Below are 59,471 nucleotides of genomic sequence, written 5' to 3'. Positions count from 1 at the left end.
AGGGAGGGCAAGAAAGAGCCCTCTGGTGTCTCTTCTTACAAGGTTACTAATCGCATGGATCAGGACCCCAACTTTGTGACCTCATTCCATTTAGCCTTATCTTCTTAGAGGCCTTACCTCCAATACCTAGGAACTGGAGGCTAGCGCTCACAGGTGAAGCGGGGAGTCGCGGCCTCCGCGACCACCCCGCCAGCATGTCCTCGGGGTGCATCCTGCGCAGCGGACGTCAGGACCACACTCCTTTGCATGGAAGGCAACGCTGGGTGGACAGAGCGACTTCTGTCCTTCCTGCTGCTCACGGGCATTGGGGCTGTTTCCGCTGTGCGCGGGCTGGGCGGCCAGAGGACCAGGCCACTCGCTGGGCAGCCCAGCCCGCGCCCGCACCGGGCAGGGAGCAGGCTCCGGGCGGCCGCAGACCCCTGTCCTGCGTCCCCCGGGCTGAGAGCGCGGGCGCGAGGACCGCCTGGCCGAGACCACCAGCAGGGTCAAGCTGTCCACACGAAGCAGCGGAGCAGACGCTCCCAGCATCACCCAGTCGCCACCCGACCTCCGCTCGCGGCACGGGCCTTAGGTCACCGCGGGCCCTGCGCAGGCGCCGCGGGGCCGCCGGCAGGCGCAGAGACACGCCTCGGGGGCGGGGCGATGCGCGCGCCTGCGCCGTGGCGCGCCCGCGCGGAGGCCGGAAGGAAGCGCGGGGGGCGGGGCGAGCGAGGGAAGCCCGCGGCCCGCAGGACGGCCGTCGCGGCCGGATGACGTCGCACAATGGCCGGCCCCCGCGGGTAGTGGAGCCCGTTTGTTCCGCCCGCGTCGCGCCTGAAGCCGGAGCCCGTGAGGAGCGGAAGGGCCGAGGGACGTCCTGCCCGCGCCGCCCCGACCCCAGCGGAGCCGTGGCCCCCTCCCCGCCCTCGCGCTGAGGTAAGCGGCCGCGGCCGGCGGGCGGCGGGGGGAGGCCGCCTCGGCGGCGGGAGCGAGGCCCCGAGCCCGGCGCCGCCTCCGCAGCTCTCGGGCGCGCCCCCGCCGTGCGCAGCCGCGGGCCGCAGCTAGCCGAGCCGGGGCGGGACGCCGAGACGGGCGCGAGCCCGGCCCGCGGCCTGGGCGCCCGGGCCCCGCGCCCTCGCGCGCTGCCTCCCGCCCGCGGCGGAGTGGATTTTCCTGAAGCTGTCATTTCCCTTCCGGGCCACTCGCGTGGCACATGCTTGCCGCCCACAAAGCGGGGAGAGAGCACGCTAGTTCGCCCGGGAGAAGGCCCGCCCGGACTGTCGATGGGCTCTTCGGGGAACTTGGAGCTCTTTGGAGCCTGCTGGAACTCGCTCCCGCAGCTCCCGAGTGTGCGCGGGTTGGACGTACCGACTGCGCCCCAAGACGCGCACTGGGCTCCTAGGAATGTGTAACTTTCTTGCCCCTTTGATCGGGAGCTCAGAAATGCCGGGTCCTTGATATAAAGTAACTGCAGCTATGATGCTGGAAGCAAATAAGACTTCGGGACTTACAGTCTCACTCCTGCTGGAACTTGAGTTTTCCCGAATACTCTGACAGTTGAGTTTACTGGGCCCAGTGGTTGATCATTTTAAATGAGCTTCGTTTAGCAAACTCATTTGCAAGAGTGGGTCATTCTTCAGACCCATTTGGGGGAAATGGAAGAGAGCGTTTGGCACCTGAAGTACTGTTTGGGGTGTCACAAGGCTCTCGTCGTTTTTCCTGTGAACCTCATCAATGTGGCATTGCCTATGGTTCCGTGATTGGGATTCTCAGGGTGGGCCTGGACCTAGGCTGATTTCCACTTTTCCAGCCCTGGGAGGAGAACCTTTGCCTGATAAATTTAAAATCTGAGCACACATGTGGAGCCCAGTTGGCTCTGGAACCAGTCAAATGTGTCCCAAAGCCTGGAACTCTTCTGTTGTAGATGGGAAATGCTCAAACATTGTGAGAGAGCTTTGTGGAAGCACTCCAGAAAGACAGGTAAACTGTGACCTTACTCATGTTTAAAGATATTTTTCACCTTATCACACTCCAGATCATCTCAAGGTGAGTACTTTCTTACCAGGGAGTTTTTGATGGTTGAGCTTTGTCAGTTTGGGAATGGTATCTGCCCTAACCTTGTCATCTTTCCTTTAGACATTGCTAAGTCCATAAATTAAGCATCAGAATTTTAATCAGATGTATCAGAACTTAGGCATTCAGAGTGGGACTGCTCTGTTAAGAGTAATCGTCCCAAAAGATTATACTTGTATTTCATTGATGCTCATTTGCCAACACCACTTCAGAATTCCTTACCTAGTAGTAAATATGTAAGCCTTATCAGAAAATTGGTCTCATTCAATAGTCACCCCCCAAGTTTGACCAAGAGATATCGTACCTGGCTTGGTATCAGACCAGCCTTTGAGTGACTTGAGTAGTTTTTCAAAGTGGCCCACCTGCAAGGAGGAGGATTTGCCACCCCTGAGCACACCCAGAGAGTGTTCTGCAGACTACAAAGCTCATTCAAAAAGAGAAGTTCCAAAAAATGTTAAGCAGGTCAACAGTGCCATTGGAATCGGAGTGTAGCCTCCAAAGTGACTTTTCAGAGGAGAGATGGCACCCACTCTGTGTCTAAGTTGTATACTGGTCGTATGCGGCAGTTCCTTAGGTAATGAGATTGTTGTCATTTATTCAGCGACCATGTATCAAGTATCATCTGCCAAGTGCAGTTGGCACAGAGACAGGACAGTGGACACTTGCCATTCCATTCCCTGGATAGATTCAACATTGTGGATTGGAGGACTAAAGATTGAGCTCTCAACCTCACCAAGAGTTCTGGATTACAGGGTGGTGGTTGTGTAAGAGACCAAACTGAGCAAAAATTGTAAACCTGGGATTTGGTGAGCTTAACCAGAGGACCCTCTGTTTCATTTTTTGCACTTAATAGGCTACATGTTTCCTTTCCTTGCACCTGGTATAGAGTACCACTCAGATATCTGCATATTGACACTCAGAGAGACAGTTAACCTGCCAAGAGCAGGGCTTGGAGCTCAAGCCATCTACTGATTCCTACTGAGGTGCCATCTCTTCCGTGCACAGGTGTGACTCGGCTTCTAATAAACAGGTAGATTCATTAGCATGTTTTTCTCTGAAAAGTGTTCACCTGAGTGGACTACAGCAGTAAAATTCCAGGAGGTCCTTTGGGAAAGAAGATAATGTGATTCCTTCCTTCCCTCAAGAAGCCTGTTAGGGCCTCCTAGGGGTGACTGTGTCCCAATACACCAGGGCAGTCCTGTACCTGCCACCTAGGTTTGTTAATGGTTCCCCCTTTTGTCTCAGAAGTGTGTTCCAGTTTAGATAGTATGTTTTGTAGTAGCTAGGCTAGTGATTGCCAGCTCTTGGCTGAGTTCAGGGACCAGGAAATGAGTCTGAACCCCCACACTCTATAGTGGGTGTATTAACTTTCCATCACTATAACAAATTTCCCAGATAATCAGCTTACAAAGAGAAAAGTTTTGTTTTGGCTCACAGTTTTGGAGTTTCCCATCCATGATTGGCAAGGTAACATGTCACAGTCAGAGCATGTGGTATAATAAGAACACTTACCTCATCACAAACCAGGGAACAGAAAGAGAGACCAGAGTCTCACAGTCCACTTTGGGGCCCACCCCAGCAACCCAAAGACTTCCCACTAGGCCCCACTTAGAAGTTTTGGCACTTCTCAGTAGCGCCTCTCTGGTGACCAGGCTTTAAAACATGGGCCTTTAGTTGGATGAGGGAGCACTTAGGATCCAAACTGTAGTAGCAGGTAAGGGGTCTCCCAGCAGCTTTTAAACAAATCATGTGACACAGCCTGTAACAGAATGATGCACGCTGTACAGAGGCAAGAGTTCTTAACCTGGGGTGGTCCCTAGGGTTTGGAACTCCCTGAGGTAAGACAGAACTTTCACATGTCAAGGGTGAGGGTCCTACCTGTCATTAGATGATTACATGTCTAGGGTGAGGGTCCTACCTGTCATTGGATGATTAAAGCAGTCTGTGGCACACATGCTCCGAGGCTCCTCTGACATGCTGGGACAGTGTCAGGTGCCCTTGGTGCCACTTGTTCTGCCACTTTGTGGTGATTGCCAAAACCCCTCAGTGGTCAGGAGAAGTTGATTTACTGTGCATTCTACCTTGGAGGGCTTGCAGGCTCCTAAGTGCTTCTTGAAAGATCTCACCTGCCACAGTGCTCCCTTGGCATCTAACTCTGGCTATACTTTCTGTGAACTCAGCATGAAGGTGAGGTGTCTTGGATTCATCTTTAGTCTCCAGTTCCTGGTATTTAAGCTTTAGACGGGTTTAAATCATGAATGGCCGATGTCACCATTCGACTCTTTGTGTGGTCATCAGTGTTTTTTGAGTAGTAGTCCATATGGATCATTTAGTAACCTTGCCTTCTATATGAAATTGTGGTTTTCTGGAATGACAGAGGTGGGGTTGTAGATGGCTCAGCAGCACCAAACAGGCAGAATCTAGTTTAAGTTTACTAAAGACTCCAATTTATGAACAGGCTGTTTTCCAGAAAAGAATTTATAAAATAAGTTTAGAATTTGGGTCCCACTACTCTGTAGAAATAGTGGCTAAAAGTGTGTCTGGTTACCAAGCAGGGAGCAGAAGCTTATGCTGCCCATGGTCCAGGAGCACCTGCTCCAGAGGAGGCTTGTACTACAGCCCCAGGACAGCCACACAGGAGTTATGTGGCCTTGGTGTCCTTACCTGGGAAAGGGGAACAGCACTCACTGGGATGGTTGGTGTGAGGATTGAGAATGATGCTGGGAAGTGGGTTAGTCAGGGCTGTCAGAAACCTCTCAGTATGATAGTGGCTATTGGTTTATTGTGGTGTTTATCAAGTGAAGCAGGGGGAAAAAATCTATTCCTGAAGGCTCCAGGAGACTTGAGCTGAAGCTTGGCAGGAGTGGTTAGAGTATGATTTTTCTAAATTGAGGATTACATTTACTTACATTCACTCTATGTCAGTTTAAATTAAAATGTATCAAACCAGGCGTGGTAGCTCATGCCTGTAATCCTAGCTACTTGGGAGGCAGAGGCAGGGGGACCACACGTTCAAGGCCAACCTTGTCAATTTAACTAGACCCCATCTCAAAATTTTTAAAAAAGGACTGATGGTGTAGGTCAGTGGTAGTGTACCTGGATTCAATCCCCAGTGCTACTAAATAAGTAAAAAGTAAATAAAAAAGTAAAAAATAGATAAAAATAAGGGCTGGGGTTGTGGCTCAGTGGCAGAGTGCTTGCCTAGCACATGCAAGTCACTGGGTTCAATTCTCAGCACCACATATAAATAAATAAAATAAAGGTCCATTGCCAACTGAAAAATAGTTCTAAAAAAAGATAAAAATAAGTAGAAGGTATGGAACACGTCCTGGCACATTATCAATTATGTCATCAAGGAAAGTTGTAACAACCTCACAAAGTGGCTTCTGTTATCCCTGGTTTTTGAATGAGGAAACTGATGTCTGGCAAGTTCACATAACTTCCCAGGATCTTAAACCTAGGAAGCAGCAGAGTGAGGCCTACAGTTCTTGGAAGCCCCATTGGCAAACTAAAAGGCAGTCTCCCAACTCTTGACTGGCCCACCGGCAGTAGTTCAGATTTTCAAAGTTAAGTATTGTTTTTTAATTTCTGACCACAGAGTTTTAATATTGCCAAAATATAAGAAACAGTTTGGTTGTACCTAATGATGACAGTGAAACCAAACTGCCAGCTAGTTTGGGCTCCAGAAAAGAACTGTTAGCAGGTTATAAGAGGCTGTGGCCCTGCTATGCCCAGGATAGTATGTTGCAAGGCCTGCAGCAGCTTGGCCAGTGTTTTCTGCAGAGTATCAATTTTGTGATTTTTAATCTAGTTTGAGGGGACATTTAGTTTTGCCTAACAGTTAGTTGATTTAAGAGATAACTTTGTTTCCAAGGTCGCCATTAGCTATAAAATGTGAGCAGGGGAATTTGTCAGGTTTTAAGTGGGGTATCTAAGACTCAATAACCCGTCAGCAGGACTGATTTCCTATAGGTACCAGGTACCACCCTAGGTAGCTTGGTAGATGAAAAATCTCTACCCTTCTCTAGGGAAAGTTTTAAAATATAAATGTAATAAAAAACATACAAAGCTAGGTGTAAGATGTTCTGCACAAAGGAAATCTTATGGGTAGTTACTTTGTTCATGTCTCTAATAATCAGAGGCAGGAGGTACTGCCAGCTTGGTGCTAGCCCCTGACTGCTGTAACCCTGCCACCACATGCACACATGAGCATTTGGTCTTAAGCAGTGGGAGAAGAGAGCATGAAGGCCCTGGTCAAGTCTGTGCTCCACTCCTTTTGGCTGCTAATGGTGAACTGTGCCCTCGCTGCAGGAGTTGACGGCTCGACTACAGCCTTGTATGGAGGCCTGGAGCTGGATGGTGGGCTCCTTGCCTTTCTCCTTCCAGCATAGTTTGCCACTACAGGGCTGACTTTTTAGTAATTCCTTCCAGTAGTCCTACCTCTGAATACTGTAGTTAGGAAACCAGAAGTGATCTTTTTCAAAACTGTCTTCCAGTTTTGGAGTAACATAGGCTAGATTGGTTGGTTTATGAATTTATATGATGGTTAATTATTGTGTTTTTATAATGTGGTAAATCTTAAGTGCTTCAACGTTGTAATCTGTTAACTGCATGTATATACACACATGTATATACACATACTTTAAAAAAAAAAACTGTAGTTTTAGATACCAGCTCAGCACTTTGCAGTAACTTTAAACAGGCTTTCCTTTTAAAAGTATAAATTTGATGATAATGAAAAAAGTACTGAAAATATAAATTTAAATTTAAAAGCTACATTTTTACCTTTAACATGTAAATATAAAATTGTATAAATAACTTAAAAGATATAAAATATGTAAATTGAGCTTGACTTGCTATCTCTAAACTCATAATGATCTTGGAATGAATAAACTCTTTCTAGATCTCGCAGATCAAGAACAGCCTGACTATGACACCCCTTATTTTAAACAGAAACTTTTTAGTCTAGGCACAATGGTGCACACCTATAATCCCAGCTACTTGAGAGACTGAGGCAGGAGGATTGCAAGTTTGAGACCAGCCTGGGAAACACAGTAAGACCCTTGCCTCAAAAAAACCTTTTTGAACAGCTTTACATAATGAAGAATCAGATGAATATCAAATTCTTGCCTGTTGGTCGGGGGGTTGGAAATACTGGTTTACAGACCAATGGTATTTGGTGCCCTGTACTTACACTCTGACCCCACCTTAGGCAAACTGCCTTTGAAACAAATGGAGCAGTGTGCTTTCCATGAATCTTCAATGGGAAAATAAGAAAACATTGGCTCTGTAATTGAATTTGGATTAGTAGCAATGGAAGTGCAATCTTCTAAAATGATGCTGCTGGCCTTTTGTAAACACATGACTTGGTGTGTGAAGTTTTCTGCCGGAATTCTCTACCACAGCATGCACCCATATGGAATGGTGGTGCTACTCTGGCATGTCCCTGGACTCCGAGCACTGCCCTGGGCACCTGCCGGAGGCCGAGTGCACAAGTCTATGGGTGACAACATGCAGACTGACTCTCTCTCTTTTTTTAAGGACCCCCCCACTTTTTTTTTTTTTACTTTGTTTTATTTTATTTATATGTGGTGCTGAGTATTGAACCCAGTGGTCACATGTGCTAGGCAAGCACTCTACCACTGAGCCACAACCCCAGCCCCTGGAGGCTCTTTTTAAAGAGTGCCCACCTGAGTAACTGAGGCAAAGGAAGGCTGTGCTTGGAGAATTGCATTCAGCAATAGGAAAGGCTCCAGGTCTGCAAACTACACCTGGCACAGGCTATGCTCCAGTCCTTTGGGGATGACCCCAGACGTGTGCCTTCTAGTTGTACTCCCTTGATCCATGAAAATCTTACTGACTTTGAGAAGTACTTTAAGAATCCAAATAGCTCTCCTTTGCAGTCTGTGGCTTACTGTCTATTAACCTCAGGGGCTGCACCTGAGAGTGGAAGGACTGTGCTGGGCCACGTCTCATGTTCCCAGATTGCCAGGAAAAGGGAGCAGTGCCACTTAAGTGGAGTGTGGTCCAGCCTGTGGGGTCTTTCTGCAGGGTGGCTTGTGGGTTTGGGGGAAGCCTGTGGACCATGCACAGTGCAGGTCCACTTTCTCCTTCAGGTGCATGAGCTAGGAGAACAGGATAGGGTTTACTCTCTATCCCACTCCATGCTGTAAGCCTGTTTTTGTTTCTTTCCCAGAACCGTGGGTACCCATGGATGTGGCCGAGAGCCCTGAACAGAATCCTCGCTCCCCAGAGGATGAAGAGGAACAGCCGGCACTTTCTGACGATGACATTCTAAGGGAAAGTGGGTCTGATCAGGATTTGGATGGAGCTGCGGGAAGGGCTTCCGATTTAGAGGATGAGGAGAACACAGCCAGAGTGCCACGTCAGGAGGAGGAGAACCGCTCTGATGAGGAGGACCAAGCCAGTGAGCCCAAGTCCCAGGATCAGGACTCTGAGGCACATGAGCTGAACAGGGGTCCAGCAGGCTCCCCGTGTGAGGAGGAAGCAGATGATGGTGAGGAGGACCGTGCAAGTGACCTCAGGGATGAGGCCTCCTCTGTGACCAGGGAGCTGGACGAGCATGAGTTAGACTATGATGAGGAGGTCCCTGAGGAGCCGGCTCCTGCTGCCCCAGAGGATGAGGCCGAGAAGGCTGGGGCCGAGGAGGACGAGAAGGGCGAAGGTGCTCCTGCAGAGGAGGGAAAGCCTGAAGTCCAGAGTGTGGGGGAAAGGGAGCCCCCAGAGGCTGCCAAGGAGAAAAAAAAAGAGGACGATGATGGAGAGATCGATGACGGGGAGATAGACGTGAGTATGAGGAGCAGCCTGAGTCAGCAGGGCTTGCTCCCCAGCGGGGCTGCTGCCTCAAGATAAGGACTCCTCTTGGTCCTCGTTCCTAGAGGTGGGTGGTGGGCAGGCGTGCAGAACACCAGCGCTCATGCTGGAGATGGAGACTGCAGGTAGGCCTGTGCAAGAAAGCTTTGCTGCCAGGTGGCAGCCAGCAGTCTCTGTGGACCCCCTGAAAACACCCAGGCCCCACTGCAGTGTGAGTCTGGCCTTTGGGCCCGGAGAAGGAATACCAGTAACCTGACCTTAGACTCGTTAGGTCCAGTTTCGTGGCAGGTGATGATGTTGAAGAACTTGAATCAGTGTTTTGAAGAAAACAGCCTGAAGTCTGAGCAGTTCTTCTTAGAAGTGTTGACGGGCTGGGGAGATAGCTTAGCTGGTAGAGTGCTTGCCTTGCAAGCACAAGGCCCTGAGTTTGATCCCCAGGACCGCAAAAAAAAAAAGAAGTGTTGACCTCAAGGGACAGAGCAGATGGGAAGTCTGGGATTCCCTGGGAAGCGATTCTGCTCGATTCTGCTCGTCCTTGTCATTGCAGTTGAAGGAAGATGTATTGGACATCTTCAGAGGTGGGCTGGGCTGGAGACGGAAGCCCACCAGTTAGATCTGGAATCCTGGGTTGAACATGTACCCTTTCCAGAGCCTGCTGGTCTGTGTGGACTCTGCCCGATTTGGGCTGTGGTCTGCTGCCCTGGCCATGCTGGGCAGTTGGAGGGTGGTGGGTGTTGCCTGACTGGTGTTGGTCCTAAGAGCACGTGTCCTCTGGTGTGTGTGTGGCTACAGGCTCGGGATTTGAGGGTTTGTCTTCTCACTGTTGGTGTCCTTAATTCATGATGTGCTTAATCTGACCTTGTCAGGGGTTTGTCAGGACTGTGTTGCGCAGGTTTCCTTGCTGTCCCTGCTTCTGGTTTTGGGAAATTCACCTCTACCCCAGGGTTGGCAAAGAGAAAAGGTACTGTGAGACTCAGGTTCATCAGTTTGGGTGAGGTTATGGTTGTGATTGCCCATGAGTTTGAGTCTTTGGTGTTTTGGAGAGAAAAGCCTTGTCCAAAGCCAGCAGGAGTGCAGTGGGGCCAGTCCGGGCACCAGGTACTCTTCAGGCCCTTTGTGTCGAGGATTGAATAAGTCCTAGGGGAGGATTCATCAGAGGTGGTTGGGCTTCCTTGGGATGGTGGAGGGCCTTGGTGCTGGCAGCTCCCTGCACTGAGAGCATGGGCAGTGAGGAGACGAAGTGCACCTGGCCAGCCCTGGACAATGCCATAGCCTTGGTTTGCTGGTTTCCCCTAGCAACAGTGTGTGCCCCATTTAAATCCTGTGGCATGTTTTGGGGTTTTTTGTTGTTTGTTTGGTTGTGCCTCCTGCAAGGACCCCTCAGCTCCATTGCACTGTGACCAGTGTCCTTCAGCAACAGGGGAGGCCTTCCCTTTCATGTGCCAGGCCCATGATAACATGCTGTGGGTGTGCTAGGCAGAGCAGGGCACACCTTAACTGGCCAGGTAGGTGGGCATGTGCTGTGGTTGGTAGTTTCTGTCCCCGTCAGAGCACACCTGACTTAACCCAGGAGCTCTGCTGGTTTCCCCTGCTGTCCCCTGCCCAAGTCTGCATCCTGGATGCCTCCCCATCCTCTATGTGGGCTGCAGCCAGTCTCGCTCCACTGAGATTCCGGGGTGTCAGTTGCTTCCTCAGGTCCATCCCAAGAGCAGAGGCTCTTAGATTGGAACCCACTTGACTGATTCACCTCTTGTCTCCAGGGCCTGGCACACTGTAGGCAGCTTGTTGGTGACTGTTGAGCAAATAGTTGAATCCCACTGCTTTGGGGCACATTAAAGTTGAGGGACTTAGAGACGTGAAGTGGAAGTGGAGGAAAGTCTACACTGGAGAACCATTTGCACGTAGAGGGCAATCTGTATGCCAGGGCCAGCCCTCCAGGCATCCAGCGCAGAGTGCGTCTGCTGGTGTATGTCCTTGAACTGCCTGCTGATCTTTCATTCTCTCATACCTCTGGTGGTCTCTCCCTGGCCAGGCTTCCTTCTCATATGCCATAAGCAGCTTCATTGGTCTTCACGGCTCTTTACCTTGGTGTTACCAACTCAAGACCTCCTGTCAGGACTCCTTGTTCTGCCTTTATATCTTATCATTTGATTAGCAGACTTTCAGTCACCTGGAATATGTCATCCCTTTGGGAAGGGTAGGGGACATGTTTGTTCCATTCTCCCTCTGGTGCCAGGGCTGTGGGGAGGGGCTGGGGCATCCAAGGAGGAGTCTCAGCTGAGAGGCACAGGTGGGAATCTTGGCTGAGGCTTGGTGGGCATAGGCCTTGGGGCAGTGAGTGACTAGGGAGCACAGAGCAGTTCAAGTCTTGGTTGCTCATTAGAACCCCTGGGCTAGGACCCAGGCTTTGGCCTTTATAAAGCTCCTGCATCACTTTAGAATTGGATAGTAAGGTTAGGGACTCTGGACCGAGACTGAGCCACGAGGCAGAGTAACATGTGCAGTGCTTCATGTAGCCCACACTGTTACGCAGCATTCTTCCTTGGCCCTCAGGCTGATAGGCGGGCTTTGAAACCATCCCTGTGGCGTAGGTTGGAATCCAAGGTTGGGGAAACTGACATGAGTTGGTGAGTGTCCAAGATACACCTTGTGGAAAATGTCAGTATTTCCCAAACTCAACTGCCGTACCGCCCTGAGGTGAAGGTGGTGCAAGGGGCAGGTCACCCCACCTTGTTAAGACGAGTGTCTTCTGTTCCAGGATGATGATCTGGAAGAAGGTGAAGTGAAGGACCCCAGTGACAGGAAGGTGAGGCCTCGCCCCACCTGCCGATTCTTCATGAAAGGTAATTGTCTGGGTTGGGCTTTGCTCAGGCTGCAATACCTTGTCTTCTCCTGGGACCCAGGTGGTGGTTCAGCTTCTTTGGCCCTGCTGTGCAAAGCTGCTGCTCTTGAGGCCAGACCATCAGTGGTGCTGCTGCTGCTCAACAGCAGACCCTTTCGTTGGTCCTTTCCTTGCTTAGAAGACTGCCGTGGAGGGGAGCCAGCCTGCACTTTCACACACTTGCAGTAGACCTGTGACAAACAGGCAGCAGCCGTTGTCTTTCTGAGGGGTCCTTTCTGAAAGGCCCAGTCTCTGGCACCAGTGCTAACGTCCCCCACCTCTGTAAGAGATGACCAGTTCCTGCAGGATGTATCAGGAGCACATCCTTCACAGGATGGACTTGAGAATGGAAGGGAGGCCTCTGGAGGCCACAGGCACTCTGCAGAGGACAGTGGGAGTTGAGTAGCTGGGCAGTAGGGGCTGTCTGGTAAAACCTTGCTTAGCAATCTGGACTATCCACATGTCAGCATGTAGCATAACCCTTCAGCATGGTGATACTGTCTTTGTTTAGTTTGTAAAGTCTTGGGGTGTTAAGGAATGTAGATGAGAATTTTCAATTTGTAAGGGTTTCTCTAATGGGCATGTTTCTCTTCGTGAGCATTTCCCTTGGCCAGGTAGGAGGATGGTTTTCTCTTGCCTTTGGATGACTTGCTCACTGGCCAGCCTGTGTGTGCAGTCTAAAGCTCACAAGAGCTTCCTGTACTTCTTTTCCAGATGTTGTGACACCATTATCCACTCTTCTTCCACCAATACCAAATTCCATACCACTCAGAGGCCAGGTTAAAGGTACAAAATATCCCATATTCACTCTCTTTAGTACCTTAAAGTCCCCTGCTCCAAGGGCTAGACTTCTTCCGCCTGGATCCAGATCATGGCTGCAAGGAGTGGGGCTTCAAGGGGCAGAGAGCTGTTGTGGCTGGCCCTCCCTCCTCAAGAGGCACTGGAGCCAATGGAGGAGGTGTAGGCTGTGGTGGCTTGCTTGGGAGGAGGCAGGAACTGATGTAGGGTGGGGGGATTAGAGTTCCATCTTGCAGATAGGGCAGTCTGCACTGAGACTGGCCGCTGAGTAACCCACTCCTCAGCCCTAGAAATGCCCTGATGCGGGGTTCCTGAGAACCCTGGTCAGGCTTGCTCCTCTGGGTGTGTGCTCTTAGCCTACACTGTCTGTATGCTTGTTTTGCCAAGTGAAAACAGTTGGCCCATCTGAATCATATGTGCATGTGATGGCCCCAGAGTGCAAGTGGTCCTGCAGGTTGAGCATGGACTGTGCACCTAGAGCCAACAGCCATGTGCCTGGAGTGACCATCATGTGACAGTCACCACAGCCAGCCTGAGGACATGGAGCAGTGTGCATCACATATTAGTTCCTTAAAAGGATGAGCATTTCGAGAATTGGTGTTTCAGAAAAGTTAAGTGTAATTAGAAGACCTGTTTTCCATAATGGTGTGAGATTAAATGACATCAGACCATCTCTGATTCCTAGATACAAGGATAGAGAAAACTGCACGCACACACACGCATCTGCAGTTATTTTGAATTAGCACTGCTTACAGACTGCTGCACATTGCCCTGCTCTCTGGTGACTGCATGACTCAGTTGGTTAGGACTGGCCCACAGGTCCCACAGCAGCAGACAGCAGACCCACCATCCCTGAGTGGAGGCTCTGGACCAGTAAGTGGGGCTCACACTGCTGAACTGGTTCTCAGCATTTAACAACAGAAGCACAGAACAGATGTGGCACAGCCATCACTGGAGATGCAAACCGAATATCGGGAAAGGCGCCTGGCATATAAGGGCAGGGGTATCGCCTCCTTGGGTACCTCATGGGTCGGGCAGGGTGGGTTAGACTGTGTGCTGTGCATGTGTCCACAAGTGAGGTCATGCAAAGGGGTTTCGGCAGTCAAAAGAGTGGAAGCTAGGGCAGTGGCACTTTTGTAGCTTATTTGAACATGATCAATCACTTCTTTCAAAAATGGTTCTTTTCTTTCCTTCCCACAGTGCTGGGGATCAAACCCAGGGCCTTATACACACTAAGCAAGTGCTCTACCACTGAGCTACACTCCTATCCCTGGACCTTAGATGTTTTTGGTTTTTTTGTTTTGTTTTTTTCTTTTCAGAGCCAGGGTCTTGCTGAGTGGCCGAGGCTGGCCTTGAACTTGCACCTCAGCCTCCTAAATAGCTGAGATTACCGACCTGCACTACCGTGCCCAGCTGAGGAGCATTCTTAAGCATATTTACCTCTTTTCTTGTTGGTTATTCTGTAAGGTGATGTATGAAAGGAAATAATTGATTCCATTTTGTAAAACATCTGCTTTTTCTTAGGAGAAATGTATTTGGATGTAGATGTTTTGCTTGCCTGCAGTTTGTAAGTGTAGTGTTAAATTGAGATGAGTTAGTTTACCTTCAGGAACAAGAGAAGTTACTTTAAAAGCGTAACAAAGCTCTGTGGGCACGGACACGAGTGTGCCGACACCCTCACATACTGCTGGGGTGAGTGTAGGATGGTGCCACTGCTTTGGTGCAGATCCTGGCTGCTGCTCAGAAGGTAGAGGACATTGTTAGTTACCCCATGACCCTGTAGTGCTGCTCCTGGGTGTCTGACCAAAAGGAAGGCATATGGCCATGCCATAGGGACTCATAACCTCCCAAACAGGACACCTCCCAGGTGTCCCACAGATGAGGAATTCATCCGTGCAGTGGAACACTCTGCAGCCATAGAGGAAAGGACCTCAGGGAAGAGAACAGTGCCTGCTGCAGCCTGCAGGAACTTGAGGACATGCAGAGGAGAGCCAGCGTGCAGGGCCCCTGAGAGCACAGTGTGGGCTCCATGTACATCAGTGTCCAGAGCCAGCAGGTCCCCGGGCTGAGAAGGGGAGCTGAGAGTGGATGAGTGTAGGGCTTCCTTCTTGAACCTTGGAGCTGGTGGTGGTGATGGCTGCTCAGTTTTGAGAGTACACTAAAAACTACTAGATCATACACTTTTAACAGGTGTGCGAGGTATGTTTCCATGACTACTTGTGATCCATAGATAAATCATTTAACTTCCCAGAGCACACATTGGTATTTGTGACCATTGACAACAAAGTGCACTAGAAACACAGCTTTTAAACATTTTGAAGAATTGACCCTTTGTGTATGGCATGTTTTTCCCTCTTAAAAACAGGACACAGAGTTCCATACACAAAGGAATAAGAAGCATTTGTGGTTTGTTTGGGTTTTTGTTTTGTTTTGTTTTTTCTTTTTACTTTTTACTACTGGGGATTGAACCCAGGGGTACTTAACCACTGAGCCCTATCTTCAGCCCTTTTTATTTTTTATTTTGAGACAGTGTCTTGCTAGGTTGCTGAGACTAATCTTGAATTTGCAATCCTCCTGTCTCGGCCTCCCAAGTCACTGGTTATAAGTGTGTGTCACCACACCCAGCAAGAAGCACTTTCTTTAAACTTTCCTGCTTTGGGTTTCCAATGTGTCCCTCTGTGAACAAGCACCAGCCCATTTGTCTCTGCCCGTGTTATTGTATTTTTTATTGTGGAAGATGCACATGATGTGAAATTTACCATCTTAGTCCAGGGTCACTGAGATGGTTTGCTGTGTAACCTCCCCATCAAGCATCTCTAGGACAGTCAGCTCTGAGCACCGAAACTCTGTACCCCACAGACCACAATCCCTGTTCTGCGGTCCAGTCCCGACACCACCATTCTGCTTTTTGTCTTCACGGACCCAACTTTTTTTGGGTACCTCATGCAAGTGGAATCAGTAGCATTTGTCATTTTGTGACTGGCTGGTTTTATAGAGCATACTTGCCAGGTTCATCTGTGTATAGCATGTGTTGAAATTTCCTTCCACGTTAAGACCAGTAATGTTTCACTGAACAACAGGCATTGTTTTTATCTGTTCACTTGCCATTGCACATTTGTCTTGCTTCCACCTCTTGGTGCTGTAGATAATACTATGAGCAAGTATGCAAATATCTCTTTGAGACCCTGCTTTTAATTCTTTTGTGTATAGACCACAAGTGGAATTGCAAATCATATAATTCTACTTTTTTTTTTTTTTTGGTGCAGCTAGCAGTCAAACCCAGGGCCTGGTACATGCCAGGCAGCACTGCCGGGCAGCACCACAGTCTTGCTCTTAATGTCTTGAGGAACTGCCAGACTGTCCACTGTGGGCACAAGGCCCCTGTGTCTCCACACCCTCCACAGTGTTGTTTTCACTTTCTGTAGTAGCATTTCCAGTGGGTGCGAGATGGTGTCTGTGGTTGTGATTTGCATTTTCCTAATGTGTATGTTTAGCCACTTAGGTGCTTGGCCATTTGTATATTTTCCTTAAGAATTGTCTTTTGTTCATCTTCAAATCCCTGCATTCTCTTTTGTGTTTAAAGCAGCAGGCCTCAGAGTATGGACTGTGGACCCCTGGGGGTCCTTGAGACCCTTTCAGGAGACGTCCCACAGGTTAAAACTGTTCCCTTGATACTAAGGCTGTGCTAGTGGTAAGGTATTTACCCTATACTCTCATGTAAGAATGCCAATTCATTCCGTGTCTCATATAGCAGTAATCATTATAATTCAGTTACATTTTACACTTGAGTGAAGGTCTTTTGAAAAAAGAAACATAGAGGTACAGCTTACATGCCACAGAATTTACCCATTTTAAGTGTACAGTTAGTTGAGTTTTAGTGAATTTGCCAAGTTATGCAGTTCTCACCACAATGCAGTTGTAGAACGTTTCCGTCACCCCAAGAAGATCCCTTAGTGTGCATCTTTTCAGTACTTGGTACAGTGGGATGACCTTGTGCACGGAGCCCGTCGTAGGAGCCCCCATCCTACACTTGAGTCTCAAGTGCTTGAGTGGCAGGTGATGGGGCAGTGCCTGGAAAGAATAGCAGACAGATGTGCCATAGCATTGTGGAGCTGGGCCCCTCATTTCAAAAAGAACAATGGTTGGTTTGTGAACAGTGTTAAAACCTACACTCCAATGAAATTGAGACTTCGGGGAAATTGGAATCTGCCACTGACTGCTCCTCTTCCTAGTGCATAGTGAATTCTCCAGCTGACCACTGGGTGGTGCTGCAGAATCATGCCAGGGAAGAGGTCGCACTCAGTTGAAGACAGACTTCATGAGTACGGGGTTCCACTGCGTAGCACAGGTGTGGAACCTGTGGGGACAGCAGCAGGAGCATCTGGGCAGCAGTGAGCATGTCTTCAGTTACGAGGGGCCAGCCAAGCTCACCCACCTCAACCAGAACACCCAGCACCACACCTGAAGCCCAGAAGCAGATGGAGCATCCTGCTGCTGCTGTCAGCAGGACGGAGCCACAAGAAGAGACCTCATGCCACTCCTCTCACCGAGTGGCCAAAAAATGTTGTCATAGAATATTCATGTTGTCGGACATTTGATTTATTTTTAAGTAGATTAATGAAATATCTTTGGGGCTCTCATTTAGTTTTGAATACAGTAAATATCAATAGAAATGACCCACATAAACAGGCCATCTAGAGTGCTGAGACCAAAAAGTTAAAAGAACTGCTGGTTTCAAGTCCATGTTCCTTAAAGAAGCAGTTGAGAAACTGTTCTGGTTCTCTCAGCTGCCGTGTGAGTATTTCTTCAGCTCCACACATCTTGAATCTCACTGGGTGAGACTGTGGTTATCTGCCAGCCTCTGCCTCTGCTGTGTGCTGAGGAAGGGGTGACCGACCCAGGAGTCCCCGTATTATCCTGGTGCACACGGTGTGCAGAGTCCACCGGGCTTTGGACCAGCTCACATGCAGATTCATAGCTCTTTGGTTGGCCCTCAAGCTTAGTTCTTAGTTTTTTGTATATTCTGACTTCTTTTTGTGAAGTGTTTTTAAAAACCACGAAAGCACTTTGACCTTTTCTTTACCCAGACAACCTCTATTTATTACCTGCTTGGAGTTATGCAGGCTAAGGGGAAAGGAGACTGAGGAAAATTCATCTGAAGGCTCTTCTTACAGTCCCAGCATGAAGCACATACTTTGTGTAGGAACAGACACGTTGCAGCATCCCTCAGCTGTCCTAACAGGACCTTCGCAAATGCAGAATGGGGGTCTGAAGAGGGGGTGGGTAGATTGTTCAAAACAAAGCACAAACTGAAAATCCAGCAGTTGGTGGACCTAAACACACGTACGCTCTCATGCAGTCGCACTCGGCAGACACAGTGTTTGCTCTTCCTGGTGCCCTCACACTAGGAGAGCGGGCTCCGTGGTTGTTGGACATGGGAGCCTGGTCAGCAGCTGCCAGGCCAGAGACATAGCTTCCTCTTCCTGTTGCCTAGTTAGCTTCCTGGATTTCTGCTGAGGGTCCTGCTGTAGGTTCTTGTATGTGCGTTGTATCTGTTTCAGTGGTGCATTTTGGGTCTGTTGCTATTAAGGCTGTGGGTTCCTTTTTTGTAGCTGTATTATTTGGTGAAAAAAAGCAAGGTTCAACACAGTATACACTGTGTTCATGGGAAACTGGGAAGTGTACGTCATTGAGTTGTTGGTTGGTCCCAGTAAGTTGAGGGCTGCTTTGGCACAGGACCCTGAAGGCATGGAGTAGGAAGGATACTTCACTGACTGCCTTTTAGAGTTGTGGGTATTTTTTTTTTCAATTAAGCATTCCTATGCTTAATTGTTTTATCATGAAACATTTTGTATATGTAAAATAGTACAGTGTTTATAGGAGCATAAAGCCAAATAAAAGAATTGATTTGCCGAGGTACCCACCCTCCAGTTAAGAAAAGAACACTCCTTCCCTGTGATGCCCCATGTGCGAGGGTGGCACTTAGAGACTGGAGGAGTGAAGGAGCTGCTGGCCCATCCTTGACAGCTCTGCCCTCCTCCCCTCTGGCTTGTCTCCATGTCCACTTGCAGAGTCCTCACCCAGGAAGTGTGAGCATTTGTTTGTGCACTCAGAATTGCAGTTCACCTGTTTTGTGTTCGGGAAGTTCCATTTTAGAAGCAGACGACCAGCTGGGCGTGGTGGCACAGTCTGTAATCAGACGGTAATGCAGCTCTGGAGGCTAAGACGAGACGATGGCAAGTTTGAGGCCAGCCTGTGCAACTTAGTAAGATCCTGCCTCAAAATAAAAAATAAAAAGGGCTTGGGCATGGCCCAGTGGTAGAACACCCTGGGTTCAGTCCCCACTGCTGCAAAAGCAAACCAGAGCAACATAGCAGAAGACCTTACCATTCTGAAACATCTGCAGTTTTGCTTCCATTGTCTTTTTTTAAACCAACTGCTTTTTAAATCGTGGCAGTGATATGCTAATCGAGAATCAGGCTTCCTCTCCCTTAGCCCCAGCACTTAAGTGTGCACCTTCCAGACTTTGCTGTCAAAGGGTGATGGGCTTAGGGTGCTCTGCTGGACAGCTGTCCTCCTTCCTGGAGCCCTTATCCTCCTTGCTGGGTGGTCAGGGGTCAGCACCTTTCTCAGCAGGGTGCTGGCTTAGCACCCAGCAGCAGGCAGCCTGGCAGTCATGCTGTCACTGCACCTTCCTCTGTGACTCGCTCACATCTCTGGCGCCCCGTTCCTCTTTTCTCTGCTGCAACAGGAGTGCCATGAGATGTCTTTTGGCAGTGGGCCTATGGGTGGTGCTTTTGTTTTGTTTTGAAAATTTTGTGAATATGGAAAAATATCAAATATCTACTCATCCTCCACCCAGATGTATATAATAAGGAAATTACAGAAAAGCGTGACTCATACCGTTAATACTTTTCTGTACTTGAAATTTTTCTACGGTGCACTTTTGTTATATTTTAATAACAAACAACATTAACTGTGGCATGGATGTTTTCGGTCAGATTGTGAAGTGGACAGTGCTTATGACCTCTTCCATGCCCGACTGTGCAGTCTTGCTTCAGAGCCCTCTGAGGCCTGGGGATCCCCAGGCATTACAGAAGAATGTTTCCAGCCTCTTTTGACTTACTTGTGTTCTCTTAAATACCTTTAGAAATTTTTAAGTTATTTTGTCATATTTTTATTTCCAGAGAAGCAATTTTAACTATACTTTATTTCATGTTTAATTTAGATCAACATGCTATTATGTTGTATTCAGTTGATTTTAATGCAAGCTTTATTCATAATGCCTAAAAATAAAGTTTGGCTTTTTCCTAAATACCAAATGATTATTTCTTTTTTAATTAAAAACATGATTTGTTGACAGAAACATTCAAATGGAATATCATGTTTAGGATTGAATGTATATTTTTAAATTACTTAAAATCAAGCTACATGTTACCCAGCAAAAATGTTTTATAAAACTATGTAAATGCTGTAAGCCATATTTGCTTTTGGGATTTTTTCTTTTTTTTTTTTTTTGTGCTGGGGATCGAACCCAGGGACTTGTGCTTACGAGGCAAGCACTCGACCAACTGAGCTATCTCCCCAGCTGCCCCCCCATATTTGCTTTTGAACCTTGTATATATTCTACCTGTTAAGAAAATAAATTTTTAAAAAGCAGTTCAATCACTGATAAGGCATCATACATTTTACGCTGAAAAGTCTATTGGTTTCCCTTAATAATCCTGTCTTTCTTTTGCTGAAAATCAGTTTTGATTATTTGTGAGCAAAGTATAAAAGCCTATTTTTTATTATAATCAGTCTGTTTTTAATTTGTCACACATTTTTAAGTCTCAGAAATATCCCAGAATGGTTTCGAGAATTTTGATAAGGAAGTACAAATACATGGAGATGGCAAAGATTATCCTGGGACAGACTTGCAGGACTCTGGTAATTGTTAGTGCTTCCCATTGATTTCTACTTCAGTATGAGTGTTTTTTGAATCAAAACAAAGCATTCAGGGTATGCCTACAGAGGCTGCCTGAAGCCTGCAGTGTGTCTCTGCACTGAATCCCAAGTCTGCAGAGCTCTTGGAATTTTCTGTTTTGATTAATGCTCAGATAGTTGATATACACAGTTGTCCCTCAGTATCCACAGGGGGTTGGCTCCAGGAACGCATGGATACCAACATCTGCAGGTGCTCAAGTCCTGGTATAGAGTGGCATAGTGTTCACAGAGACTCCACACACAGCCTTCCTAGATCATCAGTCAGCTCGGATTGCTGCTAGTGCCCCACACAGCGTGAGTGCTGTGGAAACAGTTGTCATACCTTATTGTTCAGGGAATAATGATGAGAAAAGTCTGTAAATGTTCAGTAGTGATACAGAGAATGATTTCGCTCTGCATTTGGAGAACTATGAATGTGGAATCTACAGATGTGGAGTTTAACTGCATGCAAACCTCACAGGGTGACTTTGAAACTGGGCCTGGGGACCCCTCGTGCCCAGGGGTCCCTCTCCTCTTCTAGGGAGTGCTGTCTCTTGGAAGTTCTCAGCTGAGCCATGGGCCCAGGCCACCAGCCTGCCTGCTGTGGAGCTCTCTCGAGTGCAAGAGGCTGCCTGGCCTTGCAGAGAGGCAGGGAGGCCGGGTAACCCTGACTGCAGCCACCTGGCTCTGGGCCTCTCTAGGCTCACCCATCTCCTCATCCAGAGACCGCTGGAGCACTAGCTGGCCATTTAGACCATCTCAGGTCTTCAGTACATTCTGCTGCTCATCCCAGCCACTATCCATGCAGTTAGGCTACTGGCACCCTTGCTGACCTGACTTTTGTTTCCATAGGGAACTGTACCTGGGGAATGAATTGTAGGTTTATACACCCTGGAGTGAACGACAAGGGGAACTACTCCCTAATCACCAAAGCCGACCCTTTCCCGCCTAACGGTGCCCCGCCTCTCGGACCTCACCCATTGATGCCTGCCAACCCTTGGGTGCGTGAACACCTCTTCTTCTTTAATTGCTAGCACATTGAACATCTGGGCTGTCTGTGAATGTCAGGCTTAAGACAAATTAGTGTATGCCTCATGGACAAGGCATCTTCTGCCTGGGGAGAGGCATAGAGTGGCCCTTTCAGATGCTTCTGCTATTTGTGTGCAGACTGGCCCTGGACATTTTGGGGGATGCTTTGAGCCTTGGGTGGGAGAGCCAATCATGTGCAACCAGCTTGTGTTTCAGTTGATGTTTTTGCTCCCATATCTTTTTGGATTTCAAAGTTTTATTTGCTTTTTCAACTTTTCCATTCTCATTTTTTAATAGGGTGGGCCAGTAGTTGATGAAATTTTACCTCCGCCCCCTCCAGAACCTCCAACAGAGAGCGCCTGGGAGCGAGGACTCCGGCATGCCAAGGAGGTAACAGTCCAGCAGCACCCTGAGGAAAGGCTCTTGTGGTGGGCTTGCTTTGAGCTAGAATCAGAGACTTGTTAGAGCTTTGGAAGTTATGGGAATATTTCTGTGGTTCCTTTAAGAGTTAAAGAATGGGAAATGATATCTGATTATCTCTGTGAGGCAGGTCAGGTCACAGGAGGCCAGGGAGTCCAAGCCCAGGACACAGGCATGCCATCTTTAGGTGGTTGGGGTGCAGACTGGGAGCTGACTCCAGCCACCTCCCCAGTGAGGCAGCCCCCACCACTCTCCATGGGACCCACTGCCCAGGACCCATTCCCCACGCCCCTGAGGCCCAGTGCCTGCTCCCTCAGGGCTCCTCTCGCTGCCCAGCTTGGCCCTACTCAGTGTTGGGTTCACTCTCCAGGGAGAGGAAGACAAAGCCTTCCTTCTGCACCCCTGAGGCTGCAGCACACCTGTGCCCGCTCACCACCTTGGTCCTCATCACCAGAGGCCCTCTGGAGCTCCCTGGTCCTGTCCCTGCACCCTTTACAGGAAGTGACAAGCTCTGCGGCGTCTCGCTCGAGCACATGCCAGCCACAGCATCACTCTCTTGCCCTTCCCAGAGAGGCGCTGGTCCTGTGGGTCCTGCGTCTGCCCCTCGCCAGCAGCCTCGGCAGTCTTGCTCCTGGGGGTGTCACAGTTCCTGTGTTCCTAACAGTGGCCGAGTGCTCCGGCTCCACCTTGACTTCTTTCTTCCTCCAATGGTAGGTTTTAAAAAAAGCAACCATTCGAAAAGAACAGGAGCCTGATTTTGAAGAGAAAAGGTTCACGGTGACCATTGGTGAAGATGAACGCGAGTTTGACAAAGAAAATGAAGTTTTCCGAGATTGGAATTCTCGGGTCCCAAGAGATGTCAGAGATACAGCGTAAGGAATGCCCTCTCTCTTCCTCCCTTTTGCAAGAGAATCAAGAGATTGGGGAGAGAGTTTAGTGGCAAAGCAAACCTAGCAAACACAAGGCCCTGAGTTTGATCTCCAGCTAAAAAGAGCGGGTGGTCAGGTGGCCCTCAGCTAAGCTATGATCAGGGGGGAGTTGCCACATGCGATCTCAAATTGCCTTTGCACTGGTGCCACCTGTCCTTGAAGGAGCTGAAATGCCACCCCTGAGCTAATTCCAGTTCTCTTCTGCACTCGCCTCCCCTTGTTTGCTGGCTTCTGGTGCAGGTATCACAGCTCTGCCTGTGGCCCTGTGGCTGGGTCACATGCTTCCGGTGGCTCCTACAGCTCTGAGGGCTTTCACAGCTGTCCCAAAGTCTGTCTCTGTCTCCCTACTCTGCTGATTACCAGGAACCAGGAAAGGTGTGAGGTTTGCCACTGCAGTTCAAGAGTGTGGGGGCTGTGGCCTCCTTGTGTCCATCTGCCTGTATCACTTCTGCCCCCCACACAGTTGGTGCTGCTGTTTAACAGTCGTGATGGAGAAAGCACATGGTGTTGAGTGAGGCAGACCTGAGAACTCAGGTGGCCTGAAGAGGGCTGCTTCCCCTGTGGCTTCTACCCCAGGGGCAATGCTCACCCTCATGGGGTAGAAAGGAGCCAGCTTTCTGCCTGCAGAGCAGTGAGCTGAGGGCATGGGTCCCCGGAATGACTGTCACCCCACCCAGTGGCCCCCGACTTGTCTGCCTGGTCTTGGGGCAGTGCTCCTTTTGCATCTGCCCTGAGTCATGCTCATGTGGTTTCTGGTTGGAGTGTCAGCAGAGCTTGAAGGCAGACCCATACTGTGTGTGGTACCAGTCCTGCCAGCAGGGCCCATGCTCAGGACCCCAGGGTAGAGACCAAAGGCACACAGCCCCTTACCTACAGCTTGCATTATGCAGTTTGTTTCCTGTGGTCAAAAATTTATTTTGGAAGTTATAGAGATAAACAGTTCACAAGCCTTAAATGACTCTGGTTATAGTCTGCTTTATTATGTTAACCTCTTACTGTGCCTGATTTATAGATTAGGCTGCATCACAGGTATGAAGGAAAAACTGTGTGTGGTTTCAGTGCTGCCTGCGGGGCATCTTGAGAAGTGTCTCTGTAGATAAGGTCTGCTGTAGTTACCACGTGCATGTGAAGTTCTGCAGGTGGACAATGGCAAATGGCAGAAAGACTGTTGAGTTGGAACCAAGGGTGGCCCAGCTGTCTGATGCTCAGGAGCTTCAAATTGTGTAAGGTGTGCATGGTAATATTGTCATTCCCACCTTGAGTGTGTAGGTGAGGGATCGGGAGGTGGTGTGAATTCAAGAAGCACAGAGCACTCCGAATACGTGTGCTCGTTTAGAGTGGAGAAAGAAGGGCTATCGACACCCTATTTCCCATTCCATTTCGCTAGCTGTAATGGGGACCCGTGAGATCTGGCTGGCTGGAGGTGGGTCCGTTGTCAAGGTTTGATGTCAGACCCTGCGCTTCACAGGGGCCGTGGGCCTTGGTTCAGGAGCAAATGGTTCTAGTCCTGCCCTGTGTTTTGGTGCCCTGTGTTTGCAGGTGTCTGCTGCAAGGCTCTCGGCTGCTGAAGCTCCACAGGTGGGGTGAGGTTTTTGTCAGCACCTGAAAGCTGGCTTTTCCTTTTTTTCCTTTTTTTTTTTTTTCCTCGGTACTGGGATTGAACTCAAGGGCACTTGACCACTGAGCCACATCCCCAGTCCTATTTTGTATTTTATTTAGAGACAGGGTTTCACTGAGTTGCTTAGCAAATCGCCATTGCCAAGTCTAGCTTTGAACTAACTCTTGGTCCTCCTGCCTCAGCCTCCTGAGCCACTGGGATTATAGGCGTGCGCCCCTGCGTCCGGCAAGCAGGCTTTTGACATCCTCTGTGCTCAGAGTTGACCCGGGAGCTTTTGTGCCAGGCCCCTCTGGGCTTGGTGAATTAGGACCTCTGCAGAAGCACCTTAGTGCTTATCATGGACATTGGGGGAAGAGTGCCAGTCAGGGTTCCAGCCAGACATAGACCACCCACTTCCTGTAATGAAGAGTGGCCGGTGGGATATATATTGACCATTTGGCTGCAAAACCAGGAGAGACTGGGTACCATGGAATGGAGGAAGCCAGTGCCAGTTGAAGCTGCTAGAACTGAGAAGTTAGGAAGAAGGGCTGGTGGAGTGAGACCCGACACTGAGGGGCTGCCAGCTGGCCTGTGGACAGTGAGGCAGGTCTGGGAGGAGGGAACTGTGGCAGCTGGATGCTGCCAGTGGACCCAGCAAGTTCCTGTCTCCTGGCCTGACTGAGGTGACCCTCCTTGGCCAGGGGGGAAGGCTATTCTACTGTAGCATGTAGGGGGTGGTGCAGGCACTGCGTTTCTTTGAGAAATACTTGATAACCTGAGATAAAAAGCAGAGGCACATATTTTAGAACCCTTAATGTTATTTTCTGAGCCTTTGTCTTTGAAGTGAAATGACTTTCAATTTCCAATTCTTACACATTCTCTAACAGCTTTGCTTTGCACATTGTCGTACTTCTTCCTGAGTGGACTGCGGATAGAAACCACCTTGTCTGCCCCTGCCACAGTCTTCTCAACCAGGACCTCGGTCCTCCTTTGCATGGAGGTGCAGTTTTACCCCATGGGCCCCTGCTCATGTGCACCCAGAGCTCCAGGCCCACAGAGGACCTGTGGTGCTGAGCATCTATGCCATCTGCCAGAGGATGTGCAGGACACTGCACTACCCAGTGATTAATCAGAGACTTTACAGACCAGGAGTGCATGATCCCCTCTGGCAGGTGCAGCCAGCAAGACCAACCTTGCCCTACCATGGGCGAGGCCCATTGACAGTTCAGGTTTCCCAGAACACAGTTTGGAAAATGATTGTGGAGACCACAGTACTCTTCAGCGGAACTTGTCTTACATTAATGAATTGAGCAAATATCCGCCCAGGTCCATTGCAGGTGTTTTTCAGCGTTTTTCAAGAAAATGCCTGAGAAGTTCATTGTGAGCAAGCTCGCACTTAACAGAAGCGTGCTAATGTGCCCCCACTGAGAGCCCGGCTGAGGAAGTGTGTGTGCCCCATTCTGTTGCTGTGTCCGTCTGGCCCATCCCGTGTCCCCAGGAAACCCTGCAAGAGAGAGGCCTTTGCATTTAGCTTAGTGGGTTTTCTAAGAACAGGTTTGCTTGTGCAGCCCTCCTGTCGGAGAACACATGGTCCTGGAGACCTGATGGGTGTCTGGGGACCCTTGGCTTTCTCCTGTCCAGGCCACTTCAGGTGTCCACAGTGCCTACATACCACCACAGGCCCACCGAGTGTTACCAAGCTGTGCAGGACTGCCATGCATGTAGCGCTGAGCGATGTCAGCTATTTGGAATGAATAATGCAGGCGTTGTTTGGCAGAGCCTTTGGGTTAGTCTCTGCCATGTTTGGCAGAGCTTTTGGGGTTAGTCTCTGCCGTAGCCCTTGAGATCTTAAAGGGGAGAGCTCCCAGAGAGCGGCCTGCTGTCCTGGAGGTGCCAGTGAGGATCCATCTGGGCCACATGTGCTCCTCCCCTCAAACAGGAACAGAGCTGTGGGCCTACCCTCCAGCTGGTGTGGCAGGGCCTGCTCTTGAGTGCTGTCATCTGATGTCTCCCCAGGGGGTTGTCAGGTGTCCTCTTTCAGTGAGGAGCCACCATGGTGTGTGTCCTTGGGTCTGTCTCTGGGCTTCCTGCTTTCTTTCCTCGGCCATCATTTTTCATGCACAGGATGACGTGAATGGGGGCTCTTTAGGATGTTATGGTGTCTCAGAGGGTGTTTCCACTTTTGCAGGGTTTTCTTGCCTGGGCTTATGTGTCTGTGTTCCCTTGTGTCCTGGGCATCTGCTTGTCCAGCCCCATGAAGAAGTTCATTGGTGTTCTCTGGTACGGCTCCTGCTTATGAGTGAGTGCCAGAAGAAACTGGCTTGGGCAACAAACTGCTCTGCCCAGGCTTCTCATTGTTGGTATGTTCTTTGTGTTTTTCAGGATAAGCTCTGCACATTTCTGGCTAACTGTATCTTGTTCTTGAATAATTTTCTTCTTCCTTGGTGTTGTGAATGAATTTCTGCACTCACTGTCTCCTAACTAGTCCTTACCTGTGTGCACAAGGACTTTGGTTTCCAGGTGCTTGCTTTCCATCTTCTGCCTCACAGAGGTCCTTATTCATCAGCACTCTGGGTTGTTCAGGTTGCCATGTTCCTTACAAAGTAAGATGGTGTTGTGCAGTCTCCCAGGTCCTCTGGCAGTGCCTCTGCAGTGAGGTGAACATGGAGAGTGACTCTTTGGTCCTAGTGTATAGGGAAATCCGGCCCCTGCCTGCCTGCTGAGTGAGATACCAGCTTTGGTGCTGAAGCATGTGTGTGTCCATCTTGTTAGGAGACCAAGAACTCCTATTTTCCTGAGTACTTTCAACAGGAGTGAGTTTTGAGTTTTTGTCAGAGATGTTTGTCATCTGTGAACATGATTCTGTGCGGTTTCTCTTTGGGCCTGCTGTTGGGTGTGGCAGTACCTTAGCAGATGTCTAGTCCTGGCCTGGTTCATCCCACCGACGTGGTGTGTTGCTCCGTAGTGTGCTGCTGGGTGCTACTGCCTGTGCCTCGCTTAGTCTGTTTGCTTTGGTATTCCCAAGTGATGAGACTTGCTTCTTACTGGCTCTCTTTTCAGACTGGAGCCTTATGCGGACCCTTACTATGATTATGAAATAGAGCGCTTTTGGCGTGGTGGACAGTACGAGAATTTCAGGGTGCAATATACAGAAACAGAGCCGTATCATAATTACCGAGTAAGTATGACTCAGATATGCAGACATGAACATCACTGATTTACCCATTAAAACCACCACCACCCCCTGCCTTTGAGATGGGACCTCAGTTGCCCAGGCTGGCCTGGAACTTGTCAACCTCTTGCCTCCGTCTCCTGAGTTATTGGGATTGCAGGTATGCATCACTGCACCTGGCCAGGATCACCCTTATCATTCACAAACTTTCACATGAGCTTATTCTGTCAGCACAGAGTGCTAATTGAGACCAAAGGGTTAAATTCAAGCTTATATGGTTGTTTATAGAGGACTGATTTGGGTACCCTGGGTACACTTGTAACCTGAACAGGGGCTTTCCTGGACTCTGTTCTTGCTGTGGTTTGTAAAGTTAGACTTGTTCATGAGGTCATTGATGCCAGTTTTCAAGGGACTCTGGCCCTCCTGAGCTCTTCCTCTGGGTGTCTCCTTAGCCACGTCTCTCATACTCTAGTCTGCAGACTGAGGACGCACCTCTGACCACCATACCTTCTTGTTCTGGCAGAGGACTGGTCTGCATTGGTGCTTCCTCCTGAGTTATTCTGACTGAGAGCTCAGTGTCTATGGACCTGTGTGCTCCAGACTCTTGGGGTGACACGGAAAGTCTACTCCAGGAAAGGTCCCTCAGAAGCAGCTTGTCAGGTTTATGTTGTGACTCAGGACAAAGCCAGGAGTTCTCAGGACCAGAGGGTGGTGGCCACGACCCCAGAAGCCCAGCAGATGGTGAGCTTGTGCAGAGAACCCCATAATGCAGAAAACCCTCCTGGCAACCCTCTGGTGCCCACTTGCCCTACAGAGCAGCTTCCTCCTTGAGTTGGGCTGCAGGCTGCTGGTGCACCGTCCCTACACAGGGCAGCCACCACAATCCGCCTCTGCTGGTGGGTGGAGGGCAGCAGGAAGGCCACAGTGCACACAGCATGTCCCTGGAGAAAAGCCCAGAATCTGTCAGGTGTGCTGACATTGAACATCAGAGCGAGTGAAGAAGTCGGCCCTGAGGGTGGTGCAGGGAGGCCCCGCTTCCAGACGCCTGGTGGCATGGGCAGCCACGGGAGCTCCGTCCTCAGAGGATGGAGCCATGTCCTCAGGGTCACATGCAGGAGAGCCAGCCATGCAAAGCTCTTGCCAGACTATGGTGACAACGTTTAGAGGTGGCGGCCGGGGTGACCTCACTGGCATAGCGTGCGCCTCTGGTCTGCACCGCCTGTTTTTTAACGTGTTCCAAGAAGCTCGCCCTGCTCCCTACTTTTCTCTGCGCTTCCATCAAACTGCCCACTCATAGTGTGTGTTTGGCTCTTTAATGAAGGAAAGGGAAAGGGAACGAGAGCGAGAGAACAGACAGCGAGAGCGCGAGCGGGAACGGGAGCGTGACCGAGAGCGCGAGCGTCGGCAGAGGGAGCGCGAGCGGGAACGGGAGCGCGAGCGGGACAAGGAGCGGCAGAGGAGGAAGGAGGAGTGGGAGCGAGAGCGAGCCAAGCGCGACGAGAAGGACAGACAGCACCGAGACCGGGACAGGGACAAGGAGCGGGAGAAGGAGAAGGAGAAGCCGAAGCCCCGCTCCCCACAGCCACCAAGGTAGGCACCCCGTCCTGAGCAGGGAGCCCCAGCCTGTGCGGCGGTCCCAGAATCCAAGCTCTCCATAGACCTTGAGCAGCAGCCCCTGCCCAGAGCTGGGGTGGCCGCTGCTGCTGTTGAGCTGTGGGGTGTGGTGATGCCTGCAGTTGCCAGAGAAGCGCATGCACTCTGATGGGCAGCTGTTGCTTAGCACTCACTGTGTACTACACCTCTGTCCTAAATCAGTAGAGTTCCCTGCTCCAAAGCAGTCTGGCCCCCGGAGCTTGGGACAGGAAGCAGTCTTGCTGGGTGTCTGTGTCGCTGGCCATGTGGTGCTCCAGCAGCTGGAAGGCCAGCAGCACAGTCTCTCCACGGAGCCAGCCGGGGTTCTTGTGTGTGTGGCAAGTAGACTGAAGAACCTGCTTGGGCGAGCACAGGAGTGCATGCTGTGTGGGTGTGGCAGAGCCCAGGAGGCAGGGCAGGCGTTGCACTTGGGATGCCCCTCACATTTTTTTGAACATACTAGAACAGAAAGTAGAAAATCAGAGAGCTAGGCAAAGTTTTGTGTGTACTTTCTACAGCTTTATTGTGATAAAATTGATGTAATTGTGGCATACCTGTTAAAACGTACAATTGGTGGTTGCTAGTATAGTCACAAAGTCGTGCAGCCATCGCTTCAAATGATTTTAGCGCATTCTTACCTCTCCTACCCACTAGCAGTCACTCCCATTTCCTCCACCTCCCACTTGCCAGCCCTGGCAGCCACAGGCAGCTTCCCGTGTGTGTCTGCATGTCCAGGACGTGTTGGACAGGCAGAGCCAGGCAGTGATCTTCTGCATCTAGCTTCTTTCACCTAGAATATCCTGGAGTTCATCCATGTTTTGGCATTTCTCTTTCAGTCCTTCATTCCGTTTTACAGCTGAGTAAGCGTCACAGCCATGCCACATTTTCTCTATCCACTCACCTGTTAATGGACATTGGACATTTACACCTTTTGGCTAGTGTGCAAGTGTTTTGTGGACTTAAGTTTCTTTCTTCTTGGCTGAGCACTTAGGAATTGCAAGGTCATCTGGTAACTATGTTGCTTCACGAGGGTCTGCAGACCGTCTTCCCGGGCGCAGCACTGCCATCCCACTCTGCAACACACCCATTCTGTCTCTTGGCTGTCCTCCAGAGTGTGCCGAGACACAGTGTGCTCTCTCTGCGGTGGCCATGTGTGCTTCCCTGGTGGCTGAGACATCAGGCCTGTCTCGTGCTTACTGGCCGTGTGTGTCCTTGGAGCTGTGTCTCCTCAGACCCTCCATCCGTCCGTTTGGCTGTCTGTGCTGCTAGGCTGTAAGAGCTCTTGCACCTGCACTGCAGCCTCGCTGGGTCTCTGGTTCACAGCTGCATCCCTGCTCCTCAAGTCGTCCTGTCCCAGTGACGTCATCAGAAACACAAGTTTCCCTTTGTATCTGTTTTTATTTTGAATGCTTGTGCTTTGGTATCATTCAAAGATGACATTGCCTGATCCAGGGTCCTAAAAATTTGTGTCATAGTTTCAGCTTCTATTTTTAAGCCATGGAGACATCTTAAGGTACATTTTGCACTCAGTGCGAGGCAGGGATTCAGCCTCATCCTCCTGCGTGTGGATGTGCAGTTGTCCCTGCACCATTTGTTGAGCATACTGAGAGTCCTAAGACCTCTTCTAAAAAGCTTAATAATGATGGCCTTCCCATCCCCATCCTTTGCTGCTGTCAACACCCTCCCATGACAGGGGGCAAAATGTGGGGAGGGGATCAAAGCAGCTCCTTTTTGGGAGGTGGCCCAAGCCCTTCCAAGGTCCATGCACTGCAGATGTGTTTTCTTTGACTCAAATATTGTAGACATCCAAATCCTGGTCCACACATGCCAGTACAGCTGGACTCCCTGGACTCACAGTTGTGGGCAACCCAGCAGGACCCACCACCCCAGTGTCAGGCCATAATAGTCTTTCCTTGGGCTCTGAGAGGTCCATTTTCAGCCTTTAGAATCTGGAAGAATTGACTCTCCATCAAAGGACAAGAATGGGCCCCTTGCCTCCCTGCCGTGTCCCATTGCAGCATTGTGCCTTAGTGGGTACTGAGGCTGACCACCCACTCCAGTGCGCAGCGATGGATCCCCTAGCATGCTAGACTGCCCAGTGGTAGTGCAAGTAACGTTCTTAGAGAGTATTCAGAATGAATCATGTATTCCTCATGCGTCGAGAGAGTTCATTCTTCCAGACTGCTTTGAGGAATTCTTGAAGTGGCTCTGAAGGCTGTGTAGTCATTCTAGTAGAGAAGCTGGTGCTGACTTTGGACCCTCTGAAGACTTCCCTGCCTTTTCCATGGCAGGTTCTCACTGGGTGCCCAGGTTGGCCCTAAACTCCCAGACTCAAGCAATCCTCCTACCTTAGCTGTAGCTAGAATTATAGGTGCACAACACCACACCGAGCTTCAGACTCCCCCTCACCACCCTCCCCCCAGTACTGGGAATCAAATCCAGCTCCCTGCATGTTTGGCAAGCAGTGTACCACTGAGCTACATCCCCAGCCTTTCTCATTTTATTTTATTATTTTTTTTGTGGTGTTGATGTTCTCTTTTCTGTTTGCTTTTTTTTTTTAACTTTTATTTATTTTCATTAACTTTTTTTTGACAGTGATAAATATTTTTAAAGATTCTTTTCGTGCATGTATATAGAGTGATTATCTCATTTTATCTTGAGGCAGGGTCTTACTAAGTTGCTCAGTCTGGCTTTGCCTTAGCCTCCTGAGTAGCTGGCATTACAGCCATGTGCCTCTGTGCCTGGCCTGAACTTTTTTTTTTTTTTTTTTTTTTTTTTGATGGAAACTGTTTTCCCTGCTTTTCCTAAAACGTGCCGCATTTGCATTTTCAGCCTAAACTCAGTCCATTGGACCACTGCTGGGAAGACAAGGTCCATAGCCTCCTCTGTTCATGGCTGGCAGCCTTCCCCTCTCCTGGGTCAGTAGCCTCTCACTTCCTGCAGGGTTTGCTCAAATTCCTGCTAAGAGAGGTCTCCCCACTTGGGCCTTCCCCAGAGCTCTTAGTACCCTGACACTGTGCCAGCACAGACTTCTCGTCGTCCCGTGGAGCGTAGTGCCTATCCTGAGGCCCAGACAGGCTGGTACTGACATTTGACAAATGTTTTGTCAATATATATTTGAAGCAGCCTGCATTTCTGCCTGGTACAACCCAGTTGACTGTTGTAGGACTGATAAAATTACAGAAGGATTTCTGCAGATAGAACCAGCTTGTTCTGCTTTCTGGAGCCGTACAATGGCTGTTTTCACACCTGTCCAGACCATTGGTCTCAGGAGCACAGAAGCAAGAAGGACTCTTGACAGTGCCAGGTGGAGCTGTGGATTCGTGAGTCTTCTCAGGAGTTCACCTCTGTGGCTTAGGCAGGTGCTTACTCTAGCTACAGCCCTCCACAGCTCGTACTGGTATCCTAGAAACAGAGCTCTTCCAGCTCCGGTGCTTTTTCTAGAGGAGTGTGCTGGTGAAGTGTGCTCTGCAGGGGCCCTCCAGGGTCAGCAGCATGTCTGCTGTGGCCAGGTATTGTGAGCTGGGACAGGAGGCAGGTACAAGGCTGTGGTGCCTTGTGTCTCCAGCACCCCTGTCTCCAGAGGAAAATGAGGTAGTCGCAGGGTCCTTGGGAAGTAGTTGGCGTGGCCACCAGGCAGCAGACCAGACTTGCCCAGGTATCCTCTCATCAGTGGGCCTCAAGAGAATTCATGCTGTCTGGGCCTGTCTGAACTCACAGGTAGGCTCAGGACACTTGGGACTCAGGGCATTCATCCCAAAACAGATGTGGTTTTCCTCAGCGACTGAACAGAGCCATGTCCTGTTTCTTGCCTGGCTTAATCCCATTCAGTTTAGCCAGCAGTCCCTTTCTTTTCTTCCCAGAACACTGACTTGTGCTCCTGCGTCACCCCAGCCAGCACCCTGTCAGTAAGGCCAGGGCTCTGGTCACCTGGAATCAATTCTGCCTCCCCGGGGCTGGGGTATTGCAGGTCTTAGGGTCTTGGCCTTGGCCATCCTCTGAGGCCAGCATCTCATCCAGGCAGAATTCCCAGCGTAGAGTTCCTTTTTCTCTTTCCTTTCCAACCAGATTGGGTGCAGCTACTCTTCCAGAGAGGTGACTCCCAGGAAGCAGAACATGTGTGTGACCTCCCTTTTGTTAGTGGGGCAGCCTCCTAAAATCACATAGAACTTTGCTCACCTGGAACAGGAGAACAGCAGACCTGCATCCAGGGAAAGGCCATGGAAGGCTGTGCCTAGCCTCAGAGTGGTGTGGGGCGTGAAGAGGCAGCGCGTGTTCTTGCAGGAGTGCTGGCCCTGGGCCGAGCCGTCCTCTAGGGCCCACTAAGCCTGCGCTCTGCTGCCTGGTGTTCGGGTGGTGGTGCTCTGCCCTTGTCTCTGTTGCCCTTGTCTCTGTTTGGGGGTGGCCTCTCACCCTCAGCTCTGCACTCTGAGGCCATCCTGTCTTCAGAATCCTTTGGGAACTTCTGACCAGCCCTTCCAGGCCTTGCCGGCAAGCTGCAGCATGGCTTTTCCCAGGCCTTGCGTCACTACTTACGTTGGTATTTCATAACTGGGCCTCTCAGACCTTTTGCCCACTTCTGGGCCTGGCTATATTTAGACTAGAGCAGAGCCTTCCCACCAGCTCCATAAAATGCATCTGAGTAGGTGGGGAAATCCCTCTGCCAGCCTCAAACTGCTCTGTACAGCCAGGCTGGTGAGTGTGCTCAGCTGGCAGAACTGAGACCAGCCTCTGCACAGAGTCATAGATGCCAACAGTCATTGGGCCTTCCTGTGGCAGTTGCCCAGGCTGCCACTGTCTTGGGAGCCTTGCGCTGGGTCACATTCACCTTCGCAGCTGTTGATGCCCCTGGGCATGAGCTGGTAGGCTTCTCGTTCCCAGGAGGTGGGCCTAACCTGGTCAAGGCAGCACCTGCCCTAAGGACCTGCTCACCGTCCTGGATCTTGGCTCTCAGGAAGCCATGCTGTTTTCCTGGTGAGGGTCACAGTCACTTCTGTTCTGCACCCCATGCACTGCTCTGTCCAGCCCTCATCCTCCAGCTATTGCCTCCCCCCAGGTTGCCTCACACTTATGTGCCACTGTGAGGTGTCCCAGGGCTTCAGGTGAGCCACGTTTGGGACCTGAAAAGCCAAGAAGTGCTCCTTTATCCTTCTGGTAAGGGACTAGTCGGGTTAGGGATCTTAGTGTGTGCTATGATTTACTGCAGTCTTTCTGAGACGTGCCCTTAACAGTGTGGGCGAGGCTCTGTGGCCTACTGTCCAGGTTATTTTGAGGTGTGGTGAGTCACTCAGGTCTGCTGCATCTGGTCCCTGGGCTCCACTGTTTTTGCAGAACACAAGCCAGCTGTTGCATTTCTCTCAAGCAGCTTCCTCTCCCTGGTTTCTTGAGGCCAGCTGTCCCCTGGTCCTGCCCAGCACTGGTACTGATATGTGCCGGGTTCCATTGCTACCTTTCAGAACCATCCCTTTGATGAGCAGGTCTTGCAGGTTGGAACTGATCTCATGAACTTGTTCATGTGAGTTGTAATGATTGGTGCCCAGGTCTCCTCTGATGAAAACACCCGGGCAGTCAGCAGATGGCAGGATGTGCGTGACACTCTGGAGCCACCCACCCGCTCATGCCTGCCCTGTGCCACGCTTAGCTGCCTCCTAATGAGCCAAGGGGTGGAGATTGCTCAAAGTTAGAGTTTCCCAGTCTTTGTGGTATCTTTCCTAATGCTGTTGTGGATCTTTCTGTTGTCACAGAAAAACTCCCCTGAGGATTTAATGAGCCTCCTCTCACCTTTCTGACCTGTCCTGGGTTGCTTAACTGCCTGGCTCTGAGAGCCACTGAGCCCTGAGTGCCTTCAGGGAAACGTGCATTTTTCACTTCCTGACTGTTCGGCCACGGAGTTGCTCCAGCAGCCGCCCAGCCCTGTGGTGAATGGTTGACGGATGAGTGCAGTGCTCACTGGGTATCCCGTCTAACCACAGGCCTCTGATATCTGCAGGTATTAGGTACACACAGATATTGCACATACCATCGTGAGTTAGAACACGTTGCTGAGCCTTTTGAGCTGGTCTGTAGCGGGGACCACAGGTGGGGAGTGGAGAAGTAAAAAGAGCCAAGGGCAGTGCTGATGGTCAGAATACGTGCTTCCAGGATGCTTGCCTGCCACTTGAAACAGTTGGGATGGATGTTTTCCGTCTGTTCATGAGGAGCTGAAAGCAGTGGGTGGGTGTGCCGTCACCATAGCACGTTTCCCAGGCTTAGATTCCAGTGCCTTTCGAACTCCGGATTGAAGTGGTGAGTCTCTGGGCAAAGCCTGTCTGTCTCACCCCGCCTTCTGGACTCTCACTTGGAAGGGCCATCCAATCGCAGTGGCAGCCCTTCCTAAGCAGACTCTGGATCTGTAGGCCTTAGAAAAACCTTGTTCCGTGCTGGCACTTCGAGTTTGGGACCCGGACTCAGACCTCTGGGGTTGCCAGGCCTTCCAGCTGCCTCAGGCACGTGGACAGCAATTTTTGAGTGACGTGCTCTGGGCATGTGTTGCTCACCTTCTGTTGTGTTGTAGACCCGTTATGTCACATGCTTTCTGGTAGTGGCAGCATTTATGTGTAGGTCCCCGAGAGGGCCAGGTGGTGAGTGATGTAGGTAGGGAGTAGTACCTGACTGTCAAGAGTCACCCTCCAGCATGGGACACCACGGGTTGTGCCTGGTCAGGTGTATGGACATGGTGGGGGTCGGGGAGGGCGTTGGGAACCAAGGAAAGGACACAGATGTGCACAGCGGCCAGGGTGGAGGGCCCAGCAAAAGACCAGAAAAGCCACATGGCTGCTTCAGGCCTTCTGGGTTTCCTGGGCAGGCAGTGAGCAGTGCTCCTGAGGAGTGCTGGTGCTCCTCCAGTGCTGGCAGACGGGGTGGGGGTCTCTGGAGTTCTCCAGAAGCAGGTGTGCACAGGTGGAGTCGGCAGGAACCACAGGCTTCATCTTCCCCTCCCTGTCTTCATTAGATGTTTTGCACTTTTGATTTTAGAAGAGAATGGCCAACCAGTTTTGTCTGGCCTCGTCGCCTTTGGTACTAGCCCTGTGTCAGCCAGATAGAACACTGTGCTGCCCTGGGCCGCTTATGCTGCCAGTTCCCTGTCTGGGCAGCACAGCAACCCTTGCCCCTCAGGCCTCTTGCAGCCTTGGACGAAGGACAGTGCTGGAAGATAAGAGCATGTGTTCCCTGTGGGGAAGGTTGCTTCCTCGGTCAGAGATCACCTGCAGACTTTTTTCTCTCGAAGTGTGTATGCAAATCCCAGCCGTTCTGGCCCTTCTTGAGGTCATCTCCAAGCAGTGTTCTTCCCAGCCGCTGCCTCCAGGAGTGCCAGTCAGGAGTGGCTGAGTCACACTGGTGGGCTTTCATAGGCCCCTTGAAAAAGCTGCGGCTCTGTGTTCTGCTGTTTTGTCCTCTTGGCTTTCTGGGTCTACACAGGTTGTCCGGGTTGGCTGTCCTTTTGTGAGGGAAGGGCTTCGGCCTCAAGTTTCTCAAGCTGTCTTGGGAAGGAAAGGTACAGCTTGGCAGTCTCCTCCTCAGCCCAGGAGGGCCATCTGGCCACCTCAGGGCAGGAGTATTGTCGTTAGAGGTACACTGTCACCTGTCCTTCCCTGGCACAGTATCCTGGCTCCTGGTGTGCACCCAGGCCGGGGAGGGTCTCCCTTCTCCTTTAACAGACCTATCAAGAGATGAGAACCTGTCACTAAAAGTAGTCCCTGCCAGGTGCGCTGGCACTCCCAACAACTCGGGAGTCTGGGGCAGGAGGATGGCAGGTTTGAGGCCAGCCTGGGCAACTCTGCAAGACCTTGTCTTGAAATAAAAAATAGAAAGGGTGTGGGCTGTGGCTCAGTCATAGAGCACCCATGGGTTCAATCCCCAGCACCACAAGAAAAAGGAATAATGAAGAAAACTGAGCAGGAGCTGCCTGGCCACACGGCCTGTGACCTGTGCCAGTCTCCTTCCCGGGTGGGCACACAGTCGTGCCTCACCCTCAGTGTCACAGGAGCCTTTCTCCCAGGTGGCGGGTTTGTGCATTCTTTGTCGACTGCTATTGACCTTGGTGGTTTTAGTGGTGCATCCACATCTGGAAGCAGTTTTTTCATGGTCTGACTCCCCCAGGACTGGAGACGGTTAGGGTCAGCGCTTGTTGACATTGTCTTTGGTAGTCATAGGCGGGTCTGAGGAACTGTGCGGTCCCAGGCAGATGTGGCTCATGTCGCCAACATGATTTTCTGTGACCAGATATCATCTATGTTTATTTGCATGTTTTAAATATTTCCACTTTTTTTTTTTTTAACTTAAATACCTTTTAAAAGGAAATCTTAGGTCATCACTGTAAAGCAAACACCAATCATGTGCCACTGTGAATCATGGGAGTGATCCAATAAAAAATGGGCCGGGCGTGGTGACTGTAATCCCAGCTGTTCAGGAGGTTGAGGCAGGAGGATGCAGGTTCCAGGCCAGCCTGGGTGAGTTAGTGAGAGCCTGTCTCAAGATAAAAATAAAAGGGCTGGCAATGTAGCTCTGTGGTTCAATCCCCAGCCCTGCAAAAATAAATAAGTAAAATCAAAATGTCTGTCTGCACATAGACAAAAACGAGTGTGCCGTGCTGCTGTGCCTGGGACGCGGGCTTGCCACATGGCACTCTGCATGCAGGGCCCAGTACCTACCCTGCTGTGGTGAGGCTGTCCAGGCCCGTTGGCAGCCCAGCCTGGGGAGAGCCTTCAGGACACTGAGGTCCCGTCTCCAGAGGCCAGGCAGGTTTTCCTGGGCGAGAATGGGGGTGCCATCCGCCCTGCCCGTTCTCCTTTCCATGCTGCAGTGGGGACCAGCATCGGCCATGGTTTCCCTCAAGCACCATCACAGCGCATCTGAAGAGGCAGCCTCGCCACGGCCTTGGTAAACAGTGCTCCATTTCCTGTCCTGTTTTCAGGATGAGAACATGCAGGAAGTGTAAAGGTGAAAGCAGCTCCCTGGTGGCCTGCCACGGGGAAATCAGCAGCTAGGTTTTCACTTCCTTCCTGGATTCCTTTCCAGGTAGCACCTGGATGTGGATGTGACACTAGCCCTCAGGTCTGGGCTGAGATAACAGGGACTTAGGCCTCAGTTAGCATGTCCTTGAGGAGGTTCTAAGTGCTGGGTGTTGCTACTGGCCTGGCTTCTCCACAGGTGGCGGGCTCAGTGCCTGCTGGCTGCTGGTCATTGAACAGAAGTTCTGAGATCACCCACAGGCAGCCATTCCTATGTTCCCACATAACATAGGCAGGTGCTGGTCACAGTCATGCCAAGCACAAAGAAAATGCTGGTTGTAGAGAGTTCCTTCGACAATACAAACTCGACAACTACAAAGGTAAAAATGCGAAAGGCAGGACCTTTTATGAAGAAAACCGCTACCCTTCACTGATAGCCATAAAGAAACACAGGATAAATGACAAGGTGCTGCCAACAAGGTGCGCTTCCTTCCTCCTTTGTTGTGCAAGTCCTTGGGATTGAGCCCAGGGTCATGCACATGCCAGGCGAGTAAGCTGCCACCTGAGCTCAACTGCCTCTGAGCCACATCCCCAGCCCTTTTTTCTTTTTCATTTTGAGGCGGAGTCCTGCTTAGAGCATGGCAAACTTGCACAGACTGGCCCTAAACTTGTGAACCTCCTGCCTCAGTTTCCCAAGTCACTGTGATTACAGGCATGTGTCACTGCACATGACCTGTTAATAAGTTTATAACATTCCAATCCAAAGCCCAGTGGGATTCAGAGAGCAATACATGACACAGTGCTGCCAAAGGTCTTCTGTAGGTGAGCACAAGCAAGATGAACCAAGAAATCTGAAAATCAAGAGCATTTGGGATTTTGAACATACCACGGACCTATGTGCAGACACTTCTAGCACAAGAGCAGCTAAGGTGCCGGGCGCAGCATGCATGCCTATAATCTCAGCAGCTTATGCCCCAAGCCACTTAGTGAGACCCTGTCTCAAAATACAAGATAAAAATAATAGGCTGGCAATGTGACTCAGTGGTTAAGCACTCCTGGGTTCTATCCCCAGTACCAAGAAAAAAATAAGAGTAGCTCAGGTCAGTGGAAGAGCAGAGCCCATGAGAAACCTCTGCAGAGAAGGGTCTGTATTCACTAAAGGTGGCATCACAGGCCACCAGCAAGAGAGGGCCCTTGCGGTGGTGCCACAGAACACGTGGGAATGCAGCTGAGCGTGGAACGTGCCCTATGACAGGCAAGGATCGGGGATTGCTGGGAAGAAAACGGCAGGTGAACTTGACTGAGAAGCAGAGAGGAGCCTTCTCAGCCCAGAAGGGTGCCCGAGGGAGGGAAGCACACTGGCTGACCAAGTGTCTGCTAAGTTAGAGGCCCAGCGCCCAGCCCCAGTAAGCCAGCCAATGGCACAGGACAATGAGGAAGAGCTGGCTCAAAGCTGGAGACAGCAGAGGGTGCAGACACCCAGGCTCAGGGGCAAGCCCAGCCTTACCAGTCGCCAGCCACGTCCTGGCTGCAGGGAGAGCTCCCGGTTTGCTTGCTATCACCTGGGTGTTGCTGTGGTGGCAGTGACGGTGCAGGGACCAGTGCTGCCAGCCCTGTGAGTGACTTTACCCTCAGGGAAAAGTACCTGGGGCCCAACCAAGAACCTCCTAATTGCTACTAATTCCATTTGTTAGGAATTTGCCCAAATTAAAAAAGAAAAAAAAAAAACTATTATGATCTATATTAAAAATGCCATTTACTAGCTTTTGTGTTTTTAAAAAAGAAACTCCAATATAGAAATGGTTAGAGTGTGAGAAATCTCACAGTGAATTCTCATGCAGTCAGAGACCAGGTCTCAACACAGATGGAAACCCTCCTGGGTGAACTGGGCAGTCCACCAGCAGGCTCAGAGACAGTGTGTCCAGCCATCTTAGGAAGAAATCAGGGCTGAGGGGAGATGCACAGAGGTGGTAAACATTGGCAACAGGGATTTATTTTTATTTTTGCTATCCCAAAGATTTCAAATGACCTTATGTGATTTCTTTACTGAAAACATAGATTCCATCTGATCATATTCCTTTGTATTAGGCACTTACATTTTCATGTTTTCTCTAATCATTAAAATTAAGCTTCTTTTCTGTTAGTCCTAAGGCTCTGGGTTCTTTGTCTTTCTGACAGAGCAAGCTGTTTGAATTGTGAGGCATTTTTGTGGCGCCAGGCTTCCCCACTGGGAACCCAGCCTCCCTTCTGCAGGCAGAGGGCTGCGGGTCTCTGCTCATTTCTCTCCAGCACAAGCCCTTGCCAGGGCAGCAGAAGTCAAAACCTCAGGACAGAGTCACAGTCCACCTGCCGGGCACTGTGGAGTCTGGACTTTCATGTTTCTAGTTGGTCTTTCTGTGCCCACTTTCATGACCATGTGCATGGCCCCAGGATCTGGAGGAAGATCCCCTCTCCAGGCTACAGCCCCACCCAACAACTGAAGCCAGGACTCTTTGCAGGACCTGCTGGAGGTTTAGTCAGGGTATTTCCCTGACTGCACTTTAACCAATCTCTTCACACATAAGTCAGAGACAAAATGTTTAAGGCCTGGATGTGTTCATTCACATGCTTTTTATTGCATTTGAAAACAGTAATGTTTGTTCCTTTAATCTCATATTTATTTATTATGTGCCAGTACTAAAGACAGACACTCCTGGACTGTCAAATTCAGTCCCCAGCTGACAGTGTAGACTGGGGATAGAAATTAAATAAGCGGCCAGGCACAGTGGCGCACACCTATAATCCCAGGGGCTTGGTGGGCTGAGGCAGGAGGATTGCAAGTTCAAAGCCAGCCTCAGTAGAAGTGAGGCACTAAGCAACTCAGTGAGACCCTGTCTCAATATAAAATACAAAATAGGGCTGGGGATGTGGCTCAGTGGTTGAGTGCCCCTGAGTTCAATCCCCGGTACCCATACACCCCCAATAAAGAAAGGGAGGGAGGGAAGAAATTAAATAAGTGGTTATACTCAGCAAAAGGTGATTGCCATTGTGGTGAAGAGGAAATCTGATGTTCCTCTGAGAAGGACACTGTGCGTGGCTTTGGCCTCTCCCTACAGAGCCGAGCTTGTGGGTGGAGGCCTGATGCCTTGTCCTGATGTTTGCTCTCAGCTGCACCCCAGATTACCCCTCCTCTAATGCTCTCATCTTAGTCTCCCCAAGCAGCACTGCGGGGAGAGGCAGGCAGCCTGAGCATTGCCACTCTGTGATTGCAGCCGTCAAGCTGAGCCACCAAAGAAGGAGGCCACCTCTGTGGGGCCACAGGTGAAGCGAGCAGATGAGTGGAAGGACCCTTGGCGTCGGTCCAAGTCTCCCAAAAAGAAGCTCGGGGTGTCAGTCTCCCCCAGCCGGGCACGAAGGCGTCGAAAAACCTCGGCCTCATCCGCATCTGCCTCCAACTCCTCCAGGTAAAGAGGCAACCTGGGAAGCTGACTGGCCAGTGAACATCCATTAACTGCTAGGCTGCCTCTGTGTGTGTGTCATTATTGCCCAAGGGCAGGGCAGTGGGATACCAGGTAGGACTGATACTGAGAACCTCAGTAAGTCTTTACTTCCCCCAGAATGAGCAGAAGCGGGCAGATTAGAGGACCCAGAAGGGAAGACAAACACCAGGATGGCTAGTTGGCTAGCTGGCTGGCTGGCCGGCCGGTCGGCCGCTGCCAGAGGTCATGTGGCCGGCCACCCAGGTCCCTGTGGAGGGAGGCTCTAGGGCTGCAGACAGGAACTGTGCATACCTGTGACCCAGGAAGCTAGGTTCTCAGGGAGTTTGCCTCAGCAGCTCCAAGCCCATGTTCTGGGTGTGACCCCGAGAGAAGAGTCAGAGTGGGGGCTGCAGTGACCCTGCAGTGCTGCACAGGAACTGGAGGTTCCAGCGTGGGGTCAGCTCCAGGGCACAGGCAAAAGGCACACGTGTGCGCAAGGGCCTGTGTGCAGCTTGCCCATGCATCCAGAGACCGGGCTTGGTTTCTGCCGCGCTCTTCCAGGACGGGGATTGGATGCAGTGTGTGTCTGTCTGTGACTCTGCCTGTGGTACGTGCGGTTCTGAGCATCGTGGAGCTGCACATCCCCAGTGCACTGGAGCCCTGCGCATCCTCTGCGGTGGTCACCTTCTCCTTGGTCCACAGGTCGTCCTCACGGTCATCGTCCTACTCGGGCTCTGGCTCATCACGGTCTCGGTCCCGGTCCTCATCCTACAGCTCCTACTCCAGCCGTTCTTCCAGACACAGCTCCTTCTCAGGCAGCCGGTCCAGGTACGTCCTCCTGCGGGGCTGGTGGCAGGTGTTTGCAGCCAGCTCGAGCAGTCAGTTGTGTGTGCCATGGAGTCAGGTCTGTGGGTGCTTGTCTTGAGCACCCACAGACCAGGGGCCCCAGCAGTCTGAAGAATCGTGTGCAGCAAGATGCTGACAGTTTCTGGACCCACGTCTGAGAACTGGTACAACCTTTCCTATGAACGTGTCACATGGGTACCACGAGCACAGCCACGTCCTCCAACCACCTGTCCCCAGAGAAGGCCAGTGGGTAGGCCATGCACACACCACATTCCTGGCATTCAGTGGCCACATGCTGCTGATGGCACCTATGTTGAATGGCAGACATGGAAAGCTTCCACCATCCCAGAAAATTCTAGAAAGTTTAGCTTATTTTTGTATGTTCCGCATTGAAAATAGGCACTTTTTGAATTTTAGACAAGATTCTAAAATTCCACAAGCATACACAGTACTGTGTCCAGCTCGGCTTGCCTGTTGGGAATCTGATGGTGCAGCCCCCTTCTAGCACTGTGCCAGTGGGAGTGGGTGGGCCAGCACCAAGCTTCGGTTCTGCATGAATCTTCCTCACCATTGTCACTGTGGGGTCTTCTGGGAGAGGCAGCAGCATGGCATCCAGCAGGACCAGCCGGGGCCAGTGCACAGGGCACCTTGGTCCCATTCATCCGACAGAGAACCCCTCTTGCACATGTGCAGCCACCACATTGGCAAGCGTTGTCACCAGGTGTCTTGGAGACAGCTGGCCTGTGCATACTATGGTGATCTGGGTCCCACCCAGTGGTGACCCTTCCTGGCAGAGTCTTAGTTTTGGATGCAGCTGCATAGAAGATCAAAGGACGGCCTTAAGAGGTCATGAAGCTATACAGCTAGCATTTTTTGTGGGCCAGGAAACAGGTGGAGCCAGTTACATTGCCTATCTCCTGTAGATTTTGAGCCTGGTGCAGAACAGCGAGCAGCTGAGACAGGGAAAGGTGGGCCTTTTCCTGAGGTGCTGCAAGGCCAACCGTGGTGCCCCTGTGCTCCTAGGCACAGGCTTGGCAGGTCCCTGCTTCAGGTGTCAACAGCACCTGAGCCAGGTTGGCACAGGGCCTCACCGTGAGTGGGAGGACAGGAAAGGGCAGTCAGAGCCTCAGAGACTGGAGAAACTACGTGCAGGACCGCATTAAGAGGCTGGTGAGTTATAGAGGAGGAAAGATCGTACCCTGAGACCAAGCTGAGCCCTTTAGAAATTTTGGACATTGGAAGTCACATCCGGGAAGAGTTTAGCAATCTTTAATCTTTGCTCTGGGCGGGGAGCTAGCCACGATAACAGGGTACCAGGAAGAAAGCCCTGCAGAGACATCGAATACCAAGTTCAGGGCTCCCAGGCCAAACAGGGAGCTATGGAGCTGTCAGGGAAGAGCCATTATTCTCTGGACCTGTTTGACCAAGTGCCGCGGGGCTGGGGGTGTGTCTGTCACAGCCACCTAGCAGCGCGACACCTGTTGTGGGTGGTCTCCTCACCATGCTCCGTTCCTTCACATCCTCACCACTAAACAGAAGAAGGTCTTAGGTGCTGACGGGCAGTGGCTGCCCTGAGGTGCTTGGAGCCCCTGCTGCTGCTGAGCTGAGGCCAGGTGCAGAGCACGTGCTGGTGAGGGGAGCCCAGGCTGCAAGGCAGCTGGCAGAGCTCTCGCCGGCTCTGCAAGGGGCTTCTTGGAGGCCCCTCCAGTTGGGCCTCCTCCTGGTCCTCCTGTGCTGACCTCCCTCAGGTGAGGCACAGGAATAGGCAGATAGCTTCCTGTACCCCAGCCTTTGGAAGGTGGCAGCAGGTGGGACTGCAGGAGCCTGCTGGGGTCTCACTGTAGCTGCTGGTGCTGTTGGCAGTGGTGGTTGTGGGGGCGCTGGGGCTTCCATGGGACAGCTGAGCAGGGAAAGCCATGAGCCTTCCTCCTGTCCCCTCACGAACAGCATGGTCATGAATTCCGTCCAGGGCACCTGGTCCAGCCTGCTGACACCGATGCTTGTGTCAGATGGCTGCCAGCTCTGTCTGGTGCCTTTCACCTCTGCCTGCTCTGCTCCTGGACCTGTTGCCCGTACCTGTTCCTGGTGCTTTGGGCCCCTTCCTGCCCCTGTCCTTTCTGGTCCCCCGCAGGCCCAGAGCCCTATCCACCCATTAAGCCCATGGCTAGGTGGCCAGGTCACCAGGTCAGGCTCCTGTCTCACTGGTGTCTCTGGCCTGTGGGATCAACCTGCACCTCGCATCCTGCGTGCAGACACACGCCTTCCTGGACGCAGCTGCTCAGCACTCTTCTTTCTGCCCTGGTGTGTCTCTGACAAACAGCGGAGTAACCTGAAACCAAGTTGCAGTCTCAGATATTTTGCGAGACCTGGGGCTGTATCCTGGGGTCTCGGCTGGGACAGGAATGCACCACGCGCTGGGCCTCCTCTTCATGGTCCTCCTTGCTCCCCAGGTCCCGGTCCTTCTCCTCGTCGCCGTCCCCATCTCCCACGCCTTCCCCACACAGACCTCCCATCAGAACCAAGGGGGAGCCGGCGCCACCCCCAGGGAAGACAGGGTGAGTCCGCAGCCTCGGCTTGCCCTTCGTCCATGCTGCCCAGGTCTCGGGACCCAGCCCCTCCCAGGCTGTCTGCTGTAGTGTGTGGCACGGCTGCGAGCATGGCCCCTGGAAGTCGGGTGCAGGCAGAAGGCTCAGACCCTGGACTTGGTCCTCTGTCTGCCAGAGTCCTGGGGTGTGAGTGCGTTCACAGGGACATCAGCTGTGTCCCCAGACCTGCCCTGAGCCCTCCTGTCACACAGAGAGAAGTCAGTGAAGAAGCCAGTTCCACCCCCCATCCCACCACAAGCCACCAAAACCACTGCTCCTGCCCCCGAGCCTGCCAAGCCAGGAGACCCCCGGGAAGCCAGGAGGAAGGAGCGACAAGCCAGGACACCCCCCCGGAGGTGAGCACTCGGGCTCGGTTTTCCTTGTGGGGGTTTCTGTGTCCTTGGTGCTGCTGCAGAGCAGGTGCCCAAATGAAAATCCAGCATGCGCGAGGGCATTCGGGCCAAGTAGCAGAGGCCAGCTGCTGAGCCCAAACCCAGAGACCCTGTCCCTGACCTCTGTGGCTTTGGCTGGTCATGTGCCCCAGCTGAGCCTCGGTTTCCCTGGAGCAAAGTGGATGGAGTGACCACTGCCCAGAGTCCCCAGGCCCTGGGGAGAGGACTGTCTTGGGGCTGCTGCGAAGCGCTGTCTGTAGATCCTTGGTTTCTTAGTTGGAGAGAAAGCCGCAGCCAAAAGAGTAGAAGCAGACCCCGTTCCAGGGCAGCAAGGTGAGCAGCACGAAGGTGTCAGGCAGTGACGGCCTCGCACTGGGCTGTGCCTCTGAGCATAGCTCTGCGGCTTGTGTTGCAGGCGGACGCTCAGCGGCAGCGGCAGCGGCAGCGGCAGCAGCTACAGCGGTTCCAGTTCCCGATCCAGGTCACTCGCTCAGTCCCACTCCCTGTCAGCCTTTGCCTCTGTCCCTTCCCAGGCACACTGGCCACATGGCTCCTCTGAGGGTGCAGGCACTCACCCAGCCCTGGCAGGCCTCTGCTCCGAGGGTGCATGGGGTGGGCCCCAGCAGTGCCCCTCAGGAGGGCCGTGGGCTAGGAGGCCAGGCAGCCAGTGTGCAGCCGAGAGGGGCAGAGGGAGGCTGGCACAGGCCCCTCTCTTGAGGACAGGGCCTGCCACTCCCAGTGGAGGTGAGGGCATATGGGAAGGGCAGCCAGCCCTCAGGATCCTCGCCTCAGACCTTTTCTTCGATTCCCAGGCAGCAGGTAGTTTGTACATTTGTCCAGATTTTCTTAACATGTTTGGAATGTTTTAAAGAACTAACCTTTTCTTTAAGAAAACAAGAAAAACCCTGGCATAGCAGCCACGCCGGTAATCCCATCCAGTTTGGGAGGCTGAGGCAGGAGAATCACAGGTTCAAAGCCAGCCTCAGCAACTTAGCAAGACCCTGTTTAAAAATAAAAAACAGAAACAACTGGGGACACCGTGGCTCAGCGGTAAAGCACCCCTGCGTTCAGTCCTCAGCAATGAAGAAGATGGAAAATATTTGGGTCTCTTTTTTCCTTTCCATGTGCCATTGCAGTGCCTGACCACTGAGAAAGCCCTGGCCAGTGTTGGTGCTAGGTGGTGGACAGGGTGGGACAGGGGCCACCGTGGCACTGAAGGCGCTGTGCCTGCTCCCACAGGCACGCATACCCGACCCCCAGTAGTGAGGTCCCACCTCCTTTCTGATTTACCATAGGTTCAAAGCAGCTCCCTTTCTCCTTTTTTTTTCTGGTTTCTTTTCTTTTTTTTTTTTTTTTTTGAGTTGGGTGTTTCTCCAGCAGTCCTCTGTCAGCCTCCTGAGCAGCTCACTACTCATTTCCCCTGTCCCTCCCCAGCACACAGTGGACCCTGAGTGGAGCTGCTTCAGTGGTGTGTAGCACCTTTGACTCCGCAGAGTCCTCCTGAAGCCTCAGGTTCCATGAGTACACCTTCCATAAATAGGGAACGTGGGTCAAGGTAGCCATAGAGACCTGCTGCCACCCCTCCCTGCAGCCTGCAGCCTGCAGCCCAGCTCTGTGTTTGGGGCTGTGCGGCACAGCTGTACCTTTGTGTCCAGGTCTCTGAGTGTGAGCAGCGTCTCCTCAGTGTCCAGCGCCACCTCCAGCAGCAGCTCGGTGCACAGTGTGGACTCAGAGGACATGTATGCAGACCTGGCCAGCCCTGTATCCTCAGCCAGCTCTCGGTCCCCCACCCCAGCCCAGACCAAGAAGGAGAGAGGTAGGCTGGGCCCTGGTGCTCTGGGGGTGCCTCCCGGGACAGGCCTGGGAGAAGCACATGTAGGTGCCCCTGGCACCTGGCAGTCAAGGTGCACATAGGAACCCGTGGGACACACCTGTGACTGAGGGGTATGTCCTTGGCAGGAAAATCGAAGAAGGAAGACAGTGTTAAGGAAGAAAAGCGGAAAAGGGAAGCGTCCATGCAGCCGCCCAAGTCCTCGAAGCCTCCAGCAGGTGGGAAGTCCTCCCAGCAGCCCTCAGCGCCTCAGCAGGCAGTCCCCGGGCAGCCGCAGCAGGGCTCCTTCGTTGCCCACAAGGAGATCAAGCTGACGCTGCTGAATAAGGTAAGGCCAGAGGCTGGGTGCTGGCCAGGGATCTGCCCCGCTCCCAGAGAGGGCCCACAAGTGGCTTCTGGCACACACCAGCGCAGCCTGGACATGTGCAGCAGCACACCTGGGCAGTCACCCACCAGGAGCTGCGACCCAGATGGCCTCTGAGGATCCTTGTGGCCAGCCAGTTCCCACAGCAGCATCAGGCACGCCAGGCTCTGCCCAGGCCACTGGCAGGCTGAGGCCACCTCCCATGGAACAGAGGGTCCCCTGACAGTGGCAGGGGCCACGCGTCACGTGGGTGGGGGGAGCCCAGAGGGATGCAGGGAACAGCAGGTCACTGGCCACACCATGTGTGGGGTGCAGCCGCCACTGTCCTGCCGCATTCGCCCTACCGCCTCACGGTCCTGTGTTGCTCCAGGCGGCTGATAAAGGAAGCAGGAAGCGGTATGAGCCGACAGACAAGGACAGACAGAGTCCGCCAGCCAAGAGGGCCAACTTATCCCCAGACCGAGGTGAGCCTCAGGCCCCAGCTGGGAGTTCCCAGCATCCCATCTTCTCTTGAAAACCACCAAGGAGAGCCCCAAAGATCTGTGGGGCATATCCATCAGTGGGTGTAGCACTGGAAACTGGAACAAGGAACTTTTGTAAATATTTATTTACTTTAAAATAATAGGGCCTAAGGTGGTGTTAAGCCCAGCAACTTAGGAGAGGAGACTAAGGCCAGCCTGGGCAGCCAGATTCTGACTCAGAAATAAAGTAAAAAGGGTTGGGGGTGTAGCTCAAGATGGAGTGTTTGTCTAGTATTATGTAAGACCCTGGGTTCTACCCCTAGCACTGCAAAAAGATTAGTTACCAATAATAAACCACCAACTTTTAACATAAATATCATTTTTTATGAAAAACAACTATCTTCAAAAAAAAAAAAAAAAAAAAAAAAAAAGGAGTGCCTTCATCTTCCTCTTCTGCAAGTCTCTCCACCACCTAGCTGGCAGAAGACAAGGGGCTTTGGTCTCCCTGGCTGACCTGGCCTGTAGCCTTTGCAGACTTCCAGTCTGGTGGGACACGTGAGGAAAGGACATGGTGTCTCCATGTCACTGTTTAACCACAGGACCTAACGGGTCTCGGGGACCCAGCCATTCCCAGATCATGCTCTGAGAGGCCCAGGCCTAGGTAGAGCACAGGGAGGTTTTGCTGGCTGGTTCTGTTGGGTAGACCAAAAATGCAGGCATGCTCTCTGAAGGAGGTGGCCACCTGCAGCTGGGGGGCCCAGGAGGAGGAAACTGCCCCCTTTGCCAGAGCACCCAGGGTGACTACCCCCCAGAGGGCTGGCATGGGAGCAGCCCCACTGTCCTTGCCTAGGGTCACGTGACCTGGGTTCATTCTCACGCTGTGGACCTGAGCCAGGCACTGACCTCTAGCAGTCTTACTCCAGCCCCCAGGCCCAGGGCTTCCTGCTGTGGCAGGGGCACAGAACTCTCACGGTCTCTTGGTTCTGCTTTCGGTGTTTAAACGGGCATGCCTCCTTGCCATCCTGTGTTCCCAGATGCCAAGGTCGGGCAAGGCTGGGAGCAGCTCCAGGCCCAGGCCACAGCATCCTGGCCCAGCACTCGGATTGCTCTTCTCTTTCCCTCGGCTCTTTCTGCGTTATCCTTGATGAAAATGGAGGGTGGTGTGCCAAGGCCCTCCTCGGTGCCAGCCTCTGTGTAGCAGGGTAGCGCTCTCACTTGGTTCCTTCTTGCCAGGTTCTCGGGACCGGAAGTCAGGCGGGAGGCTGAGCTCCCCAAAGCCAGAGCGGCAGCGAGGCCAGAACTCCAAAGCCCCCCCGGCCCCCACAGACAGGTGCGTCCCCGCCTGAGCCCACGGCACCTTGCCCTGCCCCACCAGCAGCTGCTGAGTGAGGCCACCAGGAGAGAGGCGAGGGGCAGCCAGCACAGCCCCAACTGCAGCTGGAGTGCCCGATCTTGGCTCCCTAAGAAGCCCAGGGCACTGGGCACAGAGAGGTCTTGCGGTGGATCTCAGAGGGTGGACAACAAGCAAAATGGTCAGGTGTGGCAGGCCAGCCCAGGACTGTCCGGGTTGCTCCCCGCTGCCAGGAAGCATCACACATCTGTCTTCCCACCCCTGCAGGAAGCGCCAGCTGTCACCCCAGTCCAAGAGCTCCAGCAAGGTGACCAGTGTGCCCGGCAAGGCCACGGACACAGCTGCAGCCAGCACCAAGTCCGGGAAGGCCAGCACGCTGTCCCGGCGGGAGGAGCTCCTGAAGCAGCTCAAGGCGGTAGAGGACGCCATTGCTCGCAAGCGGGCCAAGATCCCCGGGAAGGTGTAGGAGCCGGCTTGCTCCCTGGAGTGACTCGTGTTTTTATACAATAGGGTAAGCGCAGCCATTTTGGATTTTGCAGTTAATGTCTTATTTTGGCTGTGATTCTTTTTAAAAATTAAAAAAGAATAAAAAAAAGTTTCTCAGCTGGAAAAGAAGCCACACACAAAATGAAGAAGATGCTGAGCCCCAGCTCCCCCACCACACCGAATCAGTCCCTCCCCAGAGCAGAAGTCCCACCAGACAGACAGACAGACAGACAGGGCAGCGCCCAGACGAGGCATGGTTTTATGTAAATTATAAGTCCCAGCCGCGGCCCAGCTGTGACTCTTCCGGCCTGGGCTCCACCTCCTGGAGGCCGCCTCACCTGCCCGGACCAGACGGCGAGCGCCTGGTGAAGCACCGCAGCATCTTCCTTCCCCGCCGCCCGGATCAGAAGTATATATATATTCTTGACTGGAGTCTGATTGGGAAAGGTTTCCTGTCTTATTTGAAGCATCAATTTGTTTTAGTTGATTTAAAAAGGAAAAAAAAAAAAAAAAAAAAAAAAAAGACCAAAAAAAGGCCCAGGGTATTGGGGTGTCTGTCTAATGTGGAGGGTCTTTTTTTGAGGGATCTCCTAAAATAAAATATTTTGATAAGCAGTTTCCTGGCCTTCATGGTGTTTTGTATGCCCGGGCTGCCTGTCTCTGCCCTCCAGCGGGCACCCTGCACCCCACGCTCTGCCCTGTGCCCTGCACCCCGCGCTCTGCCCTGTGCCCTGCACCCCGCACTCTGCCCTGTGCCCTGCACCCTGCGCTCTGCCCTACACCCCACGCTCTGCCCTGTGCCCTGCACCCCGCGCTCTGCCCTGTGCCCTGCACCCTGCGCTCTGCCCTGCACCCCACGCTCTGCCCTGCGCCCCGCACTCTGCACCCTGCGCTCTACCTGTGCCCTGTGCCCTGCCCTGTGGAGCAGAACACAGTGCAGCAGGCGCAGAGGCTGAGCCTGCCCTCTTCCTGCTGGGGTCACCCACCCTGGAGAGGCTGGCTGCTCCCTCACCCCAGCCAAGAGCCTGTCGACAGCCTCGGGTTGTAGCAGGGCTTCCTCAGGATGTGAACTGGTGGTCCAGAAATGGGCAGAGACAGTAGACCAGGTCGGGCTGCCTGAGCCACAAATCTAGTTGTCACCCTGCTTTCTTTTTTGTCACTTGGTGTGTGCACTCAGGTTTGGGGCCCAGGCAAGGCTTGTGACTCCTGGCCTCGCCTCGCTCCAGGGCAGAGATCAGTCACAAGCAACTTGCTGCTTCCTGCCCGTGGTGCTCAGTGCTCCACCTGTGGCCTCCAGGAGGCTCCAGACCTGTTTTTGTCTGCAGGGCCCTACGCCCAGTGGCCTGGTGGCCTGAGGTCCTGGCCCCAGGTACCCTGCTGCTCTTCCACAGGATGCGGGCACTCAGGTGTGGAATGGAGCTGAAAGCAGGGAGCCTGCTGCTTACTGACCTGCCCCACTTGCTCCACTTCATGTCCACATCCCAGGTCCTGAGGTGGTTCTGTGCCAGTGACCAACATGTGCCCAACGTGCTTAACCACTGAGCCACATCCCCAGACCTTTTCCACATTTTTTCAATATAGAGACAGCCTTGGCGAGTTGGTTGAGGGCCTTGCTAAATTGCTGAGGCTGGCTTTGAACTCAAGATCCTTCTGCCCAGCCTACCCAGCAGCAGGGATGACTTTCAGAACACTGAGCTGCAGTCCGGGGACACCTGGACCCAGAGCCTGCAGCAGACCAGGAGAGGACCCCTCTGCTCCTGCCCCCACCCTGCCCTGTTCCTGGGAGCCATGGTCAGGTCCCCTTAGACCAGAACCGGGTTTGAGCTTGCTGCCAGTGACAGCTACCTCTGCTCTGGGTGTTCAACCTCCTCGGGCCAGGGTGGGGTGGCCTTTGGAGGTCCAGGAAGCACGAGGGCCGTACCCTGACCTCACCGTCCCACCCATCTAAGTAGAGAACCTTCCAGGCGGGCACTGGGACAGGGGGCCTCTGGAGGGAAGGTGGGGCTCCAGGGCGTGCGGTGCTCCAAGTGACAGGCCAGCTGTGCCTGACGTCGCCTGCACCCTTTCAGCGTCCTGCGTTTCTGGCAGGAACCCAGGCCCAGCGGGAGGTGCAGCCCCAACCTAGGCCCGGTGGACAGGCCGCCGGGACCCCTGCCCCGGTGGGCGGAGCCTGCCCTAGTCGGGCCGCGAAAAGAAAAAAAGGAGACCACTCCGCTCTCCTCCGACTAGAGGGCGGCCTACCGCGCGTCTTCTCCACGCCTTGCCCTGCCGGGCGCGCTGGGCCAGTTTGGGGCCGGTCTCTTGGGCGGGGCCTGATTGAGGTGGGTGGGGTCTGACCGGCCACTGCCCCTCTGCCGCCCTCGGTCTGCCTCTCCAGTCTTGCCCAACCTTGGACTACTGAGCTAGCCTCCGCTACGGAAACGAGACCGCCTGCGCCCTGTCCCTGCGCCCTTGCCCTTGGGCAGTGTCCCGAGAGCCTTGCCCTCGGGCGCTGTCCCCGGGTCACCTGCGCAGGGATGGCTCCCACTCGGCGGGCTGTTGAAACGGAAAATGCAGCCGGGCGCGGCGGCGCACGCCTGTAATCCCAGCTGTGGGGCTGAAGCAGAATTCAGTTCGAGGCCAGCCTGGGCAGATTAGCGAGACCCTGTCTCAAAGTGAAAGTTGGGAAGCCCTGACTGTGACTCAGGGGTGGAGCGCCCCCTGTTCAATCCCCGGTGGGGGGAAAAAACGGAAAATGCCGAAACACCCCTTGGGGTGGGGGCAGGTGGACTCGAGGTCATCAGGTGGCTGGACACAGGCTGGGGCAAACTTGACCTGGTCCCGCCAGGGCCTCAAGAGCACGCGGTCCGTCTTCTCCCAGGAGCACAAGGCTGCATCCCGTCCCCTCTCCTGCAGGAGGTGGCTAAGCCAGGCAGGGGCAGCTGCCACCTGCTCCTGTCCCGCTGGGCTCTAGACTTCGGTTTGGGGACTGGCTGGGAATAGGCGGGTCCCTCCCTGCCGGCCTGGCAAGAGGAGGCCCAGTGGCCTCATTCCAGTTGGCTGCTGGCTGGGTTGGCTGCCATGAAGTGGGATCTGGTACTGGCAGCCTCCCTTGTGCTTGGGGACCCAGGGCCCCACACCAACACCTCAGTCCTGACTGCTCCTGGGAAGGAAAGGAAAGGCGGCCTGGCTGAGGCCAGAGCCACCCTGCGAAGGCTGGGACCCAGCTCTCCAGCCCACCCCTCCAGCACAGGGAGAGCCAGCCTCCCTGCCTGTGAGAAGGGTAGTCCTGCTACTCCAAGGAGACTGGGCGGGTGGCAGGAGCTGGGCACACAGGCAGTTGCATCTGTCTAGGTCCTCCCTGGCCGGGGGCACCGTGGGCAGAAGCGAGGGGTGGTGTGGGTCTCAGCGATCCTCTTGCTCCTCATGGAGACTCTTCAGCTCATCCACTCACTTGACACGGTCCTGACCTGGGCCTGACTGAGCCTTGTGCCTGGACCCGGCACCCTGGGAGAGGTGACCCTGGAGGGGGCCCTGGCTCCCCGCGGACATTCCGAGGAGGGGCCATCTCCCCTCCTGGGCTCCCCTCCTCCGAGTTCCCTCAGGCGCCTCCTTGCCGCCCTGTCCTGTCTCCTCTGCTTCCCAGGTAAGTTGAGCGGACCCTACTGCAGGAGGCTCCGCTGAGAAGGGGCTGAGCCCTGCTCCCTCCCTTCCCTGCCTCTAGCTGCAGGCAGGTTCCTGGGAGCCAGGGCGTCCCGCTCCTCCTCTCCTGCTCTGCCGCCTGAGAGAGGGCTCTGTGGTCCAGAGACGGCGTGCTCAGCACGAGCACGGAGACCTGAAGCCCCAGAGGCCTCCTGAGCCCCAGCACCACATCCACTGGGGTCTCCCAGGGGCTGGGGTCCTGCTGCCACAACTGGACATGTGTGCCAGCGGGGATGGGAGGTCAGTCCCTCCCAGGCTGGAGAGAGGCAGCTCCTCTGGCTTTGCACAGACATCTCAGGCACCCAGCTGCAGGCCCCTGGGGGCACTTAGGAAGGGGCTTCCTGGGGTGCCCTGGGCTGCCCCCAGAGGTCCCAGCAGGAAAATGCTGGTCCCCATCCTGACTGTGCTCCCCTGCAGAGGGGTCAGCCTCTAGGAGCCTAGGTTTCTGCCCCAGAAGAAGAGGTCCTGGGATCCCTCAGGTGGCAAGCAGCTGCCCTCAGGAGTCCTGGGATTTGGGGCGGGGCTCTTCCCTGCACCCCTGTGTGGGCCACCTCTGGAGCACCTGGGAAGTCAGGTGTGGCTCTTGTCAGGAACAGTGGGAGGCACAGTCCCTGCCGAGGAGCTTGTGCTGCCCCTGGGGGTGCTGGGGGCTGGAATCACCCCTCAGCCCCTCGAGAACTCCATGGGGCTCCACTGTGACCCCCAATGGGATCTGTCCGCCTCTTAACCCCACTGTCTGGAACCTGCCCTCATCCTAAGGGAAGAAGGTCTGTTCTTTGATGTGATTAGGAAAGGGGTTTCCAGATGGGACTAGAAGGGTCCCTGAATTCAATGACCCATGTCCTTATAAGACAGAGGAAAGACACAGGGAGAGGCTGCATGGGGGTCATGCAGCCAAAAGCCAGGGGAGGTCAAGGGTCGTCAGAGGCACCAGAGGCTGGAGGGAGGCTAGTAGCTTCCCCTGAGAAACCCCAGAAGGACCCAGCCCTGTCCACACCTTGATTTAAACCTTCTGGCCTCCAGACCATGTGCAGATAAATGTCTGTTGTTTTAAGCCACACAGTTGGTGGCACTTGGTTAGGAGAGTCCTAGGAAACCAATATGGACAGCGAGCTCCCCATTACAGGAGGTATGCAAGCAGAGAGGAAGACTAGGGAGGACCTGGAGGGTGGAGCAACCCTGAAGCTCAACGCACAGGTGCAGTTCCTAGTTTATGGGACTGGGGCTGAAGCCAGGGCTGCTCTACCACTGAGCCACATTCCCAGCCCCAGTTTTTATTTTGAGACAGGGTCTAGCTAAGTTGCTGAGACTGGCCTTGAACTTGAACTTGTGGTCCTCCTGCCTCAGCCTCCCAAGCTGCTGAGATTAGAGGTGTCACCCCCATGTCCAGCATGGTTCTCCTCCCTAGACTGCTGGCACCAGTGTCCTTTGCCCACTGACGTACGGATACAGGCTCACAGAGCGAAGCCCTGAATCCACAGGCAGCTGAGTGGTGGGACTGGGAGAGCCCGGTGTCCAGGGGCCTCCCCAGCCCGCCACCCTCTGAAGACTGTGGTGTTGGCCAAGGACGCCTTCCTGGACCCATTCCAGCCCTGCCAGCAGGGAAGGAAGACTGAGTGGTGGACACCCTCCTCCCACCACCCCCTCAGCTGACATTCTAGGCTCAGTTTGAGGACCAAGGTAGCAGGCCCTCCACCTGGGAGGTGGCTGGGGCCTCAGGGAACCCCAGGGGGACGCTTCCCAAGATGATATCCAAACCCCAGGCATTCGAAATGTCCCCAGGTCTGCTCCTGGCTGTCTCCCTTTCCAGGTAAAGAGGCCCCACCCTCTGCCAGCCAGCATGCTGAGCGGGGTCTGTGGGCTGCTGGGGCTCCTTAAACACTCTTCCTGCAGGGCGCCGGCTCTCAGCTCCCAAGGCTGCTCCTGCTCCACCCCAGACCTGCTGACGGACTCTGGATGAGGCCGCCGAGGCCCCAGGACTGAGCACCTGCCACCCACCTGCTCCTGGACCCCTCCAACCTCTCAGGTTCACCTGGTCTTGATCATCTGGGGTAAAGACCAACCTCGGTGTCCACTCAGAGGATGGAGATGGACCCTGTGGATGGATTACAGGTGTGTAAAGCAGGGGAGGCTCAGCCCAGCCACAGGTCAGCTGGCCCAAGTAGCAGGAATGTACTGACGGGCCAAAGAAGCAAGCTGCTCCCGGAGAAGGCACCCGAGAGTCCCGCAAAGCAGGACTGCCCACCGCTCCCTCTGCTGGGGAGGGGCCTCACGGCCAGCGTGTCTGCTGGGGCACGGCAGGGCGGGGTGCAGCAGTTCCGAGCTGTAGGGAACCCATGGGACAGGAGGAAGTGCCAGTGGCTGGGCACGTCCTAGGAGGAAACGATGGCCGGATTTTCCCCAGGTGTGGCCCCAGGTATAAAGAACCACGCAGCCAGGGCCTCTGACAGGTGCTCCACTGGGACCACGGCCAGGTGTGAGGCTGCTCCAAGCCATGCCCGCCACCACCGCCACTGTGCTGGTGAGCCCAGGGCCTCCCCAGGCCCGGGTGCAGCCTGGCCCGGGCGGGGCCGAGCCCCAGCACGGGTGTTGGGAGGAGAGAACCAGCCCTGCCCGGAGCCCTGGCCTGCTGGCTGCCTAAGAACGGGGGTGGTCGTGGCCTCAGTCTCCCCTCTGCAGAGGGCGGGCTGGACCCCGTCTTTGCACTGGGAAGTGGGCAGCCTGAACGGGAGTGAGGTGCCCTTCTGTGGGCACGTACTAACCACGTGCCTCTTCTCCAGCTTCTCCCTGGCGTCCTGCTTCTGGCCTGGCTGCCCACCAGCCCAGCCCACCACGGCCACCCATTCTGGGGGCCCCCACAGTCCCATAGGACCCCCCGCTGCTACTCAGCCGAGGAGCTGCCCCATGGCCAGCCTCCGCCACACCTGCTGGCTCGAAGTGCCAGGTGGGAGCAGGCCTTGCCTGTGGCCCTGGTGTCCAGCCTGGAGGCGGAGGGACACAGGCGGCAGCACAAGGGGCCCCTGGCTGGGCCTCAGTGCCCCGTGCTGCGGCCAGAGGAGGTGCTGACGGCAGACACTCACCAGCGCTCCATCTCACCCTGGAGATACCGGTGAGGACCGCAGGGGCCCTGCGGGCGAGGCTGGGAGGCCGGTTCCCTCCACCCTGGGCCTCTGTCCCACCTGCTGAGACGCGGCCGACCTCTCCATCCCCCGCCCCAGCCAGGGAAGTGAGGCTCTGTCACCTGACGGGACCTCGGCCCAGATCTTGGCCCCCAGGCCCCCAGGAAGATTCTGACCCCCCAAAACCCCTGCCCTGTGCTCCTGGAGGGCCATGGGGACATGGATGATCACCTCCTGAGCACCCACTGCTGGCACCAGCCTCCCTGCTGCGCACTGCGAGCACAGGGGCCTCCAGGTGGGGAGGTGGCGGCCCCGGAGGTGCGGACACAGGCCGGAGCCTCACATCCTGTCCCCACAGCATTGACACGGACGAGAACCGCTACCCGCGGAAGCTGGCCTTCGCGGAGTGCCTGTGCAGAGGCTGCATCAGCACCAGGACCGGCCAGGAGACAGCTGCGCTCAGCTCCGTGCGGCTGCACCAGAGCCTGCTGGTGCTGCATCGCCGGCCCTGCTCCCCAGGCGGGGCCGAGGCCGCCTCGCCCGGGGCCTTCGCCTTCCACACAGAGTTCATCCGCGTGCCGGTGGGCTGCACCTGCGTCCTGCCCAGGTCGGTGCCGTGACCGGCCCTGCAGCGGCTCCTCCCAGGCAGGCGCTCCCTGGAGGGGCTGCTATTTATGTGTATTTATTGCTATTTATGTGCCTGGGGCGGGGCCACCCGAGACCAGGGCTGGTTCCCCTCCAGCAGCCATCTCAGCAGTGCCCGGAGGCCAGGCATCCCCGGGGGCTGGAGGCCACTCCTGACAGCCGCCCAGCCTGTCTGCCCATTCACCAAAAGACACGGCGGGCTGGAAGGTCCGCTGCGCGCCTGCACGGCTGGTCCCCTGCCCCCCCGGACAGAGCATCTGTTTTCTTAGACGTTATTTATTCCAGTTGCGATGTGTCATTAAACGGTCCACCTCCCTGAGTGGGCACGTCTTCACTTCAGGTCCCCAGGGATGGCCATCATCCGGGCAAGAGGTCTGTGGTTGGGGGTGGGGAGGGCAGGTCCGAAAGCCACGGGGCACAGGCGGACGTGCGCTGCCAGCCCTGGGCATGCAAACGGGTGTTGCCCCCAAAAGCCAAGCCTCCACCCCCGCCTTTCATGACCTTGGGCCTTGGTGTCACCTGTCCCGAGGACAGGGGTCATCCACCCTGCAGGAGGGACAGACCACCTTGCCTCCTCCCGGGGCCAGCTCACCAGGCCCAACCCAGCAGGCACTCTGAGCTTGGGAGGCCAGGCCCGGCCCCTCCTGCAGGGGGCCTCCGCTCCCACCGTGGGGCCTCTGACTAAGGGCCCAGCCTCCGTGGTGGGAAGGGCACTAGGCCCACCCGGATTGACAGTGCCCATGGGTAAGGACCCCACCTGACCAGTGTTCTCCTGACCCACTGATGAGCGCCTGCTGTGTGCCGACGTGTCGGTGGGCAGGCTGTGCACAGGGACGCGCCTAGAAGTCATGCTTCCTGGGGGAGGCAGCCTTTGCTCAGAGCCTGGGAGGACACTATTGGGTTCCTACCAAGGGCCCAGCACAGGGTACTAAACAGGGCAGTGGACAAAACAGACCCTGCCTCGACTGGGCATGTGACCGGGTGAGCGGCAGGAGGTCAGCACCTGGGCGGGCTGCGGGTGGACCGGCTGCCTGGAAGCTTCTGGCCCTTGAGTACCTGTGGGTTTGAACAGTGGGCTCACCAGTCACATGCTGGGACACGCCAGGGGCCAGGGCAGAGGGGGCACCTGGGGCTGCAGTCCAGGCCGGACTAGTGTGGGGACCTGACAGAGAGCAGGGTGGGACCCAAGGCCTGGGAGGACACAGCCGCCCTTCACTCCCCTGGTGGTGCCGAGCCGGGGCGCAGGGGGCAGGCTCTGACCTCTGGGTGCCCTGCCCCTGCAGGTCCCAGCACCTCGAGGACCTAGTTCTGAGCAGGTGGCGACGGGAGGGCGCGGGCCTCCTGCAGCCTTGGGAGGGAGCCACCGGGCTGGCAGAGGAGCACAGGGCACCCCAGAGGTGTGTGTGCCCACCTCAGCCCTCCGTCCTGGGCAGGAACGTGCCCCTGGCTCCCTCCCCTTGGGCCAGGGTCGCCTTGGGCCTCGGGGTGCACCCGCTGGGTCTCTGGCCTGGCAGGTGCACAGAGCAGGGCCGGCTGCGCCCAGGAAGAGCCACACATGCCAGGTGTTCACTGCGTTTATTGGGGCACAGTCGCCCCCTGGCGGCCATGCTGGGGGTACAGACGACGTCACACGACCTCATCGGTCACCGGGATGGGGTTGACCTGGGCACCCCCAACGGCCGCCGCCTCCTCCTCACTGGGCTTCTTGCGGGCCTCGGCCGGGGGCCGGGGCGGGGGATTGCTGGGTGGCTGCTTGATGGTGCCTCCAACCTGCGGCCGCTCCTTGGGCTTGGGCTCAATGGGGGTCCACTGCTCGCCGCGGATGGCCGCCTGGGGAGCACAGAAGGACTGTGCCATGCTGCAGGCCACCCACTCCCCTCCTCCTGGAGGAATCACAAGGTCCACTCTCTGGGAGTGGGCTCAGAGAGGTTAAGCAACTGTCCTGAGGCCACA

General features: G+C 53.6%; 3 protein-coding genes across 6 annotated transcripts in view; 2 read left to right on the top strand and 1 right to left on the bottom strand.

Moving 5' to 3' along the window:
- The first annotated feature begins 738 nt into the window (after positions 1–738).
- Positions 739–50,561, top strand: Zc3h18 (zinc finger CCCH-type containing 18). 4 transcript variants are annotated; one of them, XM_047528962.1, is made up of 19 exons: positions 739–915; positions 8,249–8,859; positions 11,645–11,729; positions 12,482–12,553; positions 21,383–21,531; positions 21,857–21,949; positions 22,694–22,851; positions 27,566–27,683; positions 28,999–29,267; positions 41,551–41,742; positions 42,460–42,585; positions 45,054–45,158; positions 45,401–45,544; positions 45,996–46,061; positions 47,236–47,396; positions 47,540–47,739; positions 48,146–48,239; positions 49,470–49,566; positions 49,855–50,561. In XM_047528962.1, exons 2-19 carry the CDS (start codon positions 8,263–8,265, stop codon positions 50,051–50,053), a joined length of 2,925 nt encoding a protein of 974 aa, XP_047384918.1. In that variant the 5' UTR covers positions 739–915; positions 8,249–8,262; the 3' UTR covers positions 50,054–50,561. The 4 variants fall into 4 exon arrangements, with proteins under 4 accessions (XP_047384918.1, XP_047384915.1, XP_047384917.1 ...); XM_047528959.1 differs by lacking the exon at positions 12,482–12,553; XM_047528961.1 differs by lacking the exons at positions 739–915; positions 12,482–12,553 and adding an exon at positions 1,904–2,025.
- A 5,687-nt stretch (positions 50,562–56,248) lies between these two features.
- Il17c (interleukin 17C) lies at positions 56,249–57,493 on the top strand. The gene is made up of 3 exons (XM_047528907.1): positions 56,249–56,275; positions 56,535–56,863; positions 57,232–57,493. The coding sequence occupies exons 1-3, from the start codon at positions 56,249–56,251 to the stop codon at positions 57,491–57,493; spliced, it is 618 nt and encodes a 205-aa protein (XP_047384863.1).
- Positions 57,494–59,076: 1,583 nt separating this feature from the next.
- The window catches only part of LOC124967250 (cytochrome b-245 light chain), an 8,163-nt gene continuing 7,768 nt past the window's right edge, over positions 59,077–59,471 (bottom strand). The window contains exon 6 of the mRNA XM_047529355.1: positions 59,077–59,348. Within this exon, the coding sequence (XP_047385311.1) occupies positions 59,145–59,348 (204 nt within the window). The 3' untranslated portion in view covers positions 59,077–59,144. The remainder of the gene's footprint in view (positions 59,349–59,471) is intronic.

The sequence above is a fragment of the Sciurus carolinensis genome, chromosome 16 (assembly GCF_902686445.1).
Source record: "Sciurus carolinensis chromosome 16, mSciCar1.2, whole genome shotgun sequence".
Taxonomy (NCBI): domain Eukaryota; kingdom Metazoa; phylum Chordata; class Mammalia; order Rodentia; family Sciuridae; genus Sciurus; species Sciurus carolinensis.
Note: the sequence above shows the minus strand (reverse complement) of the source record. Positions and strands in the feature narration are given on the sequence as shown.

Bases quoted from the DNA above. Each gene is read 5' to 3' on its own strand.
- Zc3h18 (XM_047528962.1), top strand. From the start codon at position 8,263: ATGGATGTGGCCGAGAGCCCTGAACAGAATCCTCGCTCCCCAGAGGAT. The intron at 11,730-12,481 runs GTAATTGTCTGG...CTTCTTTTCCAG, and splicing joins CTGCCGATTCTTCATGAAAG to ATGTTGTGACACCATTATCC. The intron at 45,545-45,995 runs GTGAGCACTCGG...CTTGTGTTGCAG, and splicing joins GCCAGGACACCCCCCCGGAG to GCGGACGCTCAGCGGCAGCG.
- Il17c (XM_047528907.1), top strand. From the start codon at position 56,249: ATGCCCGCCACCACCGCCACTGTGCTG. The intron at 56,276-56,534 runs GTGAGCCCAGGG...CCTCTTCTCCAG, and splicing joins CCACCACCGCCACTGTGCTG to CTTCTCCCTGGCGTCCTGCT. The intron at 56,864-57,231 runs GTGAGGACCGCA...CTGTCCCCACAG, and splicing joins ATCTCACCCTGGAGATACCG to CATTGACACGGACGAGAACC.